The sequence below is a fragment of the Aquarana catesbeiana genome, linkage group LG10 (genome assembly GCF_042186555.1).
Source record: "Aquarana catesbeiana isolate 2022-GZ linkage group LG10, ASM4218655v1, whole genome shotgun sequence".
NCBI lineage: Eukaryota > Metazoa > Chordata > Amphibia > Anura > Ranidae > Aquarana > Aquarana catesbeiana.
Window position 1 is genome coordinate 5,748,411 of NC_133333.1, and position 72,089 is coordinate 5,820,499.

At 47.4% G+C, this 72,089-nt stretch overlaps 2 protein-coding genes across 3 annotated transcripts; both read right to left on the reverse strand.

Annotated features, from left to right (window-relative positions):
• Window positions 1-17,378: 17,378 nt before the first annotated feature.
• On the reverse strand, window positions 17,379-49,739 carry NBL1 (NBL1, DAN family BMP antagonist). 2 transcript variants are annotated; one of them, XM_073601553.1, is made up of 4 exons: window positions 49,406-49,739; window positions 24,560-24,741; window positions 22,455-22,566; window positions 17,379-20,623 (listed from the first exon to the last, which is right to left on the reverse strand). In XM_073601553.1, exons 2-4 carry the CDS (start codon window positions 24,727-24,729, stop codon window positions 20,381-20,383), a joined length of 525 nt encoding a protein of 174 aa, XP_073457654.1. In that variant the 5' UTR covers window positions 24,730-24,741; window positions 49,406-49,739; the 3' UTR covers window positions 17,379-20,380. The 2 variants fall into 2 exon arrangements, with proteins under 2 accessions (XP_073457654.1, XP_073457655.1); XM_073601554.1 differs by lacking the exon at window positions 49,406-49,739 and adding an exon at window positions 36,400-36,484.
• Window positions 49,740-55,285: 5,546 nt separating this feature from the next.
• MICOS10 (mitochondrial contact site and cristae organizing system subunit 10) lies at window positions 55,286-65,771 on the reverse strand. Its single transcript, XM_073603760.1, has 4 exons — window positions 65,729-65,771; window positions 59,948-59,995; window positions 57,851-57,960; window positions 55,286-55,469 (listed from the first exon to the last, which is right to left on the reverse strand). Exons 1-4 carry the CDS (start codon window positions 65,769-65,771, stop codon window positions 55,461-55,463), a joined length of 210 nt encoding a protein of 69 aa, XP_073459861.1. The 3' UTR covers window positions 55,286-55,460.
• Window positions 65,772-72,089: the final 6,318 nt, after the last annotated feature.

Consider the following 72,089-nt stretch of genomic DNA (forward strand, 5'->3'; position numbering starts at 1 on the left):
TGAAGTAGAGGGTTGGCAGGCACTGAATGGAGACCAGTGTAGGGATTGGAGGAGAGGGTTGGCAGACACTGAATGGAGACCAGTGTAGGGATTGGTGGAGAGGGTTGGCAGACACTGAATGGAGACCAGTGTAGGGATTGGAGGAGAGGGTTGGCAGACACTGAATGGAGACCAGTGTAGGGATTGGAGGAGAGGGTTGGCAGACACTGAATGGAGACCAGTGTAGGGATTGGAGGAGAGGGATGGCAGACACTGAATGGAGACCAGTGTAGGGATTGGAGGAGAGGGTTGGCAGACACTGAATGGAGACCAGTGTAGGGATTGGAGGAGAGGGTTGGCAGACACTGAATGGAGACCAGTGTAAGGATTGGAGGAGAGGGTTGGCAGACACTGAATGGAGACCAGTGTAGGGATTGGAGGAGAGGGTTGGCAGACACTGAATGGAGACCAGTGTAGGGATTGGAGGAGAGGGTTGGCAGACACTGAATGGAGACCAGTGTAGGGATTGGAGGAGAGGGTTGGCAGACACTGAATGGAGACCAGTGTAGGGATTGGAGGAGAGGGTTGGCAGACACTGAATGGAGACCAGTGTAAGGATTGGAGGAGAGGGTTGGCAGACACTGAATGGAGGTCAGTGTAGGGATTGGAGGAGAGGGTTGGCGGACACTGAATGGAGACCAGTGTAGGGATTGGAGGAGAGGGATGGCGGACACTGAATGGAGGTCAGTGTAGGGATTGGAGGAGAGGGTTGGCAGACACTGAATGGAGACCAGTGTAGGGATTGGAGGAGAGGGTTGGCGGACACTGAGTGGAGACCAGTGTAGGGATTGAAGTAGAGGGTTGGCAGGCACTGAATGGAGACCAGTGTAGGGATTGGAGGAGAGGGTTGGCAGACACTGAATGGAGACCAGTGTAAGGATTGGAGGAGAGGGTTGGCAGACACTGAATGGAGACCAGTGTAGGGATTGGAGGAGAGGGATGGCAGACACTGAATGGAGACCAGTGTAGGGATTGGAGGAGAGGGTTGGCAGACACTGAATGGAGACCAGTGTAGGGATTGGAGGAGAGGGTTGACAGACACTGAATGGAGACCAGTGTAAGGATTGGAGGAGAGGGTTGGCAGACACTGAATGGAGACCAGTGTAGGGATTGGAGGAGAGGGTTGGCAGACACTGAATGGAGACCAGTGTAGGGATTGGAGGAGAGGGTTGGCAGACACTGAATGGAGACCAGTGTAGGGATTGGAGGAGAGGGTTGGCAGACACTGAATGGAGACCAGTGTAGGGATTGGAGGAGAGGGTTGGCAGACACTGAATGGAGACCAGTGTAAGGATTGGAGGAGAGGGTTGGCAGACACTGAATGGAGGTCAGTGTAGGGATTGGAGGAGAGGGTTGGCGGACACTGAATGGAGGTCAGTGTAGGGATTGGAGGAGAGGGTTGGCAGACACTGAATGGAGACCAGTGTAGGGATTGGAGGAGAGGGATGGCGGACACTGAATGGAGGTCAGTGTAGGGGGGATTGGAGGAGAGGGTTGGCAGACACTGAATGGAGACCAGTGTAGGGATTGGAGGAGAGGGATGGCAGACACTGAATGGAGACCAGTGTAGGGATTGGAGGAGAGGGTTGGCAGACACTGAATGGAGACCAGTGTAAGGATTGGAGGAGAGGGTTGGCAGACACTGAATGGAGACCAGTGTAGGGATTGGAGGAGAGGGTTGGCAGACACTGAATGGAGACCAGTGTAGGGATTGGAGGAGAGGGTTGGCAGACACTGAATGGAGACCAGTGTAGGGATTGGAGGAGAGGGTTGGCAGACACTGAATGGAGACCAGTGTAGGGATTGGAGGAGAGGGTTGGCAGACACTGAATGGAGACCAGTGTAGGGATTGGAGGAGAGGGTTGGCAGACACTGAATGGAGACCAGTGTAGGGATTGGAGGAGAGGGTTGGCAGACACTGAATGGAGACCAGTGTAGGGATTGGAGGAGAGGGTTGGCAGACACTGAATGGAGACCAGTGTAAGGATTGGAGGAGAGGGTTGGCAGACACTGAATGGAGACCAGTGTAGGGATTGGAGGAGAGGGTTGGCAGACACTGAATGGAGACCAGTGTAGGGATTGGAGGAGAGGGTTGGCAGACACTGAATGGAGACCAGTGTAAGGATTAGAGGAGAGGGTTGGCAGACACTGAATGGAGGTCAGTGTAGGGATTGGAGGAGAGGGTTGGCAGACACTGAATGGAGACCAGTGTAGGGATTGGAGGAGAGGGTTGGCAGACACTGAATGGAGACCAGTGTAGGGATTGACGTAGAGGGTTGGCAGACACTGAATGGAGACCAGTGTAGGGATTGGAGGAGAGGGTTGGCAGACACTGAATGGAGACCAGTGTAGGGATTGGAGGAGAGGGTTGGCAGACACTGAATGGAGACCAGTGTAGGGATTGGAGGAGAGGGTTGGCAGACACTGAATGGAGACCAGTGTAGGGATTGGAGGAGAGGGTTGGCAGACGCTGAGCGGTTGGTAAGGTGGATAAGTCTGGCAGCAGCATTCATAATAGACTGAAGAGGGGAGGAGCCTATGGAGTGGTAAGCCAATGAGAAGGGAGTTGCAATAGTCAAGGCGAGAGATAACGAGGGAGTGAATGAGGAGCTTGGTGGTTTCATTCGTTAAAAAGGGGCGAATTTTAGAGATGTTACGGAGGTGAATTCTACAAACTTTTGACAATGATTGGACATGGGGTGAAATGACAAGTCAGAGTCTAGGATTACACCGAGTACCCTGACGTGACGGGAGGGACTGATGGTTGCATTGTTGATTTTGATGGAAAAGTCATGGAGGGGGGGCACGGGCTGGGGGGAATATTAATAGCTCAGTTTTAGAGAGATTTAGTTTAAGGAAGTGGTGCGACATCCATGCTGATATGTCAGTTAGTAAGTTAGTAATGCGAGAGGAGACTGAAGGAGTGAGGTGAGGAGTAGACAGATAGATTTGGGTGTCATCAGCGTATAAGTGGTATTGGAAGCCGTGGGCGGTTATCAAGTGACCAAGGGAGGAGGTGTAGATAGAGAAGAGAAGGGGTCCAAGAACCGAGCCTTGGGGGACCCCCACAGAAAGGGGCAATGGAGAAGAGGAGACAGAGTTGTAGGTGACACTGAAGGAACGCTGTGATAGATAGAGAACCAGGATAGAGAAGAATCTCGGAGGCCAAGGGAATGTAGTTTATTGAGAAGGAGCGGGTGGTCAACAGTATCAAAGGCCGCAGAGAGGACAAGTAGTAGGAGTATGGAGTACTGGATGTTGGTTTTAGCAGTTAGTAAATCGTTAGTGAGTTTTAGTAAGGTAGTTTCCGTGGAGTGCAGCGAGCGAAAGCCAGACTGTAAGGGGTCAAGAAGGTTATTTTCACTGAGGTAGGAGCTAAGATGGTTGTAGACTAAGCGTTCTAGAAGTTTAGAGGTGAATGGGAGTAATGAGATGGGTCTTAAAGAAAGAGTAACACTCCCTTTTATGGAGTTACTGCCCTCTCTATTTAGGAACCGCCTCCTCTATAGATTAACTGCCCCCGTTACAGCAAGAGTTACTCCCCTCCTTGTTGGTGTAATTGCTGCCTCTATGAAGTAACTCCCCCCCCCCCCAACAGAGAGAGTAACTGTCTCCTCTACAGAGTAATTGCCCTCTGTAAATAATACCAGCTTCCTCTATGTAGTAACTGCCCTCTGCACAGAGTAACTGTCTCCTTTACGGAGTTACTGCCCCTGTAAACTCCCCCTGGTGTAACTGCTGCCTTTATGGAGTAACTGTCCCCTATACAGAGTAATTGTCCCCTCTAAATAATAACAGCTTCCTCTATATAGTAAATGCCCCTTCCCCCCTCGTTATTGTAACTGCCTCCTCTATAGAGTAACTTTCTCAAAGAGAGAAACTACCCCCTAAGTTAAACGCGTTTTTTTTTTTTTTTAATATTTGTATCAAATCTTTATTCTTTAGAATCCCTGGTGGGGGGGGGGGGGGTTCTTCTCTCCATTGACAGACACGTATGATGTCACCTACATGAAAACCAACCTCCGAGGAATATGAGTGGCCTAGGCTGAGGAGGAAGAGGCGTGCTTTTTCCTTTTAATCATTCAGCAATCTGTGTAATCTGATCTCTCCACTGTTCAGATTTATTATACAACACGGCTATAAATCCCTTTCCCCAGCTGAGATCCCACCGCCTGCCGGTACAATCACTCCTAGAAAGGATTCTGTTTTTATCTTCTCAGAGTCCTGGATGAACACGCAGGAAGTGATGGCGGCTTCTGACAAAGTCCTGGATGAACCCACGGGAAGTGATGGCGGCTTCTGACGAATTCCTGGATGAACCCATAGGAAGTGATGACAGCTTCTGACGAAGTCCTGGATGAACCCGTAGAAAGTGATGACGACTTCTGACGAAGTCCTGGATGAACAGGCGGGAGGGAAGTGATGGTGGCTTCTGACGAAGTCCTGGATGAACACGCGGGAAGCGATGGCGGCTTCTGACGAAGTCCTGGATGAACACGCGGGAAGTGATGGCGGCTTCTGACGCAGTCCTCCATGATGCTGCCTGTGAGTGCAGAGCAGTGATCCAGGAGGAGAGGGGGGGGCACCTATTCTGCCTGTCCCGGGTTTATTCCAGAAATCCAACTTACAGCTGAAATTCCACATGACAAGGGCCCTGACAGCTCAGCGAATCGGGGGAAGGGATGAGTGAGGATGAGGATGACGGCGCTGCCAGCTCTTCTTTTTTAACTCTTCGTTCCTTTAAAGAGGAAAGCTGTACTGGACTTACCAGCCATTGTTTATTTCTCCCTGAACATGCTGGTTACCTGGCTGCCACCCCAAGATTGTCAGTTGGAGGGGCCAGCAGCTGCAGTTAAGAGAATAGAGGGGCTCTTTCTGAAAATACTGGATGCCTGGCTGTTATGCTGAACCTCTGGCTTCAGTAATATCTCAGCCACTGACCTGAAGCAAGCATGCGGATGAAGGAATGCCAAAGGCTATCACCTGAACGCTTGTTCTGAAATAGTGACTCAAACAATCCAGAGGATCAATATGACAGCCAAGCGTAGGGCATTGTCTGGCCTCATCTCCGATTCTCTGGATACAATATGTGAGCTGAGCAACTGGTGACACCTGCTGGACATGGACAGGTCAGTACAATATAGGCCAGTGGTCTCCAAACTGCACCCTGGGGGCTGGATGTGACCCTTTGCTTGCCCTTATCTGGCCCCTGGGGCACTATTCCACCAAAACCAATGATGGGGCACTATTCCACCAAAACCAATGATGGGGCACTATTCCACCAACTGACACCAATGATGGGGCACTATTCCACCAACTGACACCAATGATGAGGCACTATTCCTTCCACTGACACCAATGATGGGGCACTATTCCTCCCACTGACACCAATGATGGCGCACTATTCCTCCCTCTGATACCAATGATGGGGCACTATTCCTCCCACTGACACAAATGATGGGGCACTATTCCTCCCACTGACACCAATGATGGGACACTATTCCTCCCACTGACACCAATGATGGGGCACTATTCCTCCCACTGACACCAATGATGGGGCGCTATTCCTCCCACTGACACCAATGATGGGGCGCTATTCCTCCCACTGACACCAATGATGGGGCACTATTCCTCCCACTGACACCAATGATGGGGCACTATTCCTCCCACTGACACCAATGATGGGGCACTATTCCTCCCACTGACACCAATGATGGGTCACTATTTCACCAACTGACACGAATAATGGGGTACTATTCCATCTACTGACACCAATGATGGGACACTATTCCTCCCACTGACAGCAATGATGGGGCACTATTCTCCCAATAAAACCAATGATGGGGCACTATTCCTCCCACTGATACCAATGATGGGGCACTATTCCTCCCACTGATACCAATGATGGGGCACTATTCCTCCCACTGATACCAATGATGGGGCACTATTCCTCCCACTGATACCAATGATGGGGCACTATTCCTCCCACTGATACCAATGATGGGGCACTATTCCTCCCACTGATACCAATGATGGGGCACTATTCTCCCAATAAAACCAATGATGGAGCACGTATGCATGGGGCATTTTCTACACCCACTAGCCAAATTCTGGCCCCCCAAAAGCCTGAAGGACAGTAAATTGGTCCTTTGCTTAGAAAGTTTGGAGACCCCTGGTATAGGCATTCAATCGCACCGAAAATCAGAATAAGTTCGGATTGCAGCCTAAGGCTGACCATGCACTCCACCTGCTGGAAATGTCCGGTATTGCGGTCAGGATTGTTTATTGTTGGCGACACCTGCTGGTCATGTACAGTATTGCAGTCACAATACATTGAGAGCCCCAGTCACACGTAAAAAACGCACGTAGATGAAGGGTTTTTATTTAACAATCAGTCTCCATCTCCTACAAAAAAGACTCACTAAGTGTGAAAACGCAACAAAAAAAAGACGCTTGAAAACATGCTGCAAAAACACACCAAAAATGCATCAACTGCGCACAGCCTATGCGTTCACACTTTGCAAATTCACCTGCAAGCGATTGGCCCTGGATGCAGGCCGTTACTTGAGCGATTACATGTGAGCGGCCACGATTGGCTGCGAGAGACGTGGTTTCCCATGGAGGCTGGCTACTCCATCGTGGGACCCCCCCCCCCCGGGGTTCATGCATGGGATGGCAGTGCGGAATGCACTCTAATGTAAGGCCGGTGCCACAACACAACGCACATACAGCAGGTGCATTTCCATGTGTGCGTTCACATGTGTGTTTTTTTTGCATACATTAATACAATGCATGGGGGGTGGGGGGGGGGGGTGCAAAATTTAAGTGTTTCACGTTTTTAAGGGGAATCCTAAACTTTGCTGAGAAATCAAGGAGGCTGCCACTGGGGGATCTGCTCTCCCGGCTGTCATGTTGGTCCAGAGCAGGGGCGTTGCTAGAACTACAAAATATCCGGGGGGCTAGAGCCCATATCAGTGAAGGAAGAAAGTCATACGCTTGGGCGGGCATATACTGTACATGTATATAATATGTGTGTGTGTATATATATATATATATTAACATTATATATGAAATATATTATCATTACAGCCCCCCACTTACATCAGGGTCCCCAGAGATCCCCCCCCCCACTTAAATCAGAGTCCCCAGAGATCCCCCCCCCACTTACATCAGAGTCCCCAGAGATCCCCCCCCCCACTTACATCAGAGTCCCCAGAGATCCCCCCCACTTACATCAGGGTCCCCAGAGATCCCCCCCCCCCACTTACATCAGAGTCCCCAGAGATCCCCCCCCACTTACATCAGAGTCCCCAGAGATCCCCCCCCCCACTTACATCAGAGTCCCCAGAGATCCCCCCCCCCCACTTACATCAGAGTCCCCAGAGATCCCCCCCCCACTTACATCAGAGTCCCCAGAGATCCCCTCCCCACTTACATCAGAGTCCCCAGAGAGTCCCACTTACATCAGGGTCCCCAGAGAGCCCCTCCAATTACATCAGGGTCCCCAGAGAGTCCCACTTACATCAGGGTCCCCAGAGAGCCCCTCCACTTACATCAGGGTCCCCAGAGAGCCTCTCCACTTACATCAGGGTCCCAGAGAGTCCCACTTACATCAGGGTCCCCAGAGAGCCCCTCCACTTACATCAGGGTCCCCAGAGAGTCCCACTTACATCAGGGTCCCCAGAGAGGTCCCACGAACATCAGGGTCCCCATACCTCTCCACTTACATCAGGGTCCCCAGAGAGCCTCTCCACTTACATCAGGGTCCCCAGAGAGTCCCACTTACATCAGGGTCCCCAGAGAGTCCCACTTACATCAGAGTCCCCAGAGAGTCCCACTTACATCAGAGTCCCCAGAGAGTCCCACTTACATCAGAGTCCCCAGAGAGTCCACTTACATCAGAGTCCCCAGAGAGTCCCACTTACATCAGGGTCCCCAGAGAGTCCCACTTACATCAGAGTCCCCAGAGAGTCCCACTTACATCAGGGTCCCCAGAGATCCCCCCCCCCACTTAAATCAGAGTCCCCAGAGATCCCCCCCCCACTTACATCAGAGTCCCCAGAGATCCCCCCCCCCACTTACATCAGAGTCCCCAGAGATCCCCCCCCACTTACATCAGGGTCCCCAGAGATCCCCCCCCCCACTTACATCAGAGTCCCCAGAGATCCCCCCCCACTTACATCAGAGTCCCCAGAGATCCCCCCCCCCCCACTTACATCAGAGTCCCCAGAGATCCCCCCCCCCCACTTACATCAGAGTCCCCAGAGATCCCCCCCCCCACTTACATCAGAGTCCCCAGAGATCCCCTCCCCACTTACATCAGAGTCCCCAGAGAGTCCCACTTACATCAGGGTCCCCAGAGAGCCCCTCCAATTACATCAGGGTCCCCAGAGAGTCCCACTTACATCAGGGTCCCCAGAGAGCCCCTCCACTTACATCAGGGTCCCCAGAGAGCCTCTCCACTTACATCAGGGTCCCCAGAGAGTCCCACTTACATCAGGGTCCCCAGAGAGCCCCTCCACTTACATCAGGGTCCCCAGAGAGTCCCACTTACATCAGGGTCCCCAGAGAGTCCCACTTACATCAGGGTCCCCAGAGAGCCTCTCCACTTACATCAGGGTCCCCAGAGAGTCCCACTTACATCAGGGTCCCCAGAGAGTCCCACTTACATCAGAGTCCCCAGAGAGTCCCACTTACATCAGAGTCCCCAGAGAGTCCCACTTACATCAGAGTCCCCAGAGAGTCCCACTTACATCAGAGTCCCCAGAGAGTCCCACTTACATCAGGGTCCCCAGAGAGTCCCACTTACATCAGAGTCCCCAGAGAGTCCCACTTACATCAGGGTCCCCAGAGATCCCCCCCCCCACTTAAATCAGAGTCCCCAGAGATCCCCCCCCCACTTACATCAGAGTCCCCAGAGATCCCCCCCCCCACTTACATCAGAGTCCCCAGAGATCCCCCCCCACTTACATCAGGGTCCCCAGAGATCCCCCCCCCCACTTACATCAGAGTCCCCAGAGATCCCCCCCCACTTACATCAGAGTCCCCAGAGATCCCCCCCCCCACTTACATCAGAGTCCCCAGAGATCCCCCCCCCCCACTTACATCAGAGTCCCCAGAGATCCCCCCCCCCACTTACATCAGAGTCCCCAGAGATCCCCTCCCCACTTACATCAGAGTCCCCAGAGAGTCCCACTTACATCAGGGTCCCCAGAGAGCCCCTCCAATTACATCAGGGTCCCCAGAGAGTCCCACTTACATCAGGGTCCCCAGAGAGCCCCTCCACTTACATCAGGGTCCCCAGAGAGCCTCTCCAATTACATCAGGGTCCCCAGAGAGTCCCACTTACATCAGGGTCCCCAGAGAGCCCCTCCACTTACATCAGGGTCCCCAGAGAGCCTCTCCACTTACATCAGGGTCCCCAGAGAGCCTCTCCACTTACATCAGAGTCCCCAGAGAGTCCCACTTACATCAGGGTCCCCAGAGAGCCCCTCCAATTACATCAGGGTCCCCAGAGAGTCCCACTTACATCAGGGTCCCCAGAGAGCCCCTCCACTTACATCAGGGTCCCCAGAGAGTCCCACTTACATCAGGGTCCCCAGAGAGTCCCACTTACATCAGGGTCCCCAGAGAGCCTCTCCACTTACATCAGGGTCCCCAGAGAGTCCCACTTACATCAGGGTCCCCAGAGAGTCCCACTTACATCAGAGTCCCCAGAGAGTCCCACTTACATCAGAGTCCCCAGAGAGTCCCACTTACATCAGAGTCCCCAGAGAGTCCCACTTACATCAGAGTCCCCAGAGAGTCCCACTTACATCAGGGTCCCCAGAGAGTCCCACTTACATCAGAGTCCCCAGAGAGTCCCACTTACATCAGGGTCCCCAGAGAGCCCCTCCACTTACATCAGGGTCCCCAGAGAGTCCCACTTACATCAGAGTCCCCAGAGAGTCCCACTTACATCAGAGTCCCCAGAGAGTCCCACTTACATCAGAGTCCCCAGAGAGTCCCACTTACATCAGAGTCCCCAGAGAGTCCCACTTACATCAGAGTCCCCAGAGAGTCCCACTTACATCAGAGTCCCCAGAGAGTCCCACTTACATCAGGGTCCCCAGAGAGCCCCTCCACTTACATCAGGGTCCCCAGAGAGCCCCTCCACTTACATCAGGGTCCCCAGAGAGCCCCTCCACTTACATCAGGGTCACCAGAGAGTCCCACTTACATCAGGGTCCCCAGAGAGTCCCACTTACATCATGGTCCCCAGAGAGTCCCACTTACATCAGGGTCCCCAGAGAGTCCCACTTACATCAGAGTCCCCAGAGAGCCCCTCCACTTACATCAGGGTCCCCAGAGAGTCCCACTTACATCAGAGTCCCCAGAGAGCCCCTCCACTTACATCAGGGTCCCCAGAGAGTCCCACTTACATCAGGGTCCCCAGAGAGCCCCTCCACTTACATCAGGGTCCCCAGAGAGCCCCTCCACTTACATCAGGGTCCCCAGAGAGTCCCACTTACATCAGGGTCCCCAGAGAGTCCCACTTACATCAGGGTCCCCAGAGAGCCCCTCCACTTACATCAGGGTCCCCAGAGAGCCCCTCCACTTACATCAGGGTCCCCAGAGAGTCCCACTTACATCAGGGTCCCCAGAGAGTCCCACTTACATCAGGGTCCCCAGAGAGTCCCACTTACATCAGGGTCCCCAGAGAGCCTCTCCACTTACATCAGGGTCCCCAGAGAGTCCCACTTACATCAGGGTCCCCAGAGAGTCCCACTTACATCAGAGTCCCCAGAGAGTCCCACTTACATCAGAGTCCCCAGAGAGTCCCACTTACATCAGAGTCCCCAGAGAGTCCCACTTACATCAGAGTCCCCAGAGAGTCCCACTTACATCAGAGTCCCCAGAGAGCCCCTCCACTTACATCAGGGTCCCCAGAGAGTCCCACTTACATCAGAGTCCCCAGAGAGTCCCACTTACATCAGGGTCCCCAGAGAGCCCCTCCACTTACATCAGGGTCCCCAGAGAGTCCCACTTACATCAGAGTCCCCAGAGAGTCCCACTTACATCAGAGTCCCCAGAGAGTCCCACTTACATCAGAGTCCCCAGAGAGTCCCACTTACATCAGAGTCCCCAGAGAGTCCCACTTACATCAGAGTCCCCAGAGAGCCCCTCCACTTACATCAGGGTCCCCAGAGAGTCCCACTTACATCAGGGTCCCCAGAGAGCCCCTCCACTTACATCAGGGTCCCCAGAGAGCCCCTCCACTTACATCAGGGTCCCCAGAGAGCCCCTCCACTTACATCAGGGTCCCCAGAGAGTCCCACTTACATCAGGGTCACCAGAGAGTCCCACTTACATCAGGGTCCCCAGAGAGTCCCACTTACATCAGGGTCCCCAGAGAGTCCCACTTACATCAGGGTCCCCAGAGAGTCCCACTTACATCAGAGTCCCCAGAGAGCCCCTCCACTTACATCAGGGTCCCCAGAGAGTCCCACTTACATCAGAGTCCCCAGAGAGCCCCTCCACTTACATCAGGGTCCCCAGAGAGTCCCACTTACATCAGGGTCCCCAGAGAGCCCCTCCACTTACATCAGGGTCCCCAGAGAGCCCCTCCACTTACATCAGGGTCCCCAGAGAGTCCCACTTACATCAGGGTCCCCAGAGAGTCCCACTTACATCAGGGTCCCCAGAGAGCCCCTCCACTTACATCAGGGTCCCCAGAGAGCCCCTCCACTTACATCAGGGTCCCCAGAGAGTCCCACTTACATCAGGGTCCCCAGAGAGTCCCACTTACATCAGGGTCCCCAGAGAGTCCCACTTACATCAGGGTCCCAGAGAGTCCCACTTACATCAGGGTCCCCAGAGAGCCCCTCCACTTACATCAGGGTCCCCAGAGAGTCCCACTTACATCAGAGTCCCCAGAGAGTCCCACTTACATCAGGGTCCCCAGAGAGCCCCTCCACTTACATCAGAGTCCCCAGAGAGTCCCTCCACTTACATCAGGGTCCCCAGAGAGCCCCCCCTTACCTTGGAGTCCCCAGGGAGCCGCTCCTTACATCAGGCCTAGGTCACCAGAGAGGGGGCGGGCAGTGACAGATGATGTCATCTCTCCGATGCCCGCGGCTGCACAGTGAGAGAAGAAGAGCGGTGATGCAGGACGGGCGATGCTGCCCACCGCACTCGCGGTCCGGCTGCAGAGAGGCCACGGCCATCTCAGAGACCTGGGGCTATGAGCCCAAGATTCGGGGCTAAAGCCCCAAAAGCCACCCCCTAGCGATGCCACTGGTCCAGGAGGCTTCAATATTCCCTCACCTGTAACATGTATGTTCTGTATACCCAGAGTGGTGACATCATCATTGAGGCCGGGGGAGAATGCCGGGATTGGAGGGAGCCAGCAGAGCTTCCATGGCCCGGTCCAGTGAGGTCAGAGAACAGTAAAGCGCAGTCACTATGAAGACCACAGGGCATGCCTAACGAGCAGAGATGCCCCCCATGCATGCGCACCCCCAGAGCTCAGACACATCAAGGAGACGATTTCTAGGAAGCTGATCTATTCCACACAAAAAAAAAACACAACACCAGAAGTGCGAGTGACTACGGCTCTGTTCATACGATGCGACTTGAATCGCACAGCGATGGAAACCACATTGTTTTCAATGGTGCCTGTTCACATCAATGAGACTCATCACAGCGCAATTTTGGAAAAGGTTCCGGTACCACTTCAGTTCGATTCCAGATTTTACAATCGTAATTATAGAAACCTTATTGAAGTTGCATCACATAATCGCACTGAAAGTCGGTTCAGATTTAGATTGCAGCCGTGTGAACAGAGCCCAAGGCTGATCATACAACCTCTACATACAATATGAACTATGGAGTGCAAGAGGCTGGCGACACCTGCTGGAAATGATCGGTATTGCAGTCAGGGTCATTTAACTCACAAGGTGAGAAGTTGATACTCTAGGAAGGGATTGTCCTCATAGTACAAAGATTGTACAATCTGATTGTATAGTATATAGCCAGCTTAGTGCTCACCATACACCATGCAACCTGAATAGCTGCTCTATGACAAAGCTAAACACCCAATTCAAATATTATCAAAACCAGGATGATCCTTTTATTATGTCCGTGGTCTCCAAACTACAACACTTTGGGCACTATTCCACTGACACCAATGATGGGGCACTATTCCTCCCACTGACACTAATGATGGGGCACTATTCCTCCCACTAACACCAATGATGGGGCACTATTCCTCCCACTGATACCAATGATGGGACACTATTCCTCCCACTGACACCAATGATGGGGCACTATTCCTCCTACTGATACCAATGATGGGGCACTATTCCTCCCACTGATACCAATGATGGGACACTATTCTTCCCACTGATACCAATGATGGGACACTATTCCTTCCACTGATACCAATGATGGGGCACTATTCCATCCACTGATACCAATGATGGGGCACTATTCCTCCCACTGACACCAATGATGGGGCACTATTCCTCCCACTGATACCAATGATGGGACACTATTCCTCCCACTGATACCAATGATGGGACACTATTCTTCCCACTGATACCAATGATGGGACACTATTCCTTCCACTGATACCAATGATGGGGCACTATTCCATCCACTGATACCAATGATGGGGCACTATTCCTCCCACTGATACCAATGATGGGACACTATTCTTCCCACTGATACCAATGATGGGACACTATTCCTTCCACTGATACCAATGATGGGGCACTATTCCATCCACTGATACCAATGATGGGGCACTATTCCTCCCACTGATACCAATGATGGGGCACTATTCCTCCCACTGATACCAATGATGGGGCACTATTCCTCCCACTGATACCAATGATGGGACACTATTCTTCCCACTGATACCAATGATGGGACACTATTCCTTCCACTGATACCAATGATGGGGCACTATTCCATCCACTGATACCAATGATGGGGCACTATTCCTCCCACTGATACCAATGATGGGGCACTATTCCTCCCACTGATACCAATGATGGGACACTATTCCTCCCACTGATACCAATGATGGGGCACTATTCCTCCCACTGATACCAATGATGGGGCACTATTCCTCCCACTGATACCAATGATGGGGCACTATTCCTCCCACTGATACCAATGATGGGGCACTATTCCTCCCACTGATACCAATGATGGGACACTATTCCTCCCACTGATACCAATGATGGGGCACTATTCCTCCCACTGATACCAATGATGGGGCACTATTCCTCCCACTGATACCAATGATGGGACACTATTCCTCCCACTGATACCAATGATGGGGCACTATTCCTCCCACTGATACCAATGATGGGGCACTATTCCTCCCACTGATACCAATGATGGGACACTATTCCTTCCACTGATACCAATGATGGGACACTATTCCTCCCACTGATACCAATGATGGGACACTATTCCTTCCACTGATACCAATGATGGGGCACTATTCCTCCCACTGACACCAATGATGGGGCACTATTCCATCCACTGATACCAATGATGGGGCACTATTCCTCCCGCTGACACCAATGATGGGGCACTATTCCTCCCACTGATACCAATGATGGGGCACTATTCCTCCCACTGATACCAATGATGGGGCACTATTCCTCCCGCTGACACCAATGATGGGGCACTATTCCTCCCACTGACACCAATGATGGGGCACTATTCCATCCACTGATACCAATGATGGGGCACTATTCCATCCACTGATACCAATGATGGGGCACTATTCCTCCCACTGACACCAATGATGGGGCACTATTCCTCCCACTGACACCAATGATGGGGCACTATTCCATCCACTGATACCAATGATGGGGCACTATTCCATCCACTGATACCAATGATGGGGCACTATTCCTCCCGCTGACACCAATGATGGGGCACTATTCCTCCCACTGATACCAATGATGGGGCACTATTCCTCCCACTGATACCAATGATGGGACACTATTCCTCCCACTGATACCAATGATGGGACACTATTCCTCCCACTGATACCAATGATGGGACACTATTCCTCCCACTGACACCTATGATGGGGCACTATTCCTCCCACTGATACCAATGATGGGGCACTATTCCTCCCACTGATACCAATGATGGGACACTATTCCTCCCACTGATACCAATGATGGGACACTATTCCTCCCACTGATACCAATGATGGGACACTATTCCTCCCACTGATACCAATGATGGGACACTATTCCTCCCACTGATACCAATGATGGGGCACTATTCCTCCCACTGATACCAATGATGGGACACTATTCCTCCCACTGATACCAATGATGGGACACTATTCCATCCACTGATACCAATGATGGGGCACTATTCCTCCCACTGACACCAATGATGGGGCACTATTCCTCCCACTGACACCAATGATGGGGCACTATTCCTCCCACTGACACCTATAATCTGAAGCACAGTAAACTGGCCATTTGTTTAGAATGTTTGGAGACTCCGGGACGGATGTAGTTGATGGAAGATCTTATAATATATGGGAAGCATTAAGCTGACCTTCACTATGACCATACAATCTCCTGTAGATCCACGGACAACTGTGCAGTGTGAGCTCCTGATTGGACGCAGTGTGCGGGGAATGTTCGCTCTTCCAGACGCGGCGCATTCTCACACACGTCAAAGTGCATTGCATGGTGCCGCAGCACGATAGAAATAATAAAAAGTACGGGAAAAATAAGGGGGCGGAGTCAGGGACTTTTTTTTTCCAGCATTTTGCACAGGCAGGGCCATTGAAATGAATGGGCTGCTCTACCTGCAACATGCGCATGCACAGATCTGAGCCGAATGGAGATTGTACAATCAGATGGTGACATGTATGGTCAGCGATAGTCTTTAGTACATCTTCTAATGAAATGTAAATACACCGTCTGTACAACCAGGAATCAAAAACATGAATATTTACACATTTCATGAAAGCAGAAGACCCCATTGGCCCCCCATATGGGCCCCTTACCTGGCCCCTGAGCTCTCCTCCATTGTTGTGTTTCCCCTCCTCCGCCCGGCTCATTAATGCCGGAGTCACATGGCTGAGAGATTTAACCCCTCGCTGGGGATTGGCTTATTAAAATATAACTTTATTATCATTTTTCTTTTTTTCGTTTTGTATGGAGTGTAGCGGGATTGGACCCCCCCGGGCCAGACTGTCATTGCTGTCTGTGTCCCCATTAGGGACTTCCCCCTCTCTACTTGTCCTGTTTACCGTTATAACCGGAAGTGAAAGAAATCCCCACGTTTCGGGTTGTCACCAGAACAGGAAGTGAAGGGAAATCTCTCTAATGGGGACACTAGCTCTGATGACACCCCGGGATTTCCTCACTGCGGAGGGACTTCCTCTCACTTCCTGTTGGGGCTATGGGATAGGAAGTGAAGGGAAATCTCTCTAATGGGGACACTAGCTCTGGTGACACCTCAGGATTTCCTCACTTTGGAGGGACTTCCTTTCACTTCCTGTTGGAGCTATGGACAGGAAGTGAAGGGAAATCTCCCTAATTGGGACACTAGCTCTGGTGACACTCTGGGATTTCCTCACTTTGGAAGGACTTCTTCTCACTTCCTTTTGGAGCTATGGGACAGGAAGTAAAGGGAAATCTCTCTAATGGGTACACTAGTTCTGGTGACACCCCAAGATTTCTTCAACTTGGAGACACTTCATCTCACTTCCTTTTGGGGCTATGGGACAGGAAGTGAAGGGAAATCTCCCTATTGGGGATACAAGCTCTGGTGACACCCCAGGATTTCCTCACTTGGAAGGGACTTCCTCTCACTTCCTGTTGGGGCTATGGGACAGGAAGTGAAGGGAAATCTCCCTAATTGGGACACTAGCTCTGGTGACACCCCAGGATTCCCTCACTTGGAAGGGACTTCCTCTCACTTCCTGTTGGGGCTATGGGATAGGAAGTGAAGGGAAATCTCTCTAATGGGGACACTAACTCTGGTGACACCTCAGGATTTCCTCACTTTGGAGGGACTTCCTTTCACTTCCTGTTGGGGCTATGGACAGGAAGTGAAGGGAAATCTCCCTAATTGGGACACTAGCTCTGGTGACACTCTGGGATTTCCTCACTTTGGAGGGACTTCCTCTCACTTCCTGTTGGGGCTATGGGACAGGAAGTGAGGGGACACAGAAGGGGGGACAAAACTGACAAGGGCTACTGCAGTAGCAGGGGGTGGCCTGCAGAAGTAGTAGGGGTCCAATGGGAAGCCAGGACCCGCCATGACCTTACAGGTCTCCGCTATAACCACAAACACTCAACGCGGCCAAGTGCTCATGTTTATTCTTTTTTGAATAACAAAGAGAAATCTGTCTGGGTCACAGGGGGTTATAATCTATTGGAGGCGCTTCTGTGCTGCAGATCCACAGCCGGGCAATGTCCATGAAAGTGGTATACAGCATGTATATATCGCACGTCTCTTCTCAGCAGCTACAATGGCAGCGGCGGTGTACAAACAGATCAGTTCCCAGAAAGGAGGCGGGATATCATGTCATTCGCTCTGTGTGCAGTTCCATCGATCGGCCTGCGGGTGGCGTCACAATAAGCCTGTTGTTGGGATGAGCAGGATGACGATCCCTCCATTCTTCAAGCAGTGCGATGTAAGGCGGTGACAATGACTGTCCAATATCATATCAAACATTTCATTTTTCACAGCCGGAGGGGAAGAATACTTATTACAAAATTTTAAAGGGGTTCTCCACCTTCAGATAACTTTATTAGGTCTGTGCATGGATCCTGCAACTTCCCCTACTACAGATGTCTCCTCTAATTTCCAGCTGATTGGCTGCTATTATCCTATTCTTCTGAGCATCCCTGAATCTAAGCCTGGGAAACTGAAGGCAGTGTGTTCCCTGGTTCTAGCTCCGCCCCTCTCTGAGCCCAGGAATTGCAGCCCACGTGGGTCTTGGTTCTGGCTCCACCTTTCTGTAAGCCTGGGAAATTGCAACCCGTGTGGTCCTTGGTTCTGGCTCCACCTTTCGATAAGCCTGGGAAATTGCAACCCGTGGTGTCCTTGGTTCTAGCTCTACCCTTCTCTAAGCCTGGGAAATTGCAACCCGTGTGGTCCTTGGTTCTGGCTCCGCCTTTCTATAAGCCTGGGAAATTGCAACCAGTGTGGTCCTTGGTTCCAGCTCCACCCTTCTCTAAGCCTGGAATATTGCAACCTGCGGTGTCCTTGGTTCTAGCTCCACCCTTCTCTAAGCCTGGGAAATTGCAACCCATGTGGTCCTTGGTTCTGGCTCCGCCTTTCTATAAGCCTGGGAAATTGCAACCAGTGTGGTCCTTGGTTCCAGCTCCACCCTTCTCTAAGCCTGGAATATTGCAACCTGCGGTGTCCTTGGTTCTGGCTCCATCTTTCTCTAAGCCTGGGAAATTGCAGCCAATGTGTTCCCTGGTTCCAGCTCCGCCCCTCTCTGAGCCCAGAAAATTAAAGCCAGTGTGTTCCCTGGTTCTAGTTCCACCCCTCCCTGAGCCCAGGAATTGCAGCCCACATGGGTCTTGGTTCTAGCTCCACTCTTCTCTAAGCCTGGGAATCTGCAACCCGTGTGGTCCTTGATTCTGGCTCCGACTTTCTATAAGCCTGGGAAATTGCAACCTATGTGGTCCCTGTTTCTAGCTCCACCCCTCTCTAAGCCTGAGAAACTGCAGGCAGTGTGTTCCCTGGTTCTAGCTCCGCCCCCTCTCTAAGCCTGGGAAATTGCAGCCAGTGTGTTCCCTGGTTCTAGCTCCGCCCCTCTCTGAGCCCACTGTAACCCCGCCCATACAGGAGACGGAGGTTGCTCAGCCCAGAATCATAGAAAAGATTCCACCGCCCTACCCAGAAGCACAGGTGGCACCGGGCTGCAGGAGACTACAGGGACTAAGGCCCCCTTATCGTCACTCTGGTAGATCTGAGATCGAAGTGTCACCACCGATGAATCATCCAGATACGACCGGATTCCAGTCTGATAAAAGGTCAAAAAGAGGAAGCCGACGCGTTTCAGAAGTCCAAAAATGAGTTCACCCGGGCTAAGAAGACACAACAAAAGAATATTGAAATCAATAAAACATTTATAGATGTATATTTTATATTTATATAGGTTCTAGCAATTGTTTTAGCCCCGATGAAGGCACGTTTGGACCTGAAGTGAGTTGGATTCCTCTTTTTGACCTTTTATCCTATCCTGGAATAAAACCGCATTGGATATATTAATATATTAGTAATAATAATAATAATAACTAATACAATATTATTATCATGTAATATGTTCATATATTCAGCAGCATTTTTTACAGTATGTATATATATATATTCCCACACAATACACATATATATTACTCTAAGCTCTGATGAAGGCATTTTTGGACCTGAAATGTGTTGGCTTCCTCTTTTTTTCCTTTGATCCTTTACTGGAATAAAATCGTATCTGGACTGTTGATCTGTGGTTTGACGCTTCCATTTTAGATCTACTTTTCTACACTACAAACTGAGGAAGATGTGCAAATCCTCTGGGGATGTAGTAGTACCAATAGGAGGACAACCCCTGAGGTCCAGCACTACCCATTTTTCTGTGGACCCATTAAACTCATTGGTTCGGCAGGAAAAATGAAACCTGGAGATGAAAGTTTGAACCTTTGTAGAGTTTTCTGGAGACTGCAGTGGTCAACAGCCTGGGCCCAACCCTCAATATTGGCCTACAACTGCAGTAGGCAACCTTGCCAGCCAATTGTGAGGCCAGATATAGGGGGGGGGGGGCTCGAACCCTTGGCCACAAGAGCAGTTGGATATCTTCATACTGGGCCAGGAAATTTGACACCCTCTAAACACCCTTCTGATATTTCCAGCCTGTTGACCTCTTGCCAACTGACTTTCTGTCTTTTAGGTGGAGCTCCCCTTCAAGATCTGATTGGCGCAACTGGCAGATCCGCGTTATCATCCGATTGACATAACCGATTGGCACGAAGTGTAAATTTCATGATAGGTCAGGTCTTGGCATACGTCATGGCGTTGCAGTCAGGGGACGATGGTGCAACCAACACAAAGAACTGACCGATATCCCGGTTTCCGGCTACGATGGGGACAGGAAGGAATCGGGGGGGACATTGTTCTTTAATTTGGGTCTCGCCGGGAGCCCCTCAGACTCTCCGGTATGGAAAAAAGTTTACTTTCGGCCGACAAGATTTGACGTGTTGCAGTCTCTGTCTGTGGAACGTTGGCGCCGGTTGGCCGTGGCGGAGGCGGAGCGCCCACCTACGCGGGGACAAGTCCTTTGAGCTTGGCCGGCGGCTCACTCCTCGCTCTCGCCGTCGCGGTGGGCCGTGGGGGGCGTCTCCTCTTCCTGATGGTGCTGGTGGCGGCCGATGTTCTCAGCCGGGGAGAGGGTCTCCTCTGCCGTGTTCAGGTAAACGTTAAACATGGCGCTCTCCTGGCTGAGCTCCTTCCCGCAGGACTGGCAGCTGCAGCGCAGAATCTTCTCCACCAGCTTGTCCACCCGCGGCACCTCCTCGTTCCCCGGGCACTCCAGGGTCACCTGCAGAGGGAGGGACGAGAGGACGCTTTAAGACACAACTCTTTATGCACGAAGCTTTACAACACGCCCCCTTATGAATGAAGATTAACCCCTCATGTATGAAAATTGAAGACACGCCCCCCCTTATGTATAAAGTTTTAAAACACACCCCCTTATGTATAAAGATTTAAGACATGCCCCCTTATGGATGAAAATGTAAGACACGCCCCCTTATGTATGAAGATTTAGGACACACCCCTCATGTATGAAGATTTATGACATGTCCCTTATGTAAGAAGATTTAGGACACACCCTTTTATGTATTAAGAATTAAGACACTCCTCCATCTGTATGAAGATTTAAGCCACGCCCCCCGTGTATGAAGATTTATGATATCCCTTATGTATGAAGATTTAAGACACGCCCCTTTTGTACGAAGACTTAAGACACGCCCCTTATGGATGAAAATTTAGGACACACCCCTCATGTATGAAGATTTAGGACACAACCCTCATGTATGAAGATTTATGACTTGTGACATGTCCCTTATGTAGGAAGTTTTAGGACACACCCCCTTATGTATAAAGATTTAAGACATTCCCCCTTATGGATGAAAATGTAAGACACTCCCCCATCTGTATGAAGATTTAAGACACGCCCCTTTTGTATGAAGACTTAAGACACACCTCCTTACGTAAGAAGATTTAAGACACGCCTCCTCATGTAAGAAGATTTAAGACACGCCTCCTTATGTAAGAAGATTTAAGGCACGCCCCATATGTATGAAGCTCTAGGACACACCCATTTATGTATAAATAATGAAGCCATTCCTCCTTCTGCATAAAGACTTAAAGCACCCCCCCCGTGTATGAAGATTTATGACATCCCTTTATGTATGAAGATTTAAGACATGCCCCTTCTCTATGAAGACTTAAGACACGCCTCCTTATGTAAGAAGATTTAAGACACGCCTCCTTATGTAAGAAGATTTAAGACACGTCCCATATGTATGAAGATTCAGGACACACCCTTTTATGTATAAAGAATTAAGCAACTCCCACTTCTGCATAAAGATTTAAGGCACGCCCCCCGTGTATGAAGAATTATGACATCCCTTATATCTAAAGATTTAAGACACGCCTCCTCATGTATGAAGATTTATGACATGTCCCTTATGTAAGAAGATTTAGGACACACCTTTTTTTGTATTAAGAATTAAGACACTCGCTCTTCTGCATGAAGATATAAGGCACGCCCCCCCCCCCCATGTATGAAGATCTTTGACAACATTCCTTATGTATGAAGATTTAAGACACGCCTCCTTATGTATGGAGATTCAAGACATGCCCCTTCTGTATGAAGACTTAAGACTTGCCAACTTATGTAAGAAGATTTGGGACACACCCTTTTATGTATAAATAATTAAGCCATTCCCCTTCTGCATAAAGATTTAAGGCACGCCCCCCGTGTATGAAGATTTATGACATCCCTTATAACTAAAGGTTTAAGACACGCCCCCTTATGTATGAAGATTTAAGATACGCCCCCTTATGTATGAAGATTTAAGATACGCCCCCTTATGTATGAAGATTTAAGAAACGCCCCCTTATGTATGAAGATTTAGGATACGCCCCCTTATGTATGAAGATTTAGGACACGCCCCCTTATGTATGAAGATTTAGGACATGCCCCCTTATGTATGAAGATTTAGGATTTATTTGTAGGAAATGATGAAGGAACGTTTATTCTGTGCCTCTAATCTACTATAAAGGGGACGTGTCCTGACACACACAGAGAGTCGTTGCTGAAACAAGCATGTAGCCAGTGAAGACAAAACAGCCGACATACTCACCACGTCCCACATGGACTTGGCCGGCATGCAGGAGTCGCAGTGCACCAGGGACTCGGTGGACTGCGGGAAGGTGTTGGGGACGCTGTAGCTGAAGCACTGGCCCAGACACGCCCTGAAATAAGACAAATCCCATCAAACATCGACTGAAGATCACCGACACACACCTTCCAATCTGATTGTACAATCTCCTGATTGGACGGATGGTATAGACAAGCCGCCCTCGTACTTTGTGTTTGGTGGAGGTCTGCAGAAGATTGTACAATGTATAGACATGTGCAGAACGGAAAAATGGGTTTACGTTCATTATTTAAATAATTTTGTCTAGTTCAATTTGTTTAATTCATTTAGGGAATTTGTTTTGCTTTTTTAATTTTCAAATTCGATTTGATTTGATTTTGGCATTCAAATTCGACTTTATTCCATTCGAAAATTCTCATTTTGGAAGACGGTTATATTCTATTTTATTCTATTCTATTATTTTTTCTGTTCAATTCTTTTCTATTCTGTTCGAATTTCGGAAGATGGTTATATTCTATTTTATTCTATTGTTTTTTTCTATTCTATTCTGTTCTTTTCTATTCTATTTGAAATTCGAATTTCAGAAGACGGTTATATTCTTTCTATTTTACTCTATTCTATTGTTTTTTTCTATTCTATTCTTTTATTTTCCATTGTATTATTTTCTAATCTATTCTATTTAAATTCATTTTATTCAAAATTTGATTTTTGGAGGATGGTTATTTTCTTTTATTTTATTCTATTGCTTTTTTCTATACTTTTCTATTCTCTTCTATTCTATTCTTTTATTTTCTATTCTTTTCTCTTCTATTATTTTCTATTTTATTCTAAATTATTCTATTCAAATTTAAATTCATTCTATTAGAAAATTCTCATTTCGGAAGACGGTTATATTCTATTTTATTCTATTCTATTATTTTTTCTGTTCAATTCTTTTCTATTCTATTCTCATTTCAGAAGACGATTACATTCTATTTGATTCTATTCCATTATTTTTTCTGTTCAATTCTTTTCTATTCTATTCGAATTTCGGAAGATGGTTATATTCTATTTTATTGTATTGTTTTTTTTCTATTCTATTCTGTTCTTTTCTATTCTATTTGAAATTCGAATTTCAGAAGACAGTTATATTCTATTTTATTCTATTATTTTTTCTGTTCAATTCTTTTCTATTCTGTTCGATTTTTTGAAGATGGTTATATTCTATTTTATTCTATTGTTTTTTTTTTCCCTTTTCCACTCTTTTCTATTCTATTCTATTTTATTCAAATTCATTCTATTCGAGATTCGAATTTCAGAAGACGGTTATATTCTTTCTATTTTACTCTATTCTATTCTAATGTTTTTTTTTCTATTCTATTCTATTATTTTCCATTGTATTCTTTTGTAATCTATTCTAATCTGTTCTATTTAAACTTATTTTATTCAAAATTTGAATTTTGGAGTACGGTTATATTCTTTTTTTTTTTTTTTGCTCTAGTCTAACGCTTTTTTCTATACTAGTCTATTCTCTTATATTCTATACTTTTATTTTCTATTCTATTCTTTTCTAGTCTATTATTTTCTATTGTATTCTAAAGTATCCTCTTCAAATTTGAATTCATTCTATTCGAAGTTCGAAACAGTTATATTCTATTTTATTCTATTTTCTATTCTAGTCTATTCTTTTATATTCTATTCCTATATTTTGTATTCCTTTAATTTTCTATTATATTTGATTCTATTCTTTAATTTTATATTCTATTCTGTTGTGTTTTACTCTATTCTTTTCTATTCTAGTTTATTCTATTCTTGATTTCTAATTTGATTTCGGATTCATTTAAATTTGTTACTATTGTAATTCGGAAATCCAGATACATCCAAATTTACAAATAATGAAACTTTTGTCCGAATTTGGATTCGGAAGGAAACGAACCGCACATGTCCAGTAACGTATGTGGTCAGGACCCACCGAAAACCATCCAACCCACTCTCCCCTCACACTGTATATAGTGGTCTGTATCTAAAGCAGATTGTACAATCAGATTGTAAAGCCGATCAAAGATTCCATCCAGGTGTGTAACGATAATGGCCGACGCTCCTCTCACCTGTTCTGGATGGATTTGGATTCGCAGCCGCTGTGGCCGACGATCTGGGTGATGTTTTTGGCCTCGCACCAGGCGCTCTTATCCGGGAAAAGGGCCAATCGGTTGATCGGAGGCGGAGCCGCGAATGTCGCCAGCGGAAGCAGGAAGCCAATCAGGAACTGGACCATCATCGTCACCTACAACTGAGAGGAAACCGAGTCTGACGTGAGAATCGGCGGCTTCTGTCATCATCAACGACATTAAATATAACGAGTTTCCGAGGATAGAAAATCCATACTTTATTCATCACAAATCCGATATTCAGATTGATACGGTTAGTAGCTGGATCCGACAGTGAGCTCCAGCCTAGGCTGAGATGATGTCATCAGTCTGCTGCAGGCAAGAGGAGCCATTTCCTCAGTCTCCCCTCTCCCAGTGATCAGACTGTACATTATAACTTTGTAGAAGGAGCCATTTCCTCAGTCTCCCCTCCCCCAGTGATCAGGCTGTACATTGTAACTTTGCAGAAGGAGGAGGAGTCATTTACTCAGTCTCCCCTCCCCCCCAGTGATCAGGCTGTACATTGTAACTTTGCAGAAGGAGGAGGAGTCATTTCCTCAGTCTCCCCTCCCCCCCAGTGATCAGGCTGTACATTGTAACTTTGTAGAAGGAGGAGGAGTCATTTCCTCAGTCTCCCCTCCCCCAGTGATCAGGCTGTATATTGTAACTTTGTAGAAGGAGGAGTCATTTCCTCAGTCTCCCCTCACCCAGTGATCAGGCTGTACATTGTAACTTAGTAGAAGGAGGAGGAGTCATTTCCTCAGTCTCCCCTCGCCCAGTGATCAGGCTGTACATTGTAACTTTGTAGAAGGAGGAGTCATTTCCTCAGTCTCCCCTTGCCCAGTGATCAGGCTGTACATTGTAACTTTGTAGCAAGGTGAGAGGCTGCAGCAGGGGCTGAACTGTGTCAGACATTTGTGAACACATGAACTGCACAGGCATTAGGATTTGGGCCCAGAAGAAGGACAGAAAAATAGAGCGATGGGAAATAGAATAGAATAGTACAGGACACAGTAGTGGTTGTCTGGCAGTTCCAGACATCTCCACTAGAGGGCTCTGCACCACCAAACTCCACATTCACTTGAGAGTTTGCTGACTTTCAGCCCTAATAGGAAATTAAATGCCGAACCGCTGACCCTGAGTGACCCCAAGTAACCCCCCAAGTGTGATACTAATAACTGAATAATAAATAAATAATAACAATAACATTATATATATATATATATATATATATATATATATATATACACATATACATATATATATTATATACTGGCTACTTGGCAATGGTAGCGAGAGCAGAAGGTTTCCACTGCTGGCTACTTGGCAATGGCAGCGAGAGCAGAAGGTTTCCACTGCTGGCTACTTGGCAATGGCAGCGAGAGCAGAAGGTTTCCACTGCTGGCTACTTGGCAATGGCAGAGAGAGCGGAAGGTTTCCACTGCTGGCTACTTGGCAATGGCAGCGAGAGCGGAAGGTTTCCACTGCTGGCTACTTGGCAATGGCAGTGAGAGCGGAAGGTTTCCACTGCTGGCTACTTGACAATGGCAGTTCACGTGTACATCTCTACATCCCGACACCTGTGCCTTTATTGCGGCTACTGCTTGGCCCTGGTGTCCCTGGTTGTCATCTCCATTTGGAGGGGGTTGCTCTTCGGTCACGGCATTCCCGGGATAGATGAGCGTTGAGACCATTTGTTTAAGCACCACATTATTTTTGAGTTCATGTACATACACACACCTGTATCATTATGCCAATAATCTGTACTGTATTCTAATCTGAGTATGTTTCTCCAACTAGAATTCTTGAAGCTCCTGAAGAAGCGACATTTTAGGTCGGGAAACGTAGAGCGAGCGATTCTTTTTAATCTATGAGGACTGTGGGAACCACCAAGAGAAATGCATAGATCTCAGTGTGGGCATTTCTTCAATATTGCCACACAGGAAATATTAGTGAAGTGTAACCTCTTGGATAAACCACGGTGTCCCATATTTCTCTACCACATACAGTGTGGAGGGAAAGTATTCAGACCCCCTTACATTTTTCACTCTTTGTTATATTGCAGCCATTTGCTAAAATCATTTAAGTTCATTTTTTTCCTTATTAATGTTCACACAGCACCCCATATTGTACACACAGCACCTCATATTGTACACACAGCACCCCATATTGTACACACAGCCCCCCATATTGTACACACAGCACCCCATATTGTACACACAGCACCCCATATTGTACACACAGCACCCCATATTGTACACACAACACCCCATATTGTACACACAGCACCCCATATTGTACACACAGCACCCCATATTGTACACACAGCACCCCATATTGTACACACAGCACCCCATATTGTACACACAACACCCCATATTGTACACACAGCACCCCATATTGTACACACAGCACTCCATATTGTACACACAGCCCCCCATATTGTATACACAGCACCTCATATTGTACACACAGCACCCCATATTGTACACACAGCCCCCCATATTGTACACACAGCCCCCCATATTGTACACACAGCCCCCCATATTGTACACACAGCACCCCATATTGTACACACAGCACCCCATATTATACACACAGCACCCCATATTGTACACACAGCACCCCATATAGTACACACGACACCCCATATTGTACACACAGCACCTCATATTGTACACACAGCACCCCATATTGTACACACAGCCCCCCATATTGTACACACAGCCCCCCATATTGTACACACAGCACCCCATATTGTACACACAGCACCCCATATTGTACACACAGCCCCCCATATTGTACACACAGCACCTCCTATTGTACACACAGCCCCCCATATTGTACACACAGCACCCCATATTGTACACACAGCCCCCCATATTGTACACACAGCACCCCATATTGTATACACAGCACCTCATATTGTACACACAGCACCCCATATTGTACACACAGCCCCCCATATTGTACACACAGCCCCCCATATTGTACACACAGCACCCCATATTGTACACACAGCCCCTCATATTGTACACACAGCACCCCATATTGTACACACAGCACCTCATATTGTACACACAGCCCCCCATATTGTACACACAGCCCCCCATATTGTACACACTTCCCCCCATATTGTACACACAGCACCTCATATTGTACACACAGCACCTCATATTATACACACAGCCCCCCATATTGTACACACAGCCCCCCATATTGTACACACAGCACCCCCATATTGTACACACAGCCCCCATATTGTACACACAGCACCTCATATTGTACACACAGCACCCCCATATTGTACACACAGCACCCCATATTGACAGAAAAACACAGAATTGTTGACATTTTTGCAGATTTATTAAAAAAGAAAAACTGAAATATCACATGGTCCTAAGTATTCAGACCCTTTGCTCAGTATTTAGTAGAAGCCCCTTTTGATGGGTCTTTTTGGGAAAGATGCAACAAGTTTTTCACACCTGGATTTGGGGATCCTCTGCCATTCCTCCTTGCAGATCCTCTCCAGTTCTGTCAGGGGGGATGGTAAACGTTGGTGGACGGCCATTTTTAGGTCTCTCCAGAGATGCTCAATTGGGTTTAAGTCGGAGCTCTGGCTGGGCCATTCAAGAACAGTCACGGAGTTGTTGTGAAGCCGCTCCTTCGTTATTTTAGCTGTGTGCTTAGGGTCATTGTCTTGTTGGAAGGTGAACCTTCGGCCCAGTCTGAGGTCCTGAGCACTCTGGAGAAGGTTTTCATCCAGGATGTCCCTGTACTTGGCCGCATTCATCTTTCCCTCGATTGCAACCAGTCGTCCTGTCCCTGCAGCTGAAAAACACCCCCACAGAATGATGCTGCCACCACCATGCTTCATTGTCTTGGACAGGTGATGAGCAGTGCCTGGTTTTCTCCACACATACCGCTTAGAATTAAGGCCAAAAAGTTCTATCTTGGTCTCATCAGACCAGAGAATCTTATTTCTCACCATCTTGGAGTCCTTCAGGTGTTTTTTTAGCAAACTCCATGCGGCTTTCATGTGTCTTGCACTGAGGAGAGGCTTCCGTCGGGCCACTCTGCCATAAAGCCCCGACTGGTGGAGGGCTACAGTGATGGTTGACTTTCTACAACTTTCTCCCATCTCCCGACTGCATCTCTGGAGCTCAGCCACAGTGATCTTTGGGTTCTTCTTTACCTCTCTCACCAAGGCTCTTCTCCCCCGATAGCTCAGTTTGGCCGGACGGCCAGCTCTAGGAAGGGTTCTGGTCGTCCCAAACATCTTCCATTTAAGGATTATGGAGGCCACTGTGCTCTTAGGAACCTTAAGTGCAGCAGAAATTTATTTGTAACCTTGGCCAGATCTGTGCCTTGCCACAATTCTGTCTCTGAGCTCTTCAGGCAGTTCCTTTGACCTCTTGATTCTCATTTGCTCTGACATGCACTGTGAGCTGTAAGGTCTTATATAGACAGGTGTGTGGCTTTCCTAATCAAGTCCAATCAGTATAATCAAACACAGCTGGACTCAAATGAAGGTGTACAACAGCAAAGGGTCTGAATACTTAGGACCATGTGATATTTCAGTTTTTCTTTTTTAATAAATCTGCAAAAATGTCAACAATTCTGTGTTTTTCTGTCAATATGGGGTGCTGTGTGTACAATATGGGGTGCTGTGTGTACAATATGGGGCGCTGTGTGTACAATATGGGGCGCTGTGTATACAATATGGGGTGCTGTGTGTACAATATGGGGTGCTGTGTGTACAATATGGGGTGCTGTGTGTACAATATGGGGCGCTGTGTGTACAATATGGAGTGCTGTGTGTACAATATGAGGTGCTGTGTGTACAATATGGGGCGCTGTGTGTACAATATGGGAAGCTGTGTGTACAATATGGGGGGCTGTGTGTACAATATGGGGGGCTGTGTGTACAATATGGGGTGCTATGTGTACAATATGGGGTGCTGTGTGTACAATATGGGGGGCTGTGTGTACAATATGGGGGGCTGTGTCTACAATATGGGGTGCTGTGTGTACATTAATGAGGAAAAAAACCCTAGTTAGACTTACCGGTAACGGTATTTCTACGAGTCTTTCAGGACAGCACCTGGAGAGAGCGCAGCTCCACCCACTTTCCCAGGAAACACTGCAGTCAGTTTCTTTAAAGACCGGACACTTCCACCATGGCCTCAGTTGTTCATAGAGTACCTCCAGCCATGCTGAAATTAGATAAGCAGAACACAGCAATAACACATCTTACAACCTCAAAACTTAGGGCGGGTCATCGGCGCTGTCCTGAAAGACTCGTAGAAATACCGTTACCGGTAAGTCTAACTAGGGTTTTCTCCCTTCGTCTTTCAGGACAGCACCTGGAGATGATAAAAGAGTACTTACTCTAGGGTGGGACCACCGCCTGCAGGACCTTCCTGCCAAACGACTGTTCCGCTGCTGATAGCAAGTCCAACCTGTAGTGGCGGGTGAAGGTGGAGAAACTTGTCCACGTGGCCGCTTTACAGATCCGACCCGGGGAAGCCCCTGCCCTCTCCGCCCAGGACGTTGCTACTGCCCTTGTTGAATGGGCTACTACCCCCTTAGGGGGCTCTGCTCCTGAAGCTTTATAAGCTTCGCTGATGGCCATTCTGAGCCATCTACCTATGGTGCTTTTGGATGCTCTATACCCCTTCCGTGGACCAGAGAAGAGAACAAAGAGCGAATCTGATCTTCTAAAATCTTTCGTTATCTCTATATAATGTAATAAACACCTTCTCACGTCCAGGGAATGGAAAGACCTCTCCTTAGCACTGGACGGGTTAGGACAAAAGGTAGGGAGAATTATCTCTTGTTCCCTATGAAATGCTGATGCCACCTTTGGCAAGAAACCCGGGTCAGTTTTTAGCACTACCCGGTCTGGAAAAATATAACAAAAGGGTTCTCTTATGGAAAGAGCTTGTAACTCGCTTACTCTCCTAGCTGAAGTTACTGCTACTAACAGGACTATTTTTAACGACCATAGCCTGATTGACGCTTCCTCTGGAGGTTCAAACGGCCCTTTGATTAGACCCCGCAGAACCACAGACAGGTCCCATCTAGGAAAAAACTTAAAAGGTATTGGCCTAGCTCTGGCCAATGCCTTGAAAAACCTAATAATAAGCGGCTCCCTTGATAACTGCCTCTCAAGAAAAACCGATAATGCAGCTACCTGCACTTTTAGGGTGCTAGCTGCCAACCCCATCTCCATTCCCTCATGGAGAAACTCTAGCACTGAAGCGATTTCCTGTGGCGAAAGTATCCTAATCGCACACCAGCTATTAAATCGTTTCCACGTTTTGAAGTAGATGGCCCTGGTAACCTCTTTACGACTGTTCAGCAGGGTAGAGACCAGTTTATCTGAAAGGCCCTTATTTTTTAACATCTGCTCCTCAGTAACCAACCTGTCAACCTGAGATGCTGGGTATTTGGGTGATGAAGGGGGCCCTGCGTTAGGAGGTCCTTCCGAAGCGGAAGCTCCCAATAAGGTTCCACCGCCATCCCCTGTATTGTTGCGAACCAAGCCCGTTTGGGCCAGAAAGGAGCCACCAGAATCATCGTCGTGTTCTCTTTCTGTAGCTTTCTTAAGACCAAGGGGATCATCTGAAAGGGGGGAAAGGCGTAGCACAACTGGAATTTCCATGGCTGCGCTAATGCATCCAATCCCTCTGCCTGATCCTGCCTGTTCAGTGAGAAGAAGGCCTCTACTTTTGCATTCTTTTGGGATGCGAAAAGATCTATTTGGGGCATTCCCCATCTTTCTGTTAGTTGTTGAAAAGTCTCTACATTTAGACTCCATTCTGCTTCCAGTACTCTTTCTCTGCTCAGAAAGTCTGCCATAAGGTTTAAATCTCCCTTCAGATGTATCGCTGTTATGGAGTTTAGCCTGTCTTCTGCCCAGGCTAGAATCTGGAGTGCCAAGGATAGCAGAGCCCTGCTCCTTGTTCCTCCCTGCCTTGATATATAGGCCACCGCTGTGGCATTGTCCGATAGGACCTGAACATGATGGCCCCGGACTGTTCTTTCGAAGGCCCATAGACCCAAGAGAATAGCCCTCAGCTCTCTCCAATTGGAGGACTTTCTGGCTTCCCAGTCTGTCCAACTCCCCTGAGCCATCTGCTCGTCCAGGTGGGCGCCCCAACCCCAGGAACTTGCGTCTGTTGTTAATCTTTTCTGCAAAGGAAAACTCCAGAGCAGACCCCTGTTCAGGTTTGAGTGATTTCTCCACCACCAAAGCTTCCTCTGAACCCGCGCAGGTATCCTTATTAATTTTTCTAGGGACTCTCCATAGGACCAACTCGTTAAAATTGTCTGCTGGAGCTCCCTTCCATGTAGACGTGCCCACTGCACCGCTGGAATAGTCGCAGTGAGTAGCCCTAAGACCGACATAGCTGCTCTTATGGAGATTGGCATATTTGTCTGCGTCTTCTTCACTGCCTCCTGAAGCTTCTCCCTCTTCCCTTCGGGGAGAAAAATTTTCTCCTGGATGGAATCTATCGTGTAACCCAAGAATAGTATGGTCTGAGATGGAATCAAGTTTGATTTCTCCTCGTTGATTATCCATCCTAGACCTACCAGGTGTCTCATTGTCTTTTCCAGATCTCTCACTAACAGGTCCCTTGTTTTGGCAAAAATTAGTAGATCGTCCAGATAGGGCAGGACTGATACCCCCTCTACTCTGAGTGGGGCCAAGGCCTCCGCCAGGACTTTTGTAAAAATCCTCGGAGAAGATGACAGCCCGAAAGGGAGAGCTCTGAACTGGAGATGAAGGGTAGATTCCCCCAGTTTTATCGCAAACCTTAGGTGTTTCTGAGATGTTGACGCTACTGGTACATGCAAGTATGCATCTCTCAGGTCTATGGAAGCCATAAAACATCCCGGGGTCAGGAGATTCTTTACTGAGAATATTGTGTCCATCCTGAACTTCTTGTACCTGATAGCCTTGTTTAGAATCTTCAGGTTCAGGATGAGCCTGAATTTTCCCGACGGTTTCTTCACAAGAAATATGTGTGAATAGCACCCCTGTTCTAATTCCCCAGGGGGTACGTTCACTATCACTTTTTGTAGCATCAAGTCCTTCAGGATAGCTGTCATTGCTAGTGACTTTTCTGAGTCTCGGGGAGCCTGGGTTATGTAAAAACGCACAGGAGGAGGTTGAGAAAATTCCAGCCTGTAACCCTCCAAGATGGTCCTGAGGATAAACTGGCTGCTTGTTATAGTCTTCCACTGTAAAAAGAAGGTCTGTAACCTTGCTCCCACAGTTGGCTGACCGTCACTGGGTTTTTGGGCTTGTGGTTGGGGGGCGAAAAAGTACTCCTGACTTACCCCTCCCTCTTTGAGACTTCCAAGGCCTTTTGTAGCCTGCCTCTTTGGTATCTGGGGTCTTTCGAAAAGCACGAAAATTTCTGTTGCCTTGCGGAAGTACCTTCTTCTTTATAGGGAAAGCCTTCTTTTTGTCAGCTGTTCTGTCAAGAATAGCTTCCAGCCCAGGGCCAAACACTAGATCACCTTCAAAGGGTAAACCGCATAATTTTGTCTTTGAAGCAGTATCCCCTGTCCATGTCTTGACCCATAACGCCCTGCGAGCTGAGTTTATCAGAGCTGTGGATCTGGCTGACATCCTGATTGACTCCGCTGAGGCATCTGCTATATACCCTACCGCCCTTGATAACACCGGTAGCGTATCTAGCAGATCCTTACGAGGCGTCCCTGCCTCAATGTGGATCTTCAGCTGCTCCAGCCAGTGTTCCAGATTTCTGGCTACCACAGTTGAGGCCATGGCAGGCTTCAAATTTGCTAAAGAAGAATCCCATGCCTTCCTTAATAGGGAGTCTGCCTTTTTGTCCATGGTATCTTTAAGGATACCCATGTCCTCAAAGGCCAGGTCAGTATTCCTAGATACCTGGGAAAAGGCTGCGTCTAGTCTTGGCTTTTTATTCCAAATATGCGAGCTATCCTCATCAAACGGAAACCTTCGCTTGAGGGATTTAGAAAAGAAGGGGGCTCTCTCTGGATCCTTCCACTCCCTTTTAATGGTCTCTGATAGGAATTTATGTACAGGAAAAACCCTGTGTTTTTCCTCCCCGAGGCCTTGGAACATCTTATCGTGTAGGGATAGCTGAGCCTTATCCTCTGTGATGTTAAGGGTAGTATGAATTGTTCTTAGTAAATCATCTACCTCCTCAAGGGATAACTTGTACCTAGAAGAAGGAGAAGAAGCTTCATTTACTTCTTCTGCTTCCTCCTCCGAATTTAGTAAAATGTTACTTTCCTCCTCCTCTGAGTCGCTGCCCCCTCTGGATGCTGAAACAGAGGATTGAGAATGTGGCACCACACTGCTATGCGCCGTTGGACGCCTATCTAGGTAGGACCTGAAGGACTCAAAGGTGTCTGCCAGTTCCTTCCTGAAAGAGCTTAGCAATTCGCTTTGTTGAGCTGCAGGACTAGCAGGAGCTGTCTCCTCCTTAACTATGTCCGTAATGCAAGATTTGCATAATACTTTGGGCCAGGAATCCCTCAGTAACCCCTTACAAGAGGGACACTTCCTTTTAACAATAGGGGAGACATGCTTGGTCTTCTCCTTAGCCTTCTGCAATATCCCAAGGGAAAAAAGACAATAGCTGAACCATATTTCACAAACAACAGTTTACATGCTGTATAAGGAACACAGAAAAAAACACCACCAAGGAAGTTAACCCTTTAACACCTATGATCTGTTCCACAGCCGGTGAATCACCCCACAGATCCACCTTAAAACATAATTAATCACTTATCCCTCCTTTAGTACTCAGGACCAAGTGATCTGCAGGCTCCCCACTTTTTTTTTTTTTTTTTTTTTTTTTAGGGAAGGGATAATAACTAAACATTATAAATGCCCATAGAGTAAAAGACAGAGACCAGTATCCCTGCTTACCTGAGCCTGGCTGATTGTTGTGGCTCCTGCTCCTGCCACCGCCGTCTGATCGTCCTCCATTATTGACAGGACACACAGCGGCGTTTGTGCTCTCTTATTTGATTTTCCCGGGCCGCTCACCGCTGTGAGGGCCGGAAATGAAATCAGCCATGGAGACCGCCCCCCCCTCCTGCGTTCCAGCGGCCGGAACCGGAAGCCGCGTCGCGCCGCTCGAGGCCCCGCCCCCGGTCGGAAATGACACGCTTGCCATCCGAACCCGGAAGGCGTGCGGCCCGTGGAATAGACGCCGCTCTACTCCACAGCCCTGCCACCGGTCTGTAGGAGCGGGACCCTCGCAGCCTGGCTCTCGCCGAGCATGAAGAGGAGGAGGCACCGGAGAATCCCCCACACGTCAGGGAGGATGCTGGGCTGTCTTTGGAAAAGAAGAAAAACGATCCGGTATGCCCTAACCTTCACCACCTGGAGAAAGCGCAGCACACCCCTGGTTCCCTGCAGCGCTTCCACCATGGCGGAGGAAACACTACAACTGAGGCCATGGTGGAAGTGTCCGGTCTTTAAAGAAACTGACTGCAGTGTTTCCTGGGAAAGTGGGTGGAGCTGCGCTCTCTCCAGGTGCTGTCCTGAAAGACGAAGGGAGAAAATCAACTTAAATGATTTTAGCAAATGGCTGCAATATAACAAAGTGAAAAATTTAAGGGGGTCTGAATACTTTCCGTCCCCACTGTATATTATGTGTTGTATATGTATGTATTTTATGTGAATTATTAAAAATTGTTACATATTTTTATACGTGCCTACAAAGTCCATTATTCCTTTATTCAGCATTTATGCTTGGTTATTGGCGGCTAGAGCAGAAGGTTTCCACTGCTGGCTTTTTGGTAATTGCAGTGAGTGCAGAAGGTTTCCACTGCTGGTTACTTGGCGATGACAGCGAGTGTGGAAGGTTTCCACTGCTGGCTTCTTGGTAATCGCAGCGAGAGCAGAAGGTTTCCACTGCTGGCTACTTGGCAATGGCAGAAAGAGTGGAAGGTTTCCACTGCTGGCTACTTGGCAATGGAAGCGGGAGCGGAAGGTTTTCACTGCTGGCTACTTAGCAATGGCAGCGAGAGCGGAAGGTTTCCACTGCTGGCTACTTGGCAATGGCAGTGAGAGTGGAAGGTTTCTGCTACTGGCTACATGGCAATGGCAGCGAGAGTGGAAGGCTTCCACTGCTGGCTACTTGGTAATTGCAGCGAGAGTGGAAGGTTTCCACTGCTGGCTACTTGGCAATGGCAGCGAGTGTGAAAGGTTTCCACTGCTGGCTTCTTGGTAATCGCAGTGAGAGCGGAAGGTTTCCACTGCTGGCTACTTGGCAATGGCAGCGAGAGCAGAAGGTTTCCACTACTAGCTACTTGGCAATGGCAGCAAGAGCGGAAGGTTTCCACTGCTGACTACTTGGTAATGGCAGCGAGTGCGGAAGGTTTCCACTGCTGGCTTCTTGGTAATCGCAGTGAGAGTGGAAGGTTTCCACTGCTGGCTACTTGGCAATGGCAGCAAGTGTGGAAGGTTTCCACTGCTGGCTACTTGGCAATGACAGCGAGAGCAGAAGGCTTCCACTGTTGGCTACTTGGTAATTGCAGAGAGAGCGGAAGGTTTCCACCACTGGCTACTTGGCAATGGCAGCGAGAGTGGAAGGTTTCCACTGCTGGCTACTTGGCAATGGCAGGGATAGTGGAAGGTTTTGCAATGTCCTCCAGTGCTGTGACAGGTTGGAGGTGCCCGTATGAGTATCGGTGGAAGGTATGTGAGGAGCATGGAGTCATCCATCGATGTCTGGGGATAATGTGCAGGTTGGGAGACAGCCGGACGTGTGCCTGTAAATTACCTGCAAATTCACTGTCAAGTACAGACAGCTTCCAGCCTGGCTCGCCCACCGTGCACACAGGAATGCGCTGCAGGCGTGGGAATCCGCCCTCTCTGTCTCCCGGGTGTGGCGCAACACTTAACCCCTTCTGCCATCCGCGTCAGAATACACAGCAACTCTGCTCAGCCAGTTCTGTAATCCGCACACCTCCTGCCAGACTGCGCACACAGAAAGGCGACACCGCCATTCGTCATATTGCGCCACACCAAATCGCACGGTACTGTGCCATGCCGTGAATTTTGGTGGTTGCAAACACGTGCGCACGAGGCAAATAAACGACACCCGCGCACTTCGAAAGAAGAATCCGCACGTTTCCTGCAGCACAAGGGGTGTGAGTAGGCCCCCCTGGGGGGCCCCAGTCATACCTCCACGTCGCGTGATCGTGCATTGTTTTCAGGTGGGCTGCCCTACACGCAACAAAACGCGTCAAAGAAGCTCTCACGCTTTTTTTTTTTTTTTTTGGGCGCACTTTCACAGAACGCGCAGAAGTAAATGGAACCCCGAGAGGCCGGAATCACTGCAACCCCAAATTCCTGCGTGAATTTGAAATATTGGTTGTTAGAGAGAAGGGGGGTCGGCGCCATCTGCTGGTGTCACCCGTACAGGAAGTGACGGAAAATGTCCCCAATGGGGTCACACAGAGAAATAAAGACCTGACTTGAACCCCCCCCCACAAAAAAAACTAAAAAAAAAAAAAAAGTTGGGCTTTGCTTTCGGCGGTGGGACACTTTTGCCGTGGTCAGGGCGATTTTTCCTAGCGGCGCTCGGCTGGGTTGCATGACTAGTAGAAGGTGAATTGTTACCAGAAACAAAGATGGTTGCCATACCCCCCTCCCCCTATCCCCCCCCCCCCGACGCCCCCGGCAGGACACGTGCGCTGCATTACAGTGCTGGGCTCACACTTTCCGCTCTTTATATTGGTGAAAAGGGGAAAAAACAGGTGGAGCGACTCCGGAGGGAGCGCCGGTAATGGGAAACAATTTAACTGCTCCCACAGCGAGCGTTTAGGGAAGCGCAAGGCCAACGAGGGCGGGGGGGGGGAGGGGGGAGGCCGAGGATCAAGAGGACAGAATGTAACATCTGTGCACGACCGGAGACACGCCGAGCGTAACGGGAAACATCCTACCGAGCAAAGTGCGATCGGTGTGGCCTTTTTTTTGAGGGTCCATTTACGCCGTCCGGTTAGAAAACACACTCAGATTTTTTTTAATTTTTTTTTTTGCATGGTTTTTAAAGCGTTGGGTGGAAAAGTAAGGCGACACGATATGCGTTTTTCATGCGTTATACGTGCGTTTTCTTCCTGCAGGCTCACGGGAAATATGGACATGTGACTGGGAAAACATATCATTGAATAGGCATGTTACATTATATAGTGCATGCAAAACATGCGGGAAATGTAACGTGTGCTTTATTTATTAACATGCACAAAAGACGCAGCAAGCCAAAATAAATAAATAAACAAACAAAAGCAAACAAAATTAAAAATGAAAAAAACTATATATATATATATATATATATATATATATATATATATATATATATATATATATATTCAGCAAGTAAAATAAACAAAAAATAGACACAGAAAGCTTAAAAAAATAAAATAAAAATAAATGCCACAAGTAAAAAAGAAATAAATAAACAAACAAAAAAGACACAGCAAGAAAAAAAATAAATAAAAAAATATGCCACAAGCAAAGACTAAATAAACAAACAAACAAAAAAACAAAAAACAAAAAAACACAGCAAGTAAAACAAAAAGACACTGCAAGCCAAAATAAAAAATACGCTGCAAACCAAACAAAAAAAAAAATCTATTAAAATAAAAAAAAAAAAAAAAAAAGCACTTAACCAAAAATTTTTTAGCTGCAAGCCAAAAAAAATAAAAAGGATAAAAAATATGGAGCAAGTTAAAAAAACAGAAACAAAAAAAGACGCAGCAAACTAAAAAAAAAAAAAAAAAAAAAAAAAAAGATGCAGCAAGCAAAATAAGACACAGCAAGTCAAAAAATAAAAAAGATGCAGCAATTAAAATTAGTCAAAAATGTGGCTCACTGAAGTGTTTTTTTAGGTTATCCTGCGTTGTAGTGCACACAAAACTTGTCTGCTAAGGCTCAGCTCCCACCTACAGGCGTGACCAAGCGCGGGCTTTTAGACTGACTCAGCACTCCCCCTTCATCAGGGCTAAAACCCAGATGATGTAGGGCAGGCACTTGGATTGTAAAGGTCAACGCGTTTCGAGGGGTCAGTACTCTACCATCATCAAGGCTAAAACCCAGATGACGTAGGCACTTGGATTGGAAAGCTCAACGTGTTTCGGGGGCTCAGTACTCCCCCTTCATCAGGGCTAAAACCCAGAATATGTAGGCATTTGGATTTGAAAGGTCAACCTGTTTCAGGGCTCAGCACTCCCCCTTCATCAGGACTGAAAACCTGTAGGCACTTGGAGGGAAAGAACTATAGATTGGGGGTCTTTAGAGGGAAAGATTTGAGGGCGGAGTCACACTTGCGAATGGCGGCCTTCGGTGTATCTGAAATTGATTGATTGGCTTAGAAAAAAAAAATGCGTTATCTGAATGCACCATTGGGAATCTGCTCCCACCAAGCAGAAGTAAAGTTCTCATTCCGGGGGGAAGACATTTTCCTGTGCACAGCCAACTTCCTGTTCAGTAAACATGACGCCGTATTCGCCCCACGCTGAGCCCCCCCCCCCCCCCCAGCCTAAAAATGGTGGACAGCATAGTAATACAAAGTATCAGAGAGACGGGGGAAGGGACACCCATATCAGCAAATCCTCAGATCATAGAATCTCCTTTATATTCATTTTTCCATTAACGTTGCGGCGCCTTTAAGCGATCCCGTCCAGCTGAGGCGCCGAGCGTAGCGCCGTTTAGGCGGCCCGGGATTCTTCCAGCGGAGTTTCGGGAAGGAAATAAAAGAGATTTTTTTTTTTCAGCATTCCTGACGGCGAGCGATCTTTTTATCAGCGGGGAAGTAAAGCGATTCTATATTTGCTCCCCGCCCTCGTACTAACATCTGGAAAAGTGCGTGCTTATTTATAACTCGGCGAACGCAGCGCGAGGAACGCCAAGAGAGCGCCGAGGGGGAAAAAAAAAAGTTATTTATGTCCCTTATCAGTGATTAACAAAAAGGAGGAAAAAATTCTGTAAAAAGTCGTCCTGTATAAACCGCGTTTTATACGCCACCCGTGGCTGGAGCGATCGGCGACTCTGAAAAAGTTACTGCGAACAATTTGATACATTTAAAAAAAAAAAAAAATCTTTATGGTGATAATAAGAGAGACTTTTTGAAATGTTACAAAGTTTCTTCGTTTCATGTACAGCGTGCAAATCGGCCGCCTTCGCACCTCGCCAAACGCTGCGATCTAATGCGATCTGCGATCTGATATTGAACATTCGCCGGCTGTGGGAATCCAACTGGAACCTCCCCTCCCCCCCAGCCAATGATAACTCTGACAGCCAATAATAATCAGCAAACTTTCCCGTTGGCAGCAGCTGCAGCGATCGACGAGTTTGTAAAATAAAAGTCACTGCGGACAATTCAACGTATCTTCCTGTTTTTTTACAATGTATTTATATATTTTTTTTCATTTATTTAAGTTTTTTTTTTCTTAATTTATATATATTTTTTAAATTTGTCTATATTTATTTAAATATTTATATTTTTATTAGTTGTATTTATTATTTTAGTTTTTTAAATCCCGGCGTTAATAGGAGACGTTATGAAATGTTGCAGTTTCCCAATTTTTTTAATGTAAATCCTCCGTCTTCTTACGCCAACCGCGCCAAACTAATCTGAACATTCACCCGCTGCGTGAATCCGACCTGAATTCCCCATCTGATTATAACTCCGCCAACCAATAAATTTCGTCAGCTGAGAATTTATGAAAATATAAAATTTCATCTTGGGAAGGCAATTTTTTTTTTTTAATAGAATCCCAAAAATTAATATTTTAGTATAACCTGCATAGGACGTAGCAGTGTACGCAGTCCAAGGTATACTGCTCTGGCATTTACAGAGGTAATTTAAGCCACGCTAAGTACCAGTGAACGCTGTTGGCAACGATGATGTATGAGGTTAGATTGTAAGCTCCTAGGAAGCAGGGAATCGACAGAACTGATTCAACTACTTCTGCTACAGATTTTGTTGGTGCCATTTACAAATCTGCTGCTTTTACACTGCTAAATACTCTGCAACCGTTATTATTATTATTATTAGTCGAGTATTTATCAGTGGAAAATCATCAATTCGGCTCTCCAGCTCCTTGGCGCTCTATAAATCCTGTATAATAATAATAATATACAGGATTTATAGAGCAACAAGGAGCTGGAGAGCCAAATTGATGATTTTCCACTGCTAAATACTCTGCGTCCATTATTATTATTATCATACAGGATTTATAGAGTGCCAACAGTTTGTACAGCGCTTAACAAAATGAAGGCAGGCATTGCAGTTACATTAAATTTAGTACAAGAGGAATCAGAGGGCCCTTTAAAAAAAAAAATGTATGGATGCGGAGTATACAGCAGTGGAAAATCATCAGCTCCATATCAGCACAGAAAATTATTTAAAGGTGTCTGGTGGAAATTTTTCATACAAATAATTTTCTGCACCGGATATGGAGCTGGAGAGCCAAAACTGATGATTTTCCACTGCTGTATACTCCACATCTATTCGGATTTTTTTAAGGACCCTCTGATTCCTCTTGTACAAAATTGTAATGTAACTGCAATGTCTGTGCTGCGCAAACTGTTGGCGTTCCATAAAACCTGTATGATAATAATAATAATAACGTACGCAGAGTATTTAGCAGTGGAAAATCATCAGTTTTGGCTCTCCATATCAGCACAGAAACCTTACAGAACCTCACCCAGAAGAGGCAGGCAAAGGCACATGCTGAAAAACATAAAATATACATAATTTTGCCTTGAAGAGGTAGGTGGAGGTAGGTGTACTTACAGGGGAGGGGGAAGAGTTAGGTGCATTAAGTGGTTGTCTTGTAGGAACTTCATGGCAAGAGTAGGTGCACCAAGTGACTGTTTGGTAATTTGCAGAGCTTGGTCTAGAGGAGGTAGGTGCAGTAAGTGACTGTTTGGGAAATTCGCAGATCTCTGTGTAGAAGATGTAGGTGTACTATGTGGTCAAGTCGAAGAGGTAGGTGTACCGAGTGGGGAGATGGAAACAATAAGTAAATTTGGAAGAAGTTTTGGAAACAAGCAGAATTTTAGGCAACGAGACCCCAGTAGCTACTAGCCACCTTTAAAAACCAGTGATGCAGGGATAGGTGCACTTACCAACCCTCCCTGTTAAATACCCGCGTTCATTAAAAAAAAAAAAAAAACCTTAATGAATTTGGAATATATAGCAGTGGAAAATCATCAGTTTTGGCTCTCCAGCTCCATATCTGGCACAGAAAACTATTTGTATAAAAAATTTGCACCGGAGGACTTTAAATTGTTTTCTGTACCAGATATGGAGCTGGGGAGCAACAGCTGATGATTTTCCACTGCTAAATACAAAAAAAAATGGATGCCGAGTATTTATCAGTGGGAAATCATCAGTTTTTGCTCTCCAGCTCCATATCTGGTACAGAAAACGATTTAAAGGCCTCCGGTGGAACTTTTTTATACAGATAGTTTTCTGTGCCGGATATGGAGCTGGGGAGCAAAAACTGATGATTTTCCATGGCTAAATACATTTTTTTTAACAGATGCACAGTATATAGCAGTGGAAAATCATCAGTTTTGGCTCTCCAGCTCCATATCTGGCACAAAACATTATTTGTATGAAAAAGACGCCTTTAAATCATTCTCTGTGCCAGATATAGAGCTGGAGAGCTGAATTGATGATTTTCCACTGCTAAATATTCTGCGTCTGTTAAAAAAAAAATCCTAATTGATGCATAGTATTGAGAAGGGGAAAATAATAATTTTTGGCTCTCCAGCTTCATATCCAGCACAGAAAATTATTTAAAGGCGTCTGGTGGCAATTTTTCATACAAATAACTTTATGTGCCAGATGTGGAGCAGGAAATGGCTGCTTTTCCACTGCTAAATACTCTGCATCCATTAGGATTTTTTTTAAAGGACTCAGAGTATTTAGCACAGAAAATTTTTCACCGGACGCCTTTAAATAATTCTCTGTGCCAGATATGGAGCTGGAGAGCAAAAACTGATGATTTTCCACTGCTAAATACTCTGCATCCATAAAAAAATAAATAATGGATGCCGAGTATTTAGCAGTGAAAAATCAGCAGTTTTGGCTCTCCAGCTCCATATCCAGCACACAAAATGATAATCGCCTGGCCGCGCGTCTCTCTCCCAGCTCCAGAGTCCGCTCATCAGGGGGATTGTGGGGCCTAAATGACTAAAAACCAAAGTAAAAAAGGTTGTCGACAAAAGCGGGCAATCAGAATCCTCTCCGTCGATGGCCAATAACAGAAAATTTGCACGCGGCAATCGCCCCCCCCCTAACCCCCCCCATGCAGATCCCAGAACACCCACGTGACTATTTCCTGAGAACATCAGCCAGCAGTTTTCCAATGTGCTGGGGGGACAAACAAATGATAGAGTGACTTGTTGACTTGGTGGTTGTACAACTTTAAGTAATTTTTCTTGCAGATTTGTAGATATGGAGTAATGAGGGGTTAGGCCCCCTGTCAGGTTCTATCAGTGTCCCCGCCACTTGCCAACTGGGCCAATTCTGACATTCCTCTCCTACATGTAAAAATCAGGGGTTTTTTGGGGGTTTTTTTGCTAAAAAAATAACTTAGAACCCCCAAACATTAAATATATTTCTAGAAGAGACCCTAGGGAATAAATTGGCGGTTGTTGCAATTTTTTTTTTTATGTCACACGGAATTTGTGCAGAAATTTTTCAAACACGTTCTTAAAAAAAAAAAATAAATAAAATTGCGCCCGCTCGTGAAATGGCGACAAACTGCGATACTTAAAAATCTTTATAGGCGACACTTTAAAACATTTTTACAGGTTACCAGTTTAGAGTTACAGAGGAGGTCTAGTGCTAGAATGATTGCTCTCGCTCTGACGTTTGAGGTGATGCCTCACATGTGTGGTGCAAACACCGTTTACATATGCGTGCGCGACTTACATATGCGTTCGCTTCTGCACATGAGCGCGTACATGAGCGCGTAGGGATAGGGATAGGGATGCTTTTGTTTATTTTTTTTTTATTATTATATTTTTTCACAATGCCTTTCATTTTTTTTTTTTATTATCATCACTTTGATTTCTATTAAAAAAAAAAAAAAAAAATGTTGTTTTGCTAGAATTATTGCTCTCGCTCTAACGCTTGCGGCGATACCTCACATGTGTGGTGCAAGCAGCGTTTATGTATGTGTGTGACCACGAAGTGATGGGGATGCTTTAATTTTTTTTTTTTTTTTTCATTTTTTTTTTTTTTCACAATGCCTTTCATTTTTTTTTTTGTCACTTTAATTCCTCTTACAAGGAATGTTTACAGAAATAGAAATAAGAGATGACAGGTTCCCCTTTATGGAGAGATCGGGGGGAGGGGGGGGGGTCTATAAGACCTAAAATCTCTCCTCTACCCTTTAAAAGCAAAAGATAAAAAAAAAAAATAAATAATAATAATTTGTGTTTTTTGCTCTCGCTCGAACGTTCGCGGTGATAACCCACGTGTGTGGTTTGAACGCCATTTACGTATGCGAGCGCGACCTACGTATGCGTTTGCTTCTGCGTGCCAGCACGAGGGGATGGGAGCACTTAAAAAAAAAAAAAAATGTTTTTGTTTATTTTATTTTTCTTCTTCTTTTTTGACACTTTCCCTTACATTTTTTATTTTTTAATTTTTTGATCACTTTTATACTTATTGCAAGGAATGTAAACATCCCTTGTAATAAGAATAGGGCATGACAGGTCCTCTTTACGGAGAGATCTGGGGGCTATAAGTCCTTACATCTCTCCTCTAGGCTGGGAAAAAAAATTTAAAATTTCGATCTCAGGCATTCCAGAAAAAAAAATAAAAGGCTGTGTTCACATCTGCCAGCGTCGGAAGTGATGTCATAATGTTGCTTCCGGCCTCAGACGGTCATAGAGATGACTGGGGACCATCTTGTCCAGCACATCGGGAATGTGTCCTGTCACTTCCTGTTGAGCGCTCAGGACAGGAAGTGAAGCGAAATCTCTTTGATGAAACAAAGATGTCGGCAACAACAAAAAAAAAAAAAAACCTGACAGCAATTTTAACCCTTCCCTACTCCAATCCAAATTAAGAACAGGTTTTTGGCTTCAGATATAATTATATCCAGAGGAGAGGCAGAAAGTGGGATTTATAGACTAGGACAAACTTTATCTGGAAGAGAAAGGTGCACCAAGTGGAGAAGAAGTAAACGTAGGTCACCTGAGTGTAGATAACGAGGCAGAGGTAAGTGTCCAAAGTGGATATGAAGTGATATAGGTGCCCTAAGGGAGAGGAAGCAGAGGTAGGTAACCTAAGAGAGAGGAAGCCGAGGTTGGTGACCTAGGGGGGAAGAACGCAGAGGTAGGTGACCTACTTGGAGAGGAAGCAGAGTTTTGTGTTCTACGTGGAGAGAAAGCAGAGGCTGGTTACCTAAGGGGAGAGAAAGCAGAGGTAGGTGCTCTAAGTGGAAAGGTAGCATAGGTAGGTGACCTAAGTGAATAGGAAGCAGAAGTAGGTGCTCTGAGTGGGGAGGGAGTAGAGGTTGGTGACCTGAGGGGAAAGAAAACAGAGGTAGGTGCCCTATGTGGAAAGGAAGCAGATGTTGGTGACCTAAGGGGTGAGGAAGCAGAGGTAGCCACCCAACCTGGACGGGAAGTAGAGTTTGGTGACCTAAGGGGAAAGGAAGCAGATGTAGGTGCCCTACGTAGAGAGGAAGCAGAAATTGGTGACCTAAGGGGAGAGGAAGCAAAGGTAGATGCCCTACCTGGAGAGGAAGCAGAGCTTGTTGACCTAAGAGGGAAAGAAAACAGAGGTAGGTGCCCTACGTGGAAAGGAAGCAGATGTTGGTGACCTAAGGGGAGAGAAAGCAGAGGTAGCCACCCAACCTGGAGGGGAAGTAGAGTTTGGTGACCTAAGGGGAAAGGAAGCAGATGTAATTGCCCTACGTAGAGAGGAAGCAGAAATTGGTGACCTAAGTGGAGAGGAAGCAGAGGTAGATGCCCTACCTGGAGAGAAAGCAGAGTTTGGTGACCTAAGTGGAAAGGAAGCAGGGGTAGGTGGCCTAAGTGGAGAGGAAGCAGAGGTAACCACCCAACCTGGAGGGGAAGTAGAGAGTTTGGTGACCTAAGGGGAAAGAAAACAGAGGCAGATGCTCTAATTGGAGAGAAAGCAGAGGTAGGTGGCCTAAGTGAAGAGGAAGCAGAGGTAGCCACCCAACCTGGAGGGGAAGTAGAGTTTGGTGACCTAAGGGGAAAGAAAAATGAAGTAGATGCTCTAATTGGAGAGGAAGCAGAGGTAGGTGACCTAAGTAGAGAGGAAGCAGAGGTAGGTGACCTAAGTGGAAAGGAAGCAGAGGTAGGAACCCAACCTGGAGGGGAAGTAGAGTTTGGTGACTTAAGGGGAAAGAAAGCAGAGGTAGATGCTCTAATTTAAGAGGAAGCAAAGGTAGGTGACCTAAGTAGAGAGGAAGCAAAGGTAGGTGACCTAGGTGGAAAGATAGTTGAGTCAGGTGGCTTAAGTGGAGAGGGTAAAGAAGTAGGTGCATAAAGGCGCTTTGTGCACCTTTTTTTGTTTGGAAACCTTACAGAACCTCATCTAAAAGAGGCAGGCTAGTGCACATGCTGAAAAATATACATAATTTGGCCTTGAAGAAGTAGGTAAAGGTAGGTGTACACACAGGGGAGGGGGAGAGTTAGGTACATTAAGTGGTTGTCTTGTAGGAACTTCATAGCAAGAGTAGGTGCACCAAGTGCCTGGGAATTTTCAGAGCTTGTTCTAGAAGAGGTATGTATAGTAAGACTTTGGGAACTTCATAGATCTCTGTCTAGAAGAGGTAGGTGTACTATGCGGTCAAATCGAAGAGGTAGATGTACCCAATGGGGGGAGGGGAAACAATAGGTGTATTTGGCAGAAGTGGGAAACAAGCAGAATTTTAAGCAACAAGATCTTGGTATCTACTAGCCACCATTAAAAAACGATGATGCAGGGATAGGTGCACTTACCAGCTGTCCCTGGCAGATCAGACGGCAGAGGATAGAAGAAGATAAAATATCTGTTTGGGAAATGTAAAAGTTTTAGTCTAGAGAAGGTAAGTACACTAAGTGAAGAAAGGGAGGAAAAGGCGGCTGTTTGGTGATCTTGATAGACCTTATCTGGAAGAGGTAGGTATACTGGGAGATTCTTCGTTCTTTGTCTAGAAGTGGTAGGTGGACTTAGCAGCTGTTTAGGGATCTTGTAGAACCTCATCTAAAAGATGTAGGTTAATTTACAAGGTGGGAGAATCTTAGTTCATTGTCTAGAAGAGGGAAGTGTACTTTGTGAGGGGGATGAAGAGGTAGGTGCATGGAAGCATTTTTTTCTAAACACGCAAAATTTGAAGCAATGAGACTCCTGTGCTTTTATTTCTTCAGAAGTACGTCTTCAGAAACCTGCATAGCATAGTCACTGGGAGATTCTTAAATCGTTGTTTAGAAGTGGCAAATGAATGTACATGATCAGAAATATACAGAACTTGGTCTAGTAGAGGGTAGGTGTGCTCCCCAGAGAGGGAAAGAGGTAGGTGCACCACGTGGCTGTTTAGAGATCTTATAGAACTTCATATAGAAGAGGTTGGTGCACTAAGTCACTAGGGGATTATCAGATACTTGTTTAAAAGAGGTAGGTGTACTTAGCCACATGGAGATTCTCAGATCTTTGTCTAGAAGAGGTAGGTGGACTTAGTCACTGGGAGAATCTTAGAAGAGAATCCAAGTAGAGGCAGACGCACTTTGTGACAGGGACTTAGAAATCTAGAGATTTATAGGTCTTTAACTAGAAGAGGTAGGTGCACTTAGTCACTGGGAGAGTCTTAGATCTTTGTCTAGAAGAGGTAGGTGTACTTAGTCACTGGGAGAATCTCAGAAGAGAATCCTAGAAGAGGTAGATGTACTTATTGACGGGGGTGAAGAGATAGGTGCATCGATCAGCGTTTTTTGGAAACATGCAGGATTTGAAGAGACGAGACCCCGGTGCTCCTACCAGCTGTCTTCGGAAACCTGCATAGCAGGAAAAATGTGCTAGATCTTTGGCTAGAAGAGGTAGGTATACCCTGTCACTGGGAGAATCTTAGATCTTTGTCTAGAAGAGGTAGGTGTACCCTGTCACAGAGATTTTTAAAACTTTGTCTAGAAGAGGTAGGTGTACTTAGTCACTGGAGATACTCAGATCATTGTCTAGAAGAGGTAGGTGTACTTAATCAATTGGAGATTCTTAGAGCTTTTTCTAGAAGTGATAGGTGTACCCTGTCACTGAGAGATTCATAGAGCTTTGTCTAGAAGAGGTAGGTGTACTTAGTCGCTGGAAGAATCTCAGCAGAGAATTCTAGAAGAGGTAGATGTACTTAGTGATGGGGGTGAAGAGGTAGGTGCACTGCATTGCAGGGAAAGGTGCTAGATTTTTCTCTAGAAGAGGTAGGTGTGCTTAGTCACTGGGAGAATCTTAGATCTTCAGAAGGAAATTCTAGAACTGGTAGATGTACTTAGTGACAGTAGTGAAGTGGTAGGTGTACCCAGCCACTGGGAGATTCTTAGATCTTTGTCTAGAAGAGGTAGGTGTACTTAGTCACTGGGAGAATCTCAGAAAAGAATTATAGTAGAGGTAGATGTTACGTAGTGAGGGGGTGAAGAGGTAGGTACATCAGTCAGTGTTTTTTGGAAACATGCAGAACTCGAAGAGACGAGACCCCGGTGCTCCTACCAGCTGTCTTCAGAAACCTGCATAGCAGGGAAAGGTGCTAGAAGAGGTTTGTCTAGAAGAGGTAGGTGTACTTAGCCACTGGGAGACTGTTAGATCTTCAGAAGGGAATTCTAGAAGAGGTAGATGTACTTAGTGACGGGGGTGAAGAGGTAGGTGTACTTAGGCACTGGGAGATTCGTAGATCTTAGATCTTCAGAAGGGAATTCTAGAAGAGGTAGGTGTACTTAGCCACTGGGAGAAACTCAGAAGGGAATTCTAGAAGAGGTAGATGTACTTAGTGACGGGGGTGAAGATGTAGGTGTACTTAGTCACTGGGAGATTCGTAGATCTTAGATCTTCAGAAGGGAATTCTAGAAGAGGTAGGTGTACCCAGTCACTGGAAGATTCTTAGATCTTTGTCTAGAAGAGGTAGGTGTACCGAGTCACTGGAAGATTCTTAGATCTTTGTCTAGAAGAGGTAGGTGTACACAGTCACTGGAAGATTCTTAGATCTTTGTCTAGAAGAGGTAGGTGTACTTAGTCAGTCACTGGGAGAATCTCAGAAGAGAATTCTAGAAGAGGTAGATGTACTTAGTGATGGGGGGGTGAAGAGGTAGGTGTACTTAGTCACTGGGAGATTCGTAGATCTTAGATCTTCAGAAGGGAATTCTAGAAGAGGTAGGTGTACCGAGTCACTGGAAGAGTCTTAGATCTTTGTCTAGAAGAGGTAGGTGTACCCAGTCACTGGAAGATTCTTAGATATTTGTCTAGAAGAGGTAGGTGTACCCAGTCACTGGAAGATTCTTAGATCTTTGTCTAGAAGAGGTAGGTGTACTTAGTCACTGGGAGAATCTCAGAAGAGAATTATAGAAGAGGTAGATGTACTTAGTGACCTGGGAAAAGAGGTAGGTGCATCGGTCAGTATTTTTTGGAAACATGCAGAACTCGAAGAGATGAGACCCCGGTGCTCCTTCCAGCTCTCTTCAGAAACCTGCGTAGCAGGGAAAGGTGCACTTACCTGCTGTCCCTGGAAGGTCTCATGGCAGGGGGTGGAAGAGGTAGGTGCACTTACCAGGAGGAGATCCAGAAGGAATTCCATACAGTGCAGCCTAGGGGGTACAATCCATGCGAAGAGGTCCTGTAAGTGTCCGGGAAGTCAGGGAAGGCAGGATCCGCTGGGAAGTGGAGCAGGGACTGGTCTGCAGAGCTCAGCTCCCAGCACACACACAACACGTCAGGGCTGAACCCGCCTCTCCAAATAGGGGAAAAGACATCCAAAAATCCTCCTCTGCCCACTGCGGGGAAAGAAAGGAGGGACAGTGGTGAGCTCAGTCCCAGGCCAGGACCATCCAGGCGCCCAGTCCCAGCACAGACATCGTTTTGGTATAGGGGGGGGGGGATCAGGTACAGGCTGATACAGGAGGGAGGGGATTGGGATGGGATGGCATCTGCTCTGCTGTCTCTAGGAATTTCATCATAGTCTAATAGCTGAGGAATTCCTGGCTGGACTTGATGGCACCAAGGGGTTTATACGTAGCGGGCCGGCCTGCCTATATCTCTCTATAGGATCGCGGCGCAAGGAGACGCCACGCCGCCGAGCGACCGCTTCCCGTGGCCCATTGACGCAGAGAGGCAGTTTAAATTAGCAAGAGGCAACAAGCGCCTAACACTGTGGCAGACATAGATTAAAAATTCAGCCTATCAAATTTCTGCAAAAAGCTTATGACATCAAACGCGCCACTTCTGACTTTCCAGCTACTTTTCTAATGAAGGCGCGCAAAAGGTAAGTCACCCAATGTGGTCGCGCACTTTTTATTTTTCATTAAACCTGCTCGTTTACCATCATGAAAAACACGCGCAGCAAAGAAAGGCCGATTCACTAACATGGGCGACACCTGAATGCCGATCGTTTCTCAAGAAAATGTCGAATTCGCAAAAGAAATGTCGCAATGTTACGCAATGTTGTAAAAACGGCCATTTACCGTATCGAAATCCTGACCGATTCATAGATATCTTATCACCAGCTCAGACGATTCCATTTCCTGCCCTCCTCAATGGACCCGCCTGAGAAATTCCACAGCTTTACCCGCCTGAAGAGAGCGCCATCGAAAAGGAGCGACAACACTACACGATATTCCTTTTTTGGAGGTGACGTTTACACCGAAGCGCTGCAAAAAACGGATCGAATGTTGTTTGTGTAGGAAATTTAGCTGTCCCAGTACAATGCTTTAGTGAATAAGAAAAAAAAAAAAAAGAAAGGAGGATAATAAAAAGTAGCAAATAATGTAAAAAAAAAAAAAAAAAAATGATGGAGGATGGTATTTTACAAAATGAATAGTTATGGAAGTTGACAAACGTACCGCGAGAAATTGCAACAGGGGAATGATGTGCCAAATCATTGCAAAAAGACAAAAAATGCAACAAACGATCTATTATGAGACCGGCGTTTTTAAGGAGTCCTGTGTCACCTAGTGCTTGCCGCACGAATGCGCCTTATCCTTGCACCTTGATCTGTACAACCTTCGACATTTATGTGAAACCTTATAAATAGGGATGTTCCCATTTCAGGCACAAACATGTTTTGTAAATCTGATCTTTTATCAGGCTGGCGCTGTGAATTTAGCTCATGGTGGTGCCCATAAACCGTTGCTTGGTGCCTCAACTCAGCACTGGGCATGATACTCTAGTGAGGGTTGTTTAGTGGGTATGATACACCAGTGAGTGTCGTCAGTGGGTATGATACTCAGTTGAGGGCCATTTAGTGGATACGATACTCTGTTTAGGTTCATTTAATGGGGAGGATACTCTAGTGAGGGTTGTTTAGTGGGTACGATACACCGGTGAGGGTCATCAGTGGGTATGATTCTGAGTTGAGGGCCATTAGTGGGTACGATACTCCGATGAGGGTCCTTTAGTGGGTACGATACTCCAATGAGGGTCCTTTAGTGGGTACGATACTCCGATGAGGGTCCTTTAGTGGGTACGATACTCCGATGAGGGTCCTTTAGTGGGCACGATACTCCGATGAGGGTCCTTTAGTGGGCACGATACTCCGATGAGGGTCCTTTAGTGGGCACGATACTCCGATGAGGGTCCTTTAGTGGGCACGATACTCCGATGAGGGTCCTTTAGTGGATAAGATGCTAAGATGAGGGTCATTTAGTGGGTACGATACTCCGGTGAGGGTTATCAGTGGATACAATACTCCGTTAAGGCTCATCAGTGGGTATGATACTCAGTTTTGGGCCATTTAGTGGGTACGATACTCGGATAAGGGCAATTTAGTGGGTACGATACTCCGATGAGTGGGTAGAATACTCAGTTGGGAGACATTTAATAGGTACGATACTCCGACAATGGTCCTTTAGTGGATACGATACACCGATGAGGGCCATTTAGTGGGTTCAACACTCCAAAGAGGGTCATTTAGTGGGCAGGATACTCAGATGAGGGTCATTTAGTGGGTATGATACTCCTTCGAGGGTCCTTCAGTAGATATGATACTCTGGTGAGGGTCCTTTAGTGGGTACAATACCCAGATGAGGGTCCTTTAGTGGGTACAATACCCAGATGAGGGTCCTTTAGTGGGTACGATACTCCGGTGAGGGTCCTTTAGTGAATATGATACTTCGTTGAGGGTCATTAAGTGAGTGCAATACTCCACTAAGGGTCCTTTAGTGAGTACAACACTCCGGGGAGGGTCCCTTAGTCGGTACGACACTCCGGGGAGGGTCATTTAGTGGGTGCGATAGTGGTTACCATTGTTGAGGAGGATCTAAAGCCAAGAGTGTGGAAGGATTGGAATTGACTTTCAACTGGTTAGAAAATCTCAGAAACTCATCGGACCGGTTCCTCGGTGGGATGTGGGAAGGAAGGGGCACCAGTTTTAGCATTTTGTTAAACGCAGAGGTAGAATGTCCAGCGATGGCAGCTGTAAGTAAAGCCCCATACACACTATCAGATTTACTGCTGATTTTTGTCTTCAGATTTACCAAAACCATGTAGTGGAAGGGCCGGCCTGATTGCATACCAATTGAAACTCCTAAGGTTTGACCTCATATTATATTATATGGTTTTGGTAAATCTGAGGGGGGAAAAAAAAAAAAAAAATCAGCAGAAAATCTGATAGTGTGTATGGGGCTTAAATGTTAATTCTGTCTGTTGGGATCTCCAAGGCTCAGTTCCATCCAGAACATGCCGAGATGTGTGCGGCCGTGATGCAAAATCTCCCTATTGTGGGAGGGGCAGAGACACAAACTACTGAAGTGAATCTCCCCATTGTGGGAGGGGCAGAGACACAAACTACTGAAGGGAATCTCCCCATTGTGGGAGGGGCAGAGACACAAATTACGGCAGGGAAATCTCCCCATTGTGGGAGGGGCAGAGACACAAACTACTGAAGGGAATCTCCCCATTGTGGGAGGGGCAGAGACACAAATTACGGCAGGGAAATCTCCCCATTGTGGGAGGGGCAGAGACACAAACTACTGAAGGGAATCTCCCCATTGTGGGAGGGGCAGAGACACAAATTACAGCAGGGAAATCTCCCCATTGTGGGAGGGGCAGAGACACAAACTACTGAAGGGAAATCTCCCTGTTGTAGGAGGAGCAGAGAAACAAACTACTGGGAGAAATCTCCCCTAGTGGGAGGGGCAAAGACACATTACTGCAGGGAATCGCCCCCTTGTGGGAGGGGCAGAGACAAACTATTGAAGGGAGATCTCCCCATTGTGGGAGGGGCAGAGACAAACTACTGAAGGGAAATCTCCCCATTGTGGGAGGGGCAATGGCACAAACTACTGAAACGGAATCTCCCCATTGTGGGAGGGGCAGAGACACAAATTACTGCAGGGAATCTCCCCCTTGTGGGAGGGGCAGTGGCACAAACTACTGAAGGGAAATCTCCCCCTTGTGGGAGGGGCAGAGACAAACTACTGAAGGGGAATCTCCTCATTGTGGGAGGGGCAGTGACAAATTACAAGGGATAGATCTTAACATTTTCCAGATCATTCTCCCTCCACACTATTAAGGGAAGCTGGAGTAAAGAGAAAACAACTTCCTAAAACTTTTTACACTTGACATTGCACTCTTCCATGTTTGCAAGGCTTCAAACTCAGGATAAAACACATTAGTCATTTGGTGCTTTAAGAGTTAAATCTAGCACAAGGACAAGCACTGGCCACAATAAGGGGAGCTGTGCATTCTTGGCCAATAGGTGGCGCCCCCACACAAGCCGGTCACACTGCAATGTGCACCCCACAGTACAGAGAGGTCAGGGATGGAATAATCTGCAGCATACAGATCTGTCAGGGGATAATATATTGGACATATAGATCCAAATTGAGAAAAGTGGAATATACTGCAGCATCCTTCCAGCGCAGAGTGACCTTATGGAGAAAGGGAAGATTTATAAATCTTACGGTTCCAGTAATTAGTCACAAGATAAACATTTGTGTGAAGGAGCCATTGAGAGAGACGTGTGGGTTGTGCTTTAACTATGGAATTCTATAAAAGGCTGACCACACATTTCCTCTCCAACCAATTACAAATGTCACAATTCTAAAATCACAAATCCATTCTAGATGAATACAGGAATCTGTTTTAATTTTAGCCTCCAAAATTTGCCACAAAGCAGGAGAAGAGGGAAAGGGAGCACTCCACCAATCAGAAGAGAGGATGAGGGAGTCAGAATACTTGGGAGGTCACATGGCGAATGCTCGCAAACATTAGGAAAAGGCAGAACATATTTGGTGGCATATAAAATGGACCCTGAGGATATTATCGGTGTCTAGAGTTCTGCTTTAAATGCAGCAACCAGTCAAGCAAGAAGGCTGTTTTATTCATCTCAAATGTCTATTCCTGTATCAAGCAGAAAAGTCTTAGAGTTTAACCCTAGCAGGACTGCTATACATCATCCCGACTCATTCAGGCTACCACCCCCCTTCCTCAAGAAACCATTCCTGGACCCTCCCCATCCTTCCTCAGGACACCATCCTGGACCCTGCTGTCCTTCCTCAAGATACCATTCTGGACCTTGCTGGAACCGCCCACTCCTCCTCAGGACACCATCCTGGACTCCTTCCCACCCCTTCTCAGGACCTCTTGGACCGTCCCGTCCTTCCTCAGGACATCATGGACCCTCCCACCCTTCCTCTGGACCACATCTTGGACCCTCCCATCCTTTTTTCAGGACACCATCCTGGACCCTCCTACCCTTCCTCAGGACGACATCTTGGATCCTCCCACTCTTCTTCAGGACACCATCCTGGTCCCTCCTACCTTTCCTCAGGACACCATCCTGGACCCTCCCACCTTTTCTCAGGAGACCATCTCGCGCCTTCCCATCCTTCCTCAGGATGCCATCTTGGACCCCTTCCTTAGGGCACCATTGTGGACCGTTGATGACTAACCCATCCTTCCTCAGGACACGATCCAGGACTAACCCATCCTTCCTCAGGACACGATCCAGGACTAACCCATCCTTCCTCAGGACACGATCCAGGACTAACCCATCCTTCCTCAGGACACGATCCAGGACTAACCCATCCTTCCTCAGGACACAATCCAGGACTAACCCATCCTTCCTCAGGACACGATCCAGGACTAACCCATCCTTCCTCAGGACACTAGCCAGATCCCCCCAGCACACCACCCAGGCCCCTCCCACTCTTCCTCAGATACAATCCTGGCTCCTTCCACCCTTCCTCAGGACACCATTCTGAACAATCCTGCTCTTCCCCAGAACACTACCCTGGAACACCCCCTTCCCTTCCTCAGAACATCTGGAACCATCTCATCCTTCTTCAGGGACTTTTGGGTCATGCACTAGGGGGGTGTAGTTCATGCTATTTCAAAGTCCATGAGCACTTGATTTTATCAGCCTTTCCTTTGGCACTGCGGAGTAATTTTATCAGCAAAAATAAGAGGCGAAAAAGAAAAAAGACAGACAATATTTTACTTCTTTTACATTTTATTTATTGTCCCAACAACTCCGATATTAAATATAAAACAAAATAGTTGTAGTTGTGACCAGAACAGCCAGAGAAGTTGGCCGCTGTTGAGAACGTGACGAAGGGCCTGGAGGAACCGTGATCCTTGCTGGGCTTCAGTTATCTCATCCGTAGAAGTCACTGTTCCTGCAACAAAGCAAGCCAAGAACACGACTTATCTGTGTGTCTGTGAGACGGTTAGACAGATAACAATTCAGATCAAGTAAATAAACTCAGCTACACGCACACATCTGAAGACAGGAGTTTGTGTATATTCTGTATGGTCAGATGTTTGTGGACACCTGACCATCACACTTCAATGAGCTTGTTGGACATCCCAAGGCAAAACCATGGCCATAAATTTGGAACCTTCACCCCCCCCCCCCCCAATCAATGAACATTAATATGGGGTTGCCCTACTTTGCGGCTGTAACAACCTCCACTTCTAGCCTCTAGTCTGGCATTCAAATTCATCTCAAATTAGGGTTGAGGTCAGGGCTCTATGCAGAATGTACATCTTCCACTAAACGTGTAGGCGGCCAGTTCCTATAGAAGTCGCACACGGAGACTCGGTCGCCCCTTTAAGCCGCCAGCAGAGCAAGGCCACATTCCCAGGCTCCTTTGCTGTGAATAATAACGGCTCCAATAGTTCCCTAATAGTTTCCACACTCATCCCCAGCAGCCATTAAATAATTAGGCAGTTAGCGGCCCTTCAGCCATTAAGCAGCACAACACATTTGGAGGCAATTAGGGATTTAACTGTTCCTGGACCCCGCAACTCCTCCTGATGGCGGTCCTGGATTCAGAATGTGCCTCGCCCTCCGAGGTTTCCATGCCTGTGATGGAGATTGGACAGGAACGATGAGCGTGCCCCATGTTAAGTGAACGCCGCCCCCCCCCCCCCCCCCAAATTTATGGTTTGATGGGCTGTTTCCAGAATGCAGTGAACATTGTTTATAAAAACTTATGTTGACGATCAATAAGTCTCCACAATCTGGTGTCTCAACACACTCCTCCCCTATAAACTGGCCACTACTCTACTCAAAAGTGTGCACAGCACTTAAGTCCCACCAAGGCAACCAACCCCCCCCCCCCCCCCCCCCCCCCCCCACCACCAGGGCAGCCGACCCTTTTCCTCAGCCCCCCCCACCCCCACGGAAACCGACCCTTTTTCCTCCAGAAACACCGATCAGCCAACCGGTTTGTACGTCTGCAGTAGGGCTGAAACAACTAATCGATTAATCGACAACTAATCGATTATGAAATTAATCGATTACTATTTTCATAATCGATTAATCGGCCAGTAACATAATGGGGTTAAGAAAAACTAAAATGAGCCCTTTGTAGTACAAAAAGAGCAAATAATCACTACTGTAAATATCACTTTCACAGTTCTACAGTAAAAAAATGAACCCCGTACAGTAGTGATTATCTGCTTTTTTTGTACTATAAAGGGCTCATTTTCGTTTTTTCTTTTTAACCCCCTTATGTTATTAAACGTCTTAGACCTGATTGCACTACAGTTCATTTACATGGTTTCCTATGGGACACGTTCACATCTACTGTATGCTTGTTTTTAGTCGCTGCGTATTTGGAAAGGGTCAGTGACTTTTTTTTAACGCAAAACGGTGCTTTTTTGGTTCAATATACTACAGCGGAGAAGCTGCAGAAAAGCATGTAATGCGTTTTTGCAGAAATTTGTGTTTTTTAATCTGCCCAACAAGTTGACCAAAAAAAAATGCAAAAACGCAAATCGCAGCAAAATCACGTGTGCAAAAATCAAAATGCACAGCAAAAAGCACTGCAGAAACAGATCAAATGCAAACTGCATAGGTGTGCACCGAGCCTTATGCTGGTCACACGGATCAATTTTCAGACAAGAATATTCAGACAGAAAATCTTTGTACATTCGCTGAATGAAAGAATGTTTGAAATTTTCAATTGTTTTTAACATTCTGTTTTTAAAATGAAGGAAAACTACATACACTGTCTGAAAATTCCTTTGACCAAGAAGTTTTCTATTTCCAAATTGTCACCATGGTTGAAAATGAACGTCGATTTGAACCCACTAACGATTAGAAAATCAAACTAACGTTTTTAAAATGCCATTTTTTTTTTTTTGAAGGAAGACATTGTTTTTTAAATAAAAAAAATGTGATCTCTGAGTCTGATGATATTAACCAGATTCACCCTTTAATAGTATATATCCTCCAATAGCATATACAGTATATCTCTCCTCTAATAGTATATACAGTACATCTCCTCTAATAGTATATCTCTTCTGTCTGTTATTCTCAGAGTGGATTAGATATTTTGCTCCCTAACCATATAGTTATTTATATTTACCACTGCATAGAGATATTTAAGAATAAATTGCCTTTTTTTAAAACTTTAAATATTAACTAAATTATACACCACACTTTTTTTAAAGCTTATTAACCGATTAATCGATTAATCGAAACAATAATCGGCCAACTAATCGATTATGAAAATAATCGTTAGTTGCAGCCCTAGTCTGCAGTACTCACTTTAACAAACTTCCCGTGAAGAAGGTACGGTGACTTGAAGTCACTCTGACAGTTGGAATACGCCATTCCTAAACCGATACCAGAGGAGAATGCGATGGGCCACGTCCTCCCTGGGAAAGAAAGTCACAGATTTCATGAATCTCTAGTAGACAAAACTTTACCAGACATTTCACTTCATCTTTATTTTCTTAAAGGATCACTTCACTTATTCAAAACAGATATTACAGCATTTGTGTGGATGCTGGAGAGTTAAACCTATGAGGGGTTCCCACCATCCCTGTGCTGAGTTCCCGGGTCTGTACACCCGCTGTGCCCATTATGAGGGGTTCTCACCATCCCTGTGCTGAGTTCCCGGGTCTGTACACCCGCTGTGCCCATTATGAGGGGTTCTCACCATCCCTGTGCTGAGTTCCCGGGTCTGTACACCTGCTGTGCCCATTATGAGGGGTTCTCACCATCCCTGTGCTGAGTTCCCGGGTCTGTACACCCGCTGTGCCCATTGAGGGGTTCTCACCATCCCTGTGCTGAGTTCCCGGGTCTGTACACCCGCTGTGCCCATTATGGAGGGGTTCTCACCATCCCTGTGCTGAGTTCCCGGGTCTGTACACCCGCTGTGCCCATTATGGAGGGGTTCTCAATATCCCTGTGCTGAGTTCCCGGGTCTGTACACCCGCTGTGCCCATTGAGGGGTTCTCACCATCCCTGTGCTGAGTTCCCGGGTCTGTACACCCGCTGTGCCCATTATGAGGGGTTCTCACCATCCCTGTGCTGAGTTCCCGGGTCTGTACACCCGCTGTGCCCATTATGAGGGGTTCTCACCATCCCTGTGCTGAGTTCCCGGGTCTGTACACCCGCTGTGCCCATTATGAGGGGTTCCCACCATCCCTGTGCTGAGTTCCCGGGTCTGTACACCTGCTGTGCCCATTATGAGGGGTTCCCACCATCCCTGTGCTGAGTTCCCGGGTCTGTACACCCGCTGTGCCCATTATGAGGGGTTCCCACCATCCCTGTGCTGAGTTCCCGGGTCTGTACACCTGCTGTGCCCATTATGAGGGGTTCTCACCATCCCTGTGCTGAGTTCCCGGGTCTGTACACCCGCTGTGCCCATTGAGGGGTTCTCACCATCCCTGTGCTGAGTTCCCGGGTCTGTACACCCGCTGTGCCCATTATGGAGGGGTTCTCACCATCCCTGTGCTGAGTTCCCGGGTCTGTACACCCGCTGTGCCCATTGAGGGGTTCTCACCATCCCTGTGCTGAGTTCCCGGGTCTGTACACCCGCTGTGCCCATTATGAGGGGTTCTCACCATCCCTGTGCTGAGTTCCCGGGTCTGTACACCCGCTGTGCCCATTATGAGGGGTTCTCACCATCCCTGTGCTGAGTTCCCAGGTCTGTACACCCGCTGTGCCCATTATGAGGGGTTCCCACCATCCCTGTGCTGAGTTCCCGGGTCTGTACACCCGCTGTGCCCATTATGAGGGGTTCCCACCATCCCTGTGCTGAGTTCCCGGGTCTGTACACCCTCTGTGCCCATTATGAGGGGTTCCCACCATCCCTGTGCTGAGTTCCCGGGTCTGTACACCCGCTGTGCCCATTATGAGGGGTTCTCACCATCCCTGTGCTGAGTTCCCGGGTCTGTACACCCGCTGTGCCCATTATGAGGGGTTCTCACCATCCCTGTGCTGAGTTCCCAGGTCTGTACACCCGCTGTGCCCATTATGAGGGGTTCCCACCATCCCTGTGCTGAGTTCCCGGGTCTGTACACCCGCTGTGCCCATTATGAGGGGTTCCCACCATCCCTGTGCTGAGTTCCCGGGTCTGTACACCCTCTGTGCCCATTATGAGGGGTTCCCACCATCCCTGTGCTGAGTTCCCGGGTCTGTACACCCGCTGTGCCCATTATGAGGGGTTCCCACTATGCCAATGCAGCGATATCACTAGCAGGGAAGAGGCGGGGCACGTTGTCACCCTCTTTATACTACAAGCCAGCGGGCGGTCGCAGTACATTAAAAGATCTTATGACAATTAAAAGTATTACCAGCGATGTATTTACCGAGTACTAAAGATGGGAAATGGGCAGGAGGGGGTTAAATACTCACTTTTGAAGAAAACGACTGAAAACACGATCCCCAAGCCAAGGCCGGCACCTGGAGAGAGAACACAATAGACTTTATGACGGATCTATTTATTTAATGACACATAATTTCCATGTCCAATTGGCATGTGCCTGAGCAGGCAGAATCAATACGCGGCGGCTCTCAGGCCGTGTCCACACTTGCAGGTTTTGCTGTGAATTGCGCTGTGATCGCCTTCCAAAATATGCATTTACAGCGCCGAGGATCGACGTGACTCACCAAGGCTATATCCTACGGTGATGGGGGGTCCAGCCGCCCGCCACATCTGCTGGGGGGGGGGGGGGGGGGGGGGCGAAATCGGCATATCCTCCTCTGTGGATCTCCCTGTTCTCATGTTGATTAAATGACCCCCCCCCCCCCAAATATCCCTTCAATGTGTGGACCCCCACACCCCAAGTAACCTCAACTCATTAAAAACAGACCTCTCCAATCAGCTCTCATCACTGAGCATAACTTAAGCTCTCCGCCTTTTTTCCCCCTGACAGCTCAGACAAGCTTTATAAAAGTCTAAACTTTGTGTGGCTGTAGAGAAGAAAAGACTGCAGATAAACAGGTACAACGTATCATTTGTTTTTATCTTTGTGCATCACCTGAGAACAGTCCCTTCGCTGGGGATATGGAGGGGTTACAACCACTTTAAAAAAAAAAAAAAAAACACCTTCCGGATGCACCTTGCCCCTCGCCCACCACTATACATACCTGAGCCAGATCCTAATCTCCATCCAGCCATGGATGTGCATGAGAGCAACAGCTATCCCGGCTCTCTCTTCCCCCCTCATTGGACAGAGAGGCAGCAGCGGGAGTCATTGTCTCCCACTGCTGTCAATCACAGCCAGTGAGGAGGGAGCAGGAGGTGGGGCCGAGCCACACAGTGTGTGTCAATGGACACACAGGGCCAGCTTGGGGCCCGAGCACGCTTGAGTGCACCCATGCTTGCTCCTCCCCCCCACTCAGTGGGAGGGGAGGAGCCAGAAAGTGCCAGTGAGGGAGCCAACAAGAGGAGGAATCGGGGCTGCTCTGTGCAAAACCTTTACAGATCAAGTAAATATAACTTTTTTTTTTTTTTTTTTTTTTTAATTGGGACTTCTGACTAGATGATCCTTTTGATTGGCCATCCCTTTAAATCACATGAATGGAAACCTGTCCTACCAGCCCCCGATCTTCACTGTGTGACTGGGAGCCGTTGGTGACAGCGCAGTCACAGTGCTGGGGGGCATACGTGACTGAATGTGCCCCTAACACGAAACATACAGTGCCTTGAAAAAGTATTCATACCCCTTGAAATTTCCCACATCTTGTCATGTTACAATCAAAAACATAAATGTATTTTATTGGGATTTTATGTGATAGACCAACACAAAGTGTCACATAATTGTGAAGTGGAAGGAAAATGATAAATGATACAAATAAATATGTGAAAAGTGTGGGGGAGGGGCATTTGTATGGGGCCCCCCGGAGTCAATACTTTGTAGAACCCTCTTTCTCTACAAGTCTTTTTGGGGATGTCTCTACCAGCTTTGCACATCTAGAGAGGACATTTCTGCCCATTCTTCTTTGTAAAATATCTCAAGCTCTGTCAGATTGGATGGAGAGCGTCTGAACAGCAATTTTCAAGTCTTACCACAGATTCTCAATGTGATTTAGGTCTGGACTGTGACTGGGACATTCTAACACATGAATATGCTTTGATCTAAACCATTCCATTGTAGCTCTGGCTGGATGTTTCGGGTCGTTGTCCTGCTGGAAGGTGAACCTCCGCCCAGTCTCAAGTCTTTTGTAGACTCTAACAGGTTTTCTTCTAAGATTGTCCTGTATTTGTCTCCATCCATCTTCCCATCAACTCTGACCAGCTTCCCTGTCCCTGCTGAAGAAAAGCATCCCCACCACATGATGCCACCACCATGTTTCACAGTGGGGATGGTGTGTTCAGGGTGATGTGCAGTGTTAGTTTTCCCCACACATAGCGTTTTACTTTTAGGCCATAAAGTTGAATTTTGGTCTCCTCTGACCAGATCACCTTCTTCCACATGTTTGCTGTGTCCTCCACATGGCTTCTCACAAACTACAAACAGGACTTCTTATGACTTTCTTTCACCAATGTCTTTCTTCTTGTCACTCTTCCATAAAGGGCAGATTTGTGGAGAACACGACTAATAGTTGTCCTGTGGACAGATTCTCCCACCTGAGCTGTGGATCTCTGCAGCTCCTCCAGAGTTACCATGGACCTCTTAGCTCTTCTCTGATGAATGTTCTCCTTGCCCGGCCGGTCAGTTTAGGTGGACGGCCATGTCTTGGTAGGTTGGCAGTTGTGCCATACTCTTTCCATTTTCCAATGATGGATTGAACAGAGCTCTGTGAGATGTTCAAAGCTTGGGAGATTTTTTTATAACCTAACCCTGCTTTATACTTCTCCACAACTTTATCCCTGACCTGTCTGGTGTGTTCCTTGGCCTTCATGATGCTGTTTGCTCAACAAGGTTCTGTAACAAACCTCTGAGGTCTTCACAGAACAGCTTTATTTATTGCCATTTATACCACACACAGGTGGACTCTATTTACTAATTAGGTGACTTCTGAAGGCAATTGGTTCCACTAGATTTTAGTTAGGGGTATCAGAGTAAAGAGGGCTGAATACAAATGCTGCCCCCCCCCCCCACACTTTTCACATATTTATTTGTATAATTTATTATTTTCCTTCCACTTCACAATTATGTGACACTTTGTGTTGGTCTATCACATAAAATCCCAATAAAATACATTTACGTTTCTGGCTGTAACATGACAAAATGGAGAATTTCAAGGGGTATGAATACTTTTTCAAGGCGCTGTATGCCGCTCCTTTACATACAGTATAAAGCCCAACTCTGTAATACCACATAAATGTGAATGGTGGGCAGAAAGGGTCACTGAAGTGCCACAGCTGTACAAAAAAACCAGACGTATCGGCTATTGCGGTTCATCGCCTGGCGAGTCACATGGCGGTATTTATAGGTGTATGTACGCACTCCTGTGCAAAGCACAATTAAAAAAGGAACATATCACCATAAAAAGTATTTTTTAGAAACGTTTTGCGAGTAAAAAACGTATGCAAGTCAGAGCCTTGGCATCAAATTAAAAACACACGGAGGAAAAAAATAAATAAATAAAAAACAAACAAACAAACAAAAAAACAAAAAAACAAAAAAAAAAAAAAAAAAAAAAAAAAAAACAAACACACACACACACACACTTCCCAAATGCTCATCCGCCAGCTGAAAGAAAAAAAAAAAGTGAAAAAAGTGAAAAACAAAAATCCCCGAATGCTGGAAAGAAGGAATAATTCCTGCGCGGTCCCCTCCCCGGGACACGGGATGTTTTTGTGCCTCTCACATCGGCTGCCAAGAGAGCCTCTAATTCACTCCGGTCTCTCTGGTGCCATTACAATAGCACAGCTGGCCGCAGCTTTATTAGGGATAATTACTATCTGGGAGGACTGGAGAGTGGACAAACCGCCTGACCTGCGCCCTCGCCTTTTTTTTTTTTTTTTTCCCCCCTGCGCCTGTACAGGACGGACGCGGTTGGGATCCAAGTGCAGGAAGTAGCGCTCTTCTTGGGTCACCAACACAACAGTGGCCGACGGTTCTTATGGATTCCTGGTCTTTTAACAAACTAATTAAAATAAAAATTTGGCTTAAACCACCCCGGGGTATATAATATATATATATATATATATATATATATATATATATATATATATATATATATATATATATATATATATATATATATATATATACATACACACACACACATACATATACACACACATATACATATCTACACACACACAATTATTAGAATCTATACCTGACAATCAATCAAAGCACTTGCAGGACTTTTGCGACAACGCACGGTCACCTGTCGATCACAACACAGGTTGACAGAAAGGGCTGTCATCGGTGGAAATGTAGAATTGATCATTGTCAGTTTTTGGTTGTATGTAGCAATTGTTGTTTTAGAGGATCTTCAGTCCCTCCTATGAAAAAAAATTAAATATCAGCAGCTACAAATACTGTAGCTGCTGACTTAATAAAAAAAAAGGACACTTGTCCAAGGACTCGTTGTGGCTTCACACTGTACATGCACGAGCGGCGCTGCAGCCTTCTAGGACGTGTCCTAGAAGGCTGTGGGCAAAGGAGGCGGGGTTCAGGGGCACGCTGCGTACAGGGCGCGGGGTTCAGGGGCACGCTGCGTACAGGGCGCAGGGCTCAGGGGCACGCTGCGTACAGGGCGCAGGGCTCAGGGGCACGCTGCGTACAGGGCGCAGGGCTCTGGGGCACGCTGCGGACAGGGCGCAGGGCTCAGGGGCACGCTGCGGACAGGGCGCAGGGCTCAGGGGCACGCTGCGGACAGGGCGCAGGGCTCAGGGGCACGCTGCGGACAGGGCGCAGGGCTCAGGGGCACGCTGCGGACAGGGCGCAGGGCTCAGGGGCACGCTGCGGACAGGGCGCAGGGCTCAGGGGCACGCTGCGGACAGGGCGCAGGGCTCAGGGGCACGCTGCGGACAGGGCGCAGGGCTCAGGGGCACGCTGCGGACAGGGCGCAGGGCTCAGGGGCACGCTGCGGACAGGGCGCAGGGCTCAGGGGCACGCTGCGGACAGGGCGCAGGGCTCAGGGGCACGCTGCGTACAGGGCGCAGGGCTCAGGGGCACGCTGCGTACAGAGCGCAGGGTTCAGGGGCACGCTGCGTACAGAGCGCAGGGTTCAGGGGCACGCTGCGTACAGAGCGCAGGGTTCAGGGGCACGCTGCGTACAGAGCGCAGGGTTCAGGGGCACGCTGCGTACAGAGCGCAGGGTTCAGGGGCACGCTGCGTACAGAGCGCAGGGTTCAGGGGCACGCTGCGTACAGAGCGCAGGGTTCACGAGCCCGCTGCGTACAGAGCGCAGGGTTCAGGGATGCGCTATGTACAGGCTGCAGTTCCAGGGATGCCCTATGTACAAAAGTGCCCCTTTTAGGGAGATTGTGCACTCTGATTCTCAGCTGTCCCCGTTGTGCCCCTCTGTGACTGCATGCAGGGAGCTGTTAGTTCCGGGAGCCGCTGAGAATAAGGCTGTCCTATGTAAAGCACTAGAAGTAGCCGCTTCAAACACATTACACAGACATGGTCCACTGTTAACATCTGGAAACCTGCCTGGAGAAATGCCATCACTGGAGTGCATGGAGACAGGAAGTGGTTGTACAGACTGCAGGAGATCAGCAGCACTGAGATGCAAAAAAAAAAAAAAAAAGGGATGAAAAAAAAAAAAAATAACGATCTTTGTTTCTCATCCCTGCAAAGAAAAGGAGAAGGAACAAAGCTTTTTTTAGAAGAAAATCAGCGCACATAACACATTGTTAGGAACACAGTTGAGTTAACCCCCTCGATTACCCCGAGATGTTCTAGCCAGAGCCATTAGTACAGTGAATAGTGCGATCACTATTAGTGTCACTGGTGATATCAGCGGCAGTTAGTGTCCGATTGTCCACCACACTATTACAGTCACTGACCGCCATCACTACCCTTGTATTAAATACCCGTTTATAATCAATTTCATAGATTATTTTATTTATTTTTTTTTTTACTGCTCCCTTCTCAACCTTCCCTGTGCAGAGTTTGCCCTGTGTGTGGCCCTCTGTCGGTGTTTATCGGGGTCACTGCGATAGTAGGACTTTGCCCGAACATCTCCATATCGAATCCTCCTCGTTGTAGTTTGAACGTCCCATACCGGCGCACAGGAATCGTTCGGCATGCACCCAGGGAAGCACCATCGTGAGAGATGATGGGACACCTATCATTGGCCAATCGCAGAGTGGGGGTCCCCCAGAAACATAAGGGGTTAAACAGCAGCCAGACGCCGGTGTGTTGGCTCCTGGCACCTGACCGCACCGCACTTGGCTCCACAGCTGTTTCCACTGAACGGCGGCACCTCCTGAACAGTCCTCAACTCATAACAATAAAAGATGAAAGGCCTATCTAATAATAAAAGAGGAGAGGGAGAGCTAACGAGCGAGCCTTTCCAGAAGAGCGCCGCAGGCGGTGCGGGGGGAGGGAGAGCGCCATTTACACCTTCTCTGTGACCGCTTCAAACGCTTAATTGAAAAAACAGGCCGCCATCGCCTCGCTGCCATCTCGTCATTAACCAGCCACATGCCAAGTCTCCCCGGCACACGTGGGATGAAAGATAGAGTTACACAGAATGGGGGGGACCCCAGACAGAGAAAAGGGGTACACAGAACACCACACTGGGACTCCGGACCCAAAGAAGAGCAGTGGGACCCCGGACCCAGAAAAGAGGGGTACACAGCAGAGCGACACCCTGGACACAGTATAGGGGTACACAGGGCACAGCAGTGGGACCCCAGAGAAGAGGGGTACACAGGACACAGTGGGGACCCTAGAAACAGAGAAGAGGGGTACTCAGTGCAGAGCAGTGGGACCCCAGACCCAGAGAAGTGGGGTACACACCAGAGCGACATCCTGGACACAATAGGGGTACACGGACACAGCAGTGGGACCCTGGACCCAGAGAAGTGGGGTACATAGAGGAGAGCAGAGGAACCCCAGATCCAGAGAAGAGGTTTACACAGTGCAGAGTAGCGGGTCCCCAGATTAAGAGAAGAGGGTTAAACCGAGCAGAGCAGTGGGGACCCAGAGATGAGGGGTACACAGCAGTGGGGACCCTGGACCCAGAGAAGAGGGTGCACAGCAGCGGGACCCAGAGAAGTGGGGTACACAAGTGGGGACCCAGAGAAGAGGGGTACACAGCAGTGGGGATCCTGGACCCAGAGGAGTGGGGTACACAGCAGTGGGGACCTAGAGAAGAGGGGTACACAGCAGTGGGGACCTAGAGAAGAGGGGTACACAGCAGTGGGGACCCTGGAGCCAGAGAAGTGGGGTACACAGAGCAGGGGGGATCCTGGACCCAGAGGAGTGGGGTACACAGCAGTGGGTACCTAGAGAAGAGGGGTACACAGCAGTGGGGGACCCTGGAGCCAGAGAAGTGGGGTACACAGCAGTGGGGACCTAGAGAAGAGGGGTACACAGCAGTGGGGCCCTAGAGAAGAGGGGTACACAGCAGTGGGGGACCCTGGAGCCAGAGAAGTGGGGTACACAGCAGTGGGGACCCTTGACCCAGAGAAGAGGGGTACACAGAGCAAAGCTGGCCATTACATCCTGTCCATCTGGCCTCCTGTACAGCTCCCCCTCTCACCTCCCATCCTCGGCCCATGTAACCCGACACAGCCAGCTCCAGAAATATCAGCGCCGGGCTCTGGCTACACATTCCACACCGGGGAGGGAGATCCGATTTTATAGTGGAATGGAAATAGCCTGAGAGATTTCGAGGTTCGGGGAACCCATCTGTGAAATGTGAACTGGGGGGGGGGGGGGGGGAATTAAAGATGGTTACAAAGAACCAAACAGCAGATCTGTCTGTACAATGCCGGGCCCCTCACACCGCCCATCTACGGCATCTTTGGGATCCCCGCCATGGTTATCAGGATTTGGATAATCAGAGCCGGCGCAGAGATTCAAACAGAACCAAAGCCGGCCACACACACGGAGCGAATGATGAATTCCTGTCCATCCAGACCTGAGATTTACACAGTTCTGTCAGGCGGGGCAAGGAGGAGGAGACCAACTTTTTATTTCCTGCTGCAGTTCAGTAACACTTGCAGGTCTTGTCCCTCCCCCAGCCTGTGATTGGACAGTAAAAGGAACAAGAAAAGCCGCTCCGGGTGGGAGAGTCTCTGGTTAATTACACACACTAGTCAGGTACTAGCCAAGCTCACATGCTGTGTAACAAAGCAAAATGACTGCGGGCGGCTGCACTTCCAAAAAACCTTTTATTAAAGCTTCATATGACAAGTGGTTGAAAGATGGAGCCGGGGACAAAGAGGTAGATGACCAAGCGCTAACATTTGTGCGAAACACGTCTACCTCTTTGTCCCCGGCTCCATCTGTCAACCACTTGTCATATGAAGCTTTAATAAAAGGATTTTTGGAAGTGCAGCCCATCTGGCATCATTTCCTTATAAAAAGGAAAAGTAGACTGATGAACTCATCTCTATGTCACTCTGCTCTCTCCTATCATCAGCATGTTCCTCATTAGATATCTGGTAATTCTACAGCTTGTATTTATAAAAACACACACATTTTTATGTATTAATGATTACTGAGCTGCAATAACCCCATACTGAAATATACAAAATAATCCAGAGAAATCATCAGCCCCAATAGATTCATTGGTGGGGGGGGTGTGCACATTCCTGGTGGTGACGGTGCCAGGAGGCCGGGGATTGTCTCACCGCGCTGCCACGCGGGACGTTCTGCACAGTTGGCGCTGCCAGCACGGCTCGGTCCTGTTTATTTGGCTTTGTAAAGAGCTTTAGAAATCTCCGCACAGCCCAACATCTCCGAAAAAAGCAGATCCTCTGCCAGGCAAACACATGACGAAGCACAGCTGGGTAAACGTCCCGCCACACAGCGCGAGCGACTCTACGGGGGGGGGGGGAACGAGCACAGAGCACCTGCGGGAGAAGCCTGCGATTGTGGCTGCCCATCTTCAAATCACCTATGGGGCTGTGCCGTCGCTTTCAGTTTTTACTAACCCGGCACCCAAGCGGCTGGAGAGTCGGACCAAAGCCAGCTTCCACCGGAGGCTTCTCACAAAAAGGTTCGCAGCACGTTCCCGTTCATGGACTGGACTATGGCTACAGAAAATTAAAAAAAAAAAAAAAAAACACACGGGTCCAGGGAATCTTGTCCGGCTTCGGCTCCATTCACAGCAGGTCTTCAAAGTCGCACGATTTCTCAGTGCAACTTTTGGTGCAATTTCGATCAGACGTTACAAATTTTAGGGATCAAAGTCGCACCAAAAAGTAGTGCAGGCACCTTTTCTAAGTCACACCGGTATGAACGGGTGCTGTAGAAAAGGATAGGGTGCAACTGGTCATGCGACTTTGATGTCCAAGTGTAAATGGAGCCTTAAAGTGAGGGAGAAAAAAAAAAAAAAAAAAAAAAAGTACCGCATGGACTACTTTAAAAACACACCACACCAAATTACATGGTAGTGCAGTATCATGCGATTTGGTGCCTACAAATGCACCGTTTAAGATCTGCGTTTGGGGTGCCGTTAACAATACATTGACACCCGCAGCAGATTGCAAAGGCAGTGCGTTTGAGCGTGGTGCGGCAAAAAGGCGCCTTTGCCCGCACCGTGTTTTGGTGTGAATTGGCCCAATGAGAAGACCAATATCTTGTTCCCTTCATTTTCCAGCTGCTTCAGTCCAGCAGTTGATAGCGGTGTGACACGGCAAGCAAACCGCGGAATCAGGGTTTTGTGAAAAACGGTGGAATAAAGAACGCTCACACATGTGTTTGTAGATCTTATTAGAACTTTTTTTTTTCCCTCCGCATTCCAGCCATTCTGACCCCCCAAGTGTTCCTCCGAGGCGACGTGGCTAACCCGTCTCCGCTGAGGGTCTATCGGCACCCCGCCGAGTTCTCCACAATGGGAAGGTTAAAGTTGCCGCGTTTCATCAGCTCGCCGGCCCGATACTAAAAAACTTCAAACGGTGTCGGGATTAGAGCGCCAGTCCTGTTCCTGCACATAATTAGATAAAACTATTTGGATGTTTTCTTCCAGATCCCCAACGGCAGCTTTTAAACCACGCGGGAGGGGAGGATTGTGAAACATCGCATGAAGTGTACAGCAATTGGCACAAAACGTGCAAATCCCAGCATGCATTGCTAACCACGTGGCCCTACCATCGTCTATTCTAAGTCCTATATACAATGAGGGGGGAAAAAAAAAGTATTTGATCCCCTGCTGATTTTGTACGTTTGCCCACTGACAAGGAAACGATAAGTCTATAATTTTATGGGTCAGTTTATTATAAACAGTGAGAGACAGAACAAAAATATCCAGAAAAACGCATTTCAAAAAAGTTATAAATTGATTTGCATTTTAATGGGTGAAATAAGTATTTGATCCCTTCACAAAACATGACTTAGTGGTTGGTGGAGAAACCCTTGTTGGCGATCACAGAGGTCAGACGTTTCTTGGAGTTGGCCTCCAGGTTTGCACACATCTCAGGAGGGATTTTGTCCTCTTTGCAGATCCTCTCCAAGTCATTAAGGTTTTGGGGCTGACGTTTGGCAACTCGAACCTTTAGCTCCCTCCACATATTTTCTATGGGATTAAGGTCTGGAGACTGGCTAGGCCACTCCAAGACCTTAATGTGCTTCTTCTTGAGCCACTCCTTTGTTGCCTTGGCCGTGTGTTTTGGGTCATTGTCATGCTGGAATACCCATCCACCACCCATTTTTAATGCCCTAGCTGAGGGGAAGGAGGTTCTCACCCAAGATTTGACAGTTCATTGCCCAGTCCATCGTCCCTTCGATGCAGTAAAGTTGTCCTGTCCCCTTAGCAGAAAAACACCCCCAAAGCATAATATTTGAACCTCCATGTAAGACGGTGGGGGATGGTGTTCTTGGGGTCATAGGCAGCATTCCTCCTCCTACAAACACGGCGAGTTGAGGCCAAAGAGCTGGATTTTGGTCTCATCTGACCACAACACTTTCCTCTAGTTCTCCTCTGAATCATTCAGATGTTCATTAGCAAACTTCAGACGGACCTGTACATGAGATTTCTAGAGCAGGGGAACATTGCGGGCGCTGCAGGACTTCAGTCTTTCACGGTGTAGTGTGTTACCGATTGTTTTCTTGGTGACTATGGTCCCAGCTGAGATCATTGACCAGATTCTCACGTGTAGTTCTGGGCTGATTCCTCACCGTTCTCATGATCATTGAAACTCCACGAGGTGAGAACTTCTATGGAGCCCCAGACCGAGGGAGATTGACAGTTATTTTGTGTTTCTTCCATTTGTGAATAATCCCACCAACTGTTGTCACCCTCTCACCAAGCTGCTTGGAGATGATCTTGTAGCCCATTCCAGCCTTGTGTAGGTCTACAATCTTGTCCCCGACATCCTTGGACAGCTCTTTGGTCTTGGCCATGGTGGAGAGATTGGAATCTGATTGATTCTGTGGACAGGTGTCTTTCATATAGGTAAAAAGTTGAGATTAGGAGCACTCCCTTTAAGAGAGACAGAAATCTTGCTAATTGATAGGAGATCAAATACTTATTTTACTCATTACAATGCAAATCAAATGTATACATTTTTTGAAAAGCGATTTTCTGGATATTTTTGTTATTCTGTCTCTCACTGGTGAAATAAACCGACCATTAAAACGATAGACTGATCATTTTTGTCAGTGGGCAAATGTACAAAATCAGCAGCCGGTCAAATATTTTTTTTCGCCTCACTGTACAATATTTATTACTGGTATAAATATACATTCAGCCCCTGTCCTCCAAGAGCTTACAATCTATGATCCGTATCCAATATGCACACCATACACTAACACACACTAAAGACAGATTTTTAAACAGGAGCCAATTAACCTACAAGCAGGTCTTTAAAGTGTGGGAGGAAACCAAGGCATGCATGAGGAGAGAACATGCAACCACCATGCAGATGGATCATAAAACTGTGTGAAAGCTAATAGGTGCCGCTCAAAAGCAACCATCCCAACATGGCTCCGGTGACTAGCATTAGAATTGGGTGCTGGCGCTGAAAAGTGCCCGTCCCGGATCGGTGCACACATGTAGAAAAGGGATGAAGAAAGCACCACACACCCCAAAGAAACAGCCCAAGTGTATGGAAGAGTCAAATGGCTTCAGCCCGGCTCCTCCCAGGCCACACCCACATATGCATTTCAGGCGACCCACAGACAGACAGTCATGACAAAGACCCGTGGGAGGGGCGAAACATGTGGGTTCAGGTGTCCAGAGAAGGACACTGGTAATACCCCATCATACAAAGACATTGTAAACAATTATAAGTTGTGGTAACAATTTGGTGATGACCCTTTTCTGTTCCACAAGGACTAGACATGGTGTGACCAGTTGGGTGTGGAGGAACTCGAATGTCCTGCACAGAGCCCCGACCTCAACCCTACTGGAGGAACTCAAATGTCCTGCACAGAGACCTGACCTCAACCCTACTGAAAACCTTTGGGGT

Bases quoted from the DNA above. Each gene is read 5' to 3' on its own strand.
- NBL1 (XM_073601553.1), bottom strand. From the start codon at position 24,729: ATGATGGTCCAGTTCCTGATTGGCTTCCTGCTTCCGCTGGCGACATTC. The intron at 22,567-24,559 runs GTGAGAGGAGCG...GTCTTATTTCAG, and splicing joins TCCAAATCCATCCAGAACAG to GGCGTGTCTGGGCCAGTGCT. The intron at 20,624-22,454 runs GTGAGTATGTCG...CTCCCTCTGCAG, and splicing joins CCAAGTCCATGTGGGACGTG to GTGACCCTGGAGTGCCCGGG.
- MICOS10 (XM_073603760.1), bottom strand. From the start codon at position 65,771: ATGGTGCTTCCCTGGGTGCATGCCGAACGATTCCTGTGCGCCG. The intron at 59,996-65,728 runs GTATGGGACGTT...TTCTCTCTCCAG, and splicing joins CGAACGATTCCTGTGCGCCG to GTGCCGGCCTTGGCTTGGGG. The intron at 57,961-59,947 runs GTGAGTATTTAA...TTTCTTTCCCAG, and splicing joins TTCAGTCGTTTTCTTCAAAA to GGAGGACGTGGCCCATCGCA.